The 72,089-nt window shown below is 41.2% G+C and overlaps 2 protein-coding genes across 3 annotated transcripts; one reads left to right on the plus strand and one right to left on the minus strand.

The window, feature by feature from the left end:
• Positions 1–5,336: 5,336 nt before the first annotated feature.
• CCDC59 (coiled-coil domain containing 59) lies at positions 5,337–12,183 on the minus strand. The gene is made up of 4 exons (XM_028745586.2): positions 12,036–12,183; positions 8,313–8,538; positions 7,200–7,299; positions 5,337–5,672 (listed from the first exon to the last, which is right to left on the minus strand). Exons 1-4 carry the CDS (start codon positions 12,172–12,174, stop codon positions 5,511–5,513), a joined length of 627 nt encoding a protein of 208 aa, XP_028601419.2. The 5' UTR covers positions 12,175–12,183; the 3' UTR covers positions 5,337–5,510.
• A 252-nt stretch (positions 12,184–12,435) lies between these two features.
• On the plus strand, positions 12,436–57,002 carry METTL25 (methyltransferase like 25). 2 transcript variants are annotated; one of them, XM_028745584.2, is made up of 12 exons: positions 12,436–12,724; positions 17,061–17,225; positions 20,572–20,678; positions 27,096–27,734; positions 28,756–28,900; positions 39,329–39,423; positions 40,902–40,931; positions 44,043–44,116; positions 46,251–46,344; positions 53,285–53,359; positions 54,276–54,347; positions 56,718–57,002. In XM_028745584.2, the coding sequence occupies exons 1-12, from the start codon at positions 12,436–12,438 to the stop codon at positions 56,820–56,822; spliced, it is 1,890 nt and encodes a 629-aa protein (XP_028601417.2). In that variant the 3' UTR covers positions 56,823–57,002. The 2 variants fall into 2 exon arrangements, with proteins under 2 accessions (XP_028601417.2, XP_028601418.2); XM_028745585.2 differs by lacking the exon at positions 27,096–27,734.
• The last annotated feature ends 15,087 nt before the right edge of the window (positions 57,003–72,089 follow it).

The following is a 72,089-nucleotide window of genomic DNA, read 5'->3' on the forward strand; positions in this document are numbered from 1 at the left end:
TCTCTCTTGTATTAGCAGACTCCTCCGCTGGTAGGAGGACCAAGAGATTCACCTCTACGAACCTGTTTTATTTTATTTTTAAATCACTTAATTTATAGTTATTTTCACAGTTATAGCTGCTTGCAGGAAGTGTTGTGTATTATTTATGAGTCGGCTATTTTTGTATTAGCTGCTGCTTCTTCTTCTTCTTCTTCTTCTTCTTCTTCTTCTTCTTCTTCTTCTTCTTCTTCGCATTTATATCTCACCTTTTCTCCAAAGAGCTCAAAGCAGTGTTCATGGTTCCCACGTTCATTCTTAAAACTCCCAACAAACTTGTGAGATAAGTTATGCTGAGAGGCAGTGATTGGCCCAAGGTCCCCATTGAGCTTCACGGATGAGTGGGGATTTGAACCCTGGTCTCCCAGGTTCTAGTCTGACACTCTAACCACTATACCACCCTGCCTCGAAAGGAGTTTTTTTTGGTACAAAATTCTGAACTAGAAAAGCAATCGGATTAACTTTTCCCTCAAAATCATATCCGCAAAGTGCTCTATGGTATACTTTTCTGTTTTTTGTCAAATGGCCCAGAAGTAGGTTGGACCATGAACAACTCTTTCCTCATTGCTACGCAGATTACAGTGGTACCTCGGGTTAAGTACTTAATTCGTTCCGGAGGCCCGTACTTAACCTGAAACTGTTCTTAACCTGAGGTACCAGTTTAGCTAATGGGGCCTCCTGCTGCTGCTGCGCCGCTGGAGCACAATTTCTGTTCTTATCCTGAAGCAAAGTTCTTAACCTGAAGCACTATTTCTGGGTTAGCGGAGTATGTAACCTGAAGCGTATGTAACCTGAAGAGTATGTAACCCGAGGTACCACTGCATTATGTTCTCACTCAGAAAGAAGGCTCCATGTTTGCTTGCAGCAGAAGTGATAAACCTTTTCCTTACTTCCCAGTCAGAGGGAAGGTGACTTCTGAAGGCTAGGTTTGGTGGGTTGTTGTTTTTTGGCCACCACAGGTTTGTGAAATTCCCAAACCAGTAGAAGAGCGTTCTGCTTGCAGTCAGTTGAAGATGGAACCATTACAAACCAGTGAAACCAATGCATCATCTGGAGTCCTCTTGTTCTGAAGGCTAAGATGTTCATATCTTCTTCAGGGTAATGGTTTAGGGTTTGATGCATCACATCAGTGCCACCAATATTTCTTCCCGTTTGTTGTTGAGTACTTCTCTGAAAATGTACACTTTCATAGAATCATAGAATCATAGAGTTGGAATAGACCACAAGGGCCATCGAGTCCAACCCCCTGCCAAGCAGGAGACACCATCAGAGCACTCCTGACATATGGTTGTCAAGCCTCTGCTTAAAGACCTCCAAAGAAGGAGACTCCACCACACTCCTTGGCAGCAAATTCCACTGTCGAACAGCTCTTACTGTCAGGAAGTTCTTCCTAATGTTTAGGTGGAATCTTCTTTCTTGTAGTTTGGATCCATTGCTCCGTGTCCGCTTCTCTGGAGCAGCAGAAAACAACCTTTCTCCCTCCTCTATATGACATCCTTTTATATATTTGAACATGGCTATCATATCACCCCTTAACCTCCTCTTCTCCAGGCTAAACATGCCCAGCTCCCTTAACTTTCCCACAGCTCTTTCAGAATAAGTACCATCATTCTGAATAATGTCTGAAAATTCTGCTTGAGCGGACATCAAATATAACAAGGAACGAAACATGGTCATTATGTTGGACAGTGTATCATTCTGCTCCTCAGGAGGGGCCAAACTTTGCCTGAACGTCATTCCATATATACTGAAAATAATGAAATCACTTTTCTACAGAGCTGGTAAGGTTTGGTTGGAAAAGGAGATTCTCTATTAAAAGACAACCATGCTATTATACCATTAGTTACTGCTGCTTCTATTTTGGGAAATATGCCGATACAATTGCAGTGTGTCAGCAGGGGCATTATCACTGAGAAATGGTCATTTTATTTGCAGGTTGGAATATAAAAACGAGACAAGAACAGTTTGTCACTTCGTGGGTTCACGCTTCATTTCTGACACAACATCAGTATGGAAAAAATAAAATAAAAATCATTTTTGATCAAAGGGAGAAATGAACTCAAAAGCGCAAACGAGCAGATAAAACATTGTTCCTGTCCATAATCACTTTTATGGAACTTTTATTTTGCTGTCACACATAAAAAATGACTAAATAACTAATTTTTCAATTAGCAGTGGAAAATACTAGTAAATCATTATGGGGTGAGGAAGATAGGCTACATTTCGGACAAATGAGCTAAATTCAGCAGAGGATCATATTGGCAGAAATAAAGGGGGTGGTTTTTCTGATTCCTCTTCCCCCTTGAAGCTCAGTTCTCCTTGAATATCTGCTCCAGGTGCCAATAAAAATGAAGGCTATAATCCCAACCTCATTTACCGGGGAGTAAGCTATATTAAATTCAATAGGACTTACTTCTCAGTAGGCATGGTTAGGGATTACACTGTAGGCCATTACTCAGATGTTTAGTCCTACTGAGTTCAATAGGATTTACGCCTGGGCAACTGTGTACAGGATTTCTGCCTCAAGGACCTAAAACTGAAATTTCTGATTGATAAATGCTTTCCTTTAAAAATGTATTTCTTTCCCCTAAGATTGTAAGCTCTTGAAATCACACCAGGTCTTCAAATAGCACCGGATCTTTTAAACTATGATTTTATCTGTTCTATTGAACGATCAGGCACCCATGTATTCTTGCTGCTGAATTTCAGCTCCATGCTGCCACCCAGTGGGGTTTCAATGATAAGGGATAAAAACCAAAAGCTTCTGAAAAGCAATTATGCTGCATTTAAAGCAGGAACAAGCAAGCTGAAATAGTCTCACTTCCTCCCTAAAACAGAACAGGCACATTTTAAAGTTTTACTGCAGTAGACAATCTTTGCAAGGAGCTATTGTAACTGTGAAAATATATTTAAATAAATTAGTAAATAGTTGCTTTTTGCAGCTAGGGATGGACAAGTCTGGCAATTTCTCTTTCTCCATTTCTCATTTTTCCTGTTTCAATTTTTTTTAAAAGTCCTGATGCATTTTAGTATGCAATTTTTCCTAATGTACACTTTTGAAAAAGTAACTTTCCCTTAGCCCCCAGTGGTACAAGGGGTCAGTGAGTCTGCCTGTTAGTCAGAAGATTGGTGCTTTGAGCCCATCCAGGGACGGCTATGGGCAGGATTCCTGCACTGCAGGGCATGGGCATAGCCGGGATTTATGTTAGGGCAGGCGGGACTTTTGTTGGGGGTGGGCAGAACCAAGTTATCTGCGCCTCGATTGGTTAGTTAGTTAGGTAGTTTTATTTGCTTAGTTGATGGGGGGCAGCTGCTCCCCTGGCTATGCCCATGTTGCAGAGGTTGGATTAAATGACCCTTGGGATTCGTTCCAACTCTACAATTCTAAAGGAACACCTGGGTGAATTTTGCAACATAGTACACCTAACACACCACTCAAATGGCATTTAAAAATCTATATTCGTAGCTAGAATTACTATTACTGTATCGAATAAATCTGCCATTAGGTGTCATACAAGTTATCATACAATTAATTTCACAGTTGACCAACAACAACGGATGCAAGAGAAACACAATGTATCAGTTCATTCAAGTTTTAAGCATATATCCTCTACATACAGCAAGGCACAGAGGCAAATCCCCAGCTCACATCTCCTCCTTTTCACCATACAAGCCTTGTAATAATAATTTTGTTGTCGTTGTTATTTATTATTTTATATATCAGTGCTTTTTTCCTAAAAAAATGTTTAGAGGTACTCTCATTTTGACTCAAGAAAATCACCATTTTATAGATCAAATCGGGAAAAATAAATACAGTAAATGGACAAAAGTACAAAGATTAACAAAATGTTTAGGAGTACGTGTACCCCTGTACACCCCCAGAAAAAAAGCACTGATTATTATTATTACTTATACCCTGCCCATCTGGCTGGGCCTCCCTGCCCACTCTGGGCGGCTTCCAGCAGAATATTAAAAACACAATAAAACATCAAACATTAAAAGCTTCCCTAAACAGGGCTGCCTTCAGATGTCTTCTAAACGTCAGATAGTCGTTTATTTCTTTGACACCTGACGGGCGGGCGTTCCACAGGGCAGCCGCCACCACAGAGAAGGCCCTCTGCTTGGTTCCTTATAACCTCATTTCTCAGAGAGGGAACCACCAGAAGGCCCTCAGCGCTGGACCTGTGTCCGGGCTGAATGCTGGGGGTGGAGACGCTCCTTCAGGTATTCAGGGCCGAGGCCATTTAGGGCTTTAAAGGTCAACACCAACACTTTGAATTGTGCTCAGAAACATGTAGGTCTTTCAGGACCAGTGTTCTGTGGTCCTGGTGGCCACTCCCAGTCACCAGTCTAGCTGCCGCATTCTGGATTAATTGTAGATTCCGGGTCACCTTCAAAGGTAGCCCCACATAAAGCACATTGCAGTAGTCCAAGCGGGAGATAACCAGGGTATGCACCAGTCTGGCGAGACAGTCTGATTACAAGGTGTGTGTGTGGTTGTGTCCCACCTACAATCCACGGGTAAAACTTAAAACACACATGAAATTTAACACTCCAGGCCTGTGTTAGCCAAATGGAAGCAAAAAGGCAGAAACATATCGTTTTAATTTTTTTAAAAAAGTATTCTAATCTCCCCAATATAAGAGCTGCTTCATATTGCTTTTTATTGCATTGACAACAGTGAGCTTCAGTGATCAAACCTGGCATTAGAGACCTGTATCTCCATATGTGTCATCTATCATTGCACAACCAAAGTGTTGCAGGGCCCAAGACTGACTTGGAAGGAGGATACACAGGATTAAGATGTTACATTTGTGTAAGAGCATCATACAGCAAAAGAAGAAAAATCATTCCATGGATTGACTCTGCTTATGTACCTATCTTCTTTGATTCTGCTATTGACAGAACCACTTTTCATTATCTTAAAATCAATACATATTGCTTTGCTTCCCAATAAAACTCGTGTCAACCAGGCTTTTCGTTATGAGTTAGTACTTGACGGCAGTGCAGCTATTCATTAATGTAATAAAATATCAGTACCTCCATCCATTAATCACACTTCCAACAATTATATACTAAGTGAGATTGAATCAGGAATAGTCTCCGTGTTTGTTGTGGTAAACAGTGTGATGCCCATTCTAAGAACACAGGTGAAGTAACAGCTGGATTGGGAAAAAACCAAGACCACAAGAATTCAGAGATTTTAGCTAAAATTAGACCACTGCTGGTCTAATGCAGATACATGTATTTGTTTTAAAATACTACTAGAAAAATATGATACCCAGATTTGCAAGTTCAGATAGTTTGAAAACAGATTTTATTCTGGTACCCTCAAAATACTTTCATCATAATTTTGTACACTTTCCCAAGAGCCAATTCTCTAATATCAGGTTTTACAATACTGAGGAGGGATAACAAGTTTTATCATCTTAAAGGCTCATTTTTGTTTGCACCTGTAATAAAAAAACAAGAGTTTATGGGTTTTTCTGTATTTTCTGAAGGAGGTACTCCATTTGTAAGTTTAGATTTGGCTGTCCTTTTCTTGTCTTTTTACTTAAAATTTTATAAGCTTCCATTTTCTTCTGTTTGTAGAGCTTTTGAGCTTTTTCTATTTCTTCTCTTCTTTTTATGGCTGCCTGAAATAATAAAGAAATACCCAAGTAATTAAAAGAAGTATGACTTTCATACTTTTAAAGAAATTATTTATATATATATACACCGTATTTTTCGCCCCATAGGACGCACCGGCCCAAAGGACGCATCAAGTTTTTTTGGGGGGAAATACAGGGGGGAAAATTTATTTTCCCCCCAGGCGCTTGTGGGGCCGGCAGCGGGGAGAAGCGCTCTTCTCCCCGCAGCCCGCCTTCAGACCAGGTCCGGGGACAGCGGGAAGACACGCTATGCCTCCCAGCTGTCCCCGGAGCTTGCGAGGCCGGCAGCGGGGAAAGGCGCTCTTCTCCCCGCTGCCCGCCTTCAGACCAGGTCCGGGGACAGCGGGAAGACGCGCTGCGCCTCCCAGCTGTCCCCGGAGCTTGTGGGGCAGGCAGCGGGGAGAAGCGCTCTTCTCCCCGCCGCCCGCCTTCAGATCAGGTCCGGGGACAGCAGGAAGACGCGCTGCGCCTCCCCACTGTCCCCCGACCTTGTGGGGCTGGCGCTGGGGCTCTCCTGAAGCCTGGAGAGCGAGAGGGGTCGGTGCGCACCGACCCCTCGCTCTCCAGGCTTCAGCGAAAGCCTGCATTCGCCCCATAGGACGCACACACATTTCCCCTTCATTTTTGGAGGGGAAAAAGTGCGTCCTATAGGGCGAAAAATACGGTAAATGCAAGTTGCAAATATCTTTTTACAGGTATATATGCTAGGAAAATAAATGGTGATATCTAAAAATATTTGTCCATGATACCTCCTTAATGTGTTCCAATGTTTTTAGTGTGAAAAATAAGTAATCAACACAGTTACCTATCTAATGACAAAGTGCAAGGTTGTCTTTCTATTGTCTTTCTGATACAGGGAGGAAAGCACATTTGCTTATGTTATTGCATTGTTCTTCATGGTTAGGACTACAGTGCACCTGTTTGAGAAGACATCAGACTGGTGGATCTCTTGGGCATGACTGATGAGAGCAATAATCGGGGGGAGGGGGGAGAAAGACATAGCATCTTACAAGGACAGGAAGAAACACCATGGACAGAATAATTGCCACACAGAAAGAACAAGGATATAGTTTTGAGTTCCTCATTTACAGTTTTATTAATCATTTAATGTTCCAACACAAACAGAAACTATTAATATTCCAGTTGTTGTATAAGGGATTATGATTATGACCAGAATGTAATTGAAACTAGTAAGATTTTGGAATGCAGAAATAAAGAAAATCATGAAACCATCAAATATAGCATGCAGGGGGCCACTTTAAATTATATAATTCGGTATTTGAAAGATTGGTATTAATAATTGTATTATAAAAAAACCAGACTGGTGGACCCCTTTCCAACAATATATAGAGTGAGTTACATAAAATTATTATGAGCTATAAGACAAAAGAAGTTGCCCGCATCAACTTCAGTGCCAGGGAATAAAACAAAACCCTTGTTGATTAACTCTCACCTCTTCCCACTCTCTAAAGTGCTAACTTTCTGTGAGAAACTTAAGACTTTAAGACTTACCTCTTTTTTCTTCTCTCGTTCGGCTTTTATTTTCTCATATTCTTCTTTTGCTTTCTGGTTTGAGGTTTTCATTTTAAATTTTCGATGAACCGTGTTGCACCTGCATTAGACAAACAAACCAGTGAGTAAAAGTATTGATTTTCGATTAATGCAATTATACTATTTGTGTAAAGTTTGCAATTCTGATTCAGTGCTTTCAATAGTCCTCTCAATACCATTTGGAAAAGTGTAGCAACAACAACATGGCTATGCTGGGGAAAGGAGTTTTTGCTCATCTGACCTACAGAACTGCTTTTGCCAACACCACCTTTCAGATAGGCAGCATTATCTGCTATTCTGCGTCTATCATGTTCAGAGCAATTATCATCGAGCTATAAATCTGATTTAACTATTTTGAGCTGCTTGAGATCTATTATGTTTGAAAAGCGGTTTGCAACTATTAAGAAAAATGCATATGTAATAATGTAACTTCCTTATATGTACCGTAACTTTATTCCCCACATTTATTCTATATAGCCAATGTGGTGCCTTACGGTTCCTATCAACCTCAGCAAACGTGGTCAGGGACTCTGGGGTTGCGGCACTCATCTCGCTTTACAGGCCGAGGGAGCTGGTGTTTGTCCACTTCCACAGACAGTTTTTCCGCAGACATGTGGCCAGCATGACTAAGTCGCTTCTGGGGAACCAGAGAAGCGCACGGAAACGCCGTTTACCTTCCTGCCGGAGGTAGGAATTTATCTACTTGCACTTTGTGCTTTTGAACTGCTAGGTTGGCAGGAGCTGGGACCGAGCAACGGGAGCTCACCCCGTCGCGGGGATTCAAACTGCCGACCTTTCGATCGGCAAGCCCAAGTGGCACAGTGGTTTAACCCACAGCACCACCCGCATCCCTTAGGACAATTTACTATAATTTGACCCAAATCCTAAAATAGCTGAACTATTTTATATGCTGTTACAGTTAGTTGCTACCTTTTTTACTGAACTTAGGTTGGAAAATGAAAGATTACACTGAAAGGAACTAAAATGCTGTGAAAACACCTGCTAGAAGAATAACCTAAGCTCACCTTTAAAAAGGAATTATAGGATAAAAGCAGTTCCCAAAAGGTTTCTTACTTTGTGGTTGCAATTTCCTCTTCTTTTGGTACAGAAGGGCGAACATTCCTAGGCTTCTGTTGTTTCTTAAGCATTTCCTCTTCAGCTAAGTAAAGATGCTTCAGGTGTTCTGGGTAATCTTCTTTGTACCCAATGTTCTTCTGAGAATTGGCATTGCTTTCCTTCTTAAGCAATTTCTTGTAGTCACGTTGGATCTTTTGCTTTCTCCAAAAGGCAAAACCCTGTCCTATAGACACCAGAAAAAGATGTGGAATAAGAAAAAAGTGTGATTAAAACTACAAATGTTATAACATAACACTCTCTTTTACTAATGTTTATTCCAGATGATCTTTGAAATAATGCTCCATCTTCTCTTTTTTTTTTTTAAATAATTTTTATTAGGTTTTTACACTTTTTATGAACAAACACACAACGAAAACAAAACAAATATATTCTCAAAGCCTTATTTCCTTGACCTTATTCCCCAGACTCCCCCCCACCCCCTCTTCATACATCCCTATTCCCAAAATTAATTCAGCAAGTTTTAGTTTCTTCTCTTAACCTATAATTAATATTTTTAATCTATCTCTTCCTAATTAACCCCATTTCTCTTATCCCCAATTCTTATAAACATTTAGATTCTTTCCTAAGGTCGGCCTAAGTTCCCTTCCACAGATTTCCCATTTTTAAATGTAGGCCCTTTTCACCCAACCCAAAGTTCATCGTCGTTCTTGCCCTTCTGCTTCCCCCTCCCCCCTTCCCAGGTACTGGTCCCTTTTCAAATAAAAGTCCACCATAGTTTTAAGCCCGGATTTCTCACGTCTGAGGCTTTTAAATCTCTTTCTGTTCCTCTCCGCCGATTTTGTTGGAAGTCTCTTATATCAATCCTTGAATCTCGAAGCAGTCCATTCTCCATCACTCCAATTCTCCTTCCCTCCACGATACTTGGTAACAACTGCTGCCAAAAATCAGCCAATCTTTCATATTCAAAAGGGAGGCCTCAATCATATTTCTTGTGTCCTTTTAGTTCCTGTAGTCCAGATACTTCAGGGGCTCCCTCCTTCATCTTTAACATCTTTTGCAGGGTTGTAATCCAAGTGATCCAAGTATCCTTTCCCTCAAAGTCCACCATTGTGGGCCTTTTGTTGGTATTTTCCAATTGTTCATTCTCCTCTCCTTGCTCTCTCTCCGCTTCTTGAGATATTGCTTCTGTTTTGGCTGCAGATTCTTTTTCTGTTGGATCCTTCATGCATTCAGCAGAGTTGTTTGTTCCTGAAGTCAAGGTCATTAATTGTTTAGTCATACTCAGACTCTGCTCTTGCAGAATTCCCACAAGAAAGAACATCCTGTTTATCTCTGCCTGTAATTTTCCTTCTGCAGCCATTGTAGTAGCTTTGGAATCCCCCTAGAGGGATTCTGGTTACTTTTTAAACTTTTCCCAACAGTCCAAACCTTTTTATGTTTCTTTCTATCAAGTCTCCAACAACTTTGTTTCAATTTAACTTTTAGCTCAGAGAGATATCAGTTAACAATCTTTCAATCTGTCCATTTGACAGCTCTTTTGACAGCTGTCAAACTCCTTATTCTTCTTCACCAGACTCAAACACAGGACTCTCCCTGGTCCCTGGGGGGGGGGGGGGAATTTTCTCAGACAAAAAAGAGAAAAAACATTCTCCTCACTCTCCAGCAGAACACTCTTTTGTTGAATCGTGGAAGATAGTTTCTTTTGTAATATATAAAAGTATCTTTTCCGCCTTAGTTCTCTCGACCTTGCTTGAAAATTGTCTGTAATTAGGGGGGGTGCGGACTCCCTTTTAACACACCCTCCGGTCGTCTCGAATTCAAAAGGAAAATTTCTTAAAGTCGAATTCCGTTTACTCACGGGTTAGTTCTTTCAGTCCAAATTTTCAGGGAGGAAGTCAGCGGTCTCCGGTCATGGCTCGCGGCTTCGCTCCACAGAGGTGTCGATCGACTCACAGCGCCACACCACCCTCCGTACCCTTTCGGGGGTCGGGGGGGTGCTTAAGGCGCCCACCGAGTCTTCCAGTCCGTAGGCTTCAGCGCCTACGGTTTCTGCGGGTCCCCGCGTCGCCGGCGCGGCAAAACCCAACCTCTGTGGGGCCGATTCCCTCCGCAGCTCGGAGGGGATCCGCCATTTCCAGATCGCGCTAACCCGGAAGTCCAATGCTCCATCTTCTCTTGAAGAACTGTAGTTAATAGCATCAACTCGAATGTTGAGCACCCTTTCTGCAAACTCCTCTCTGGGAGCCCTTGCTTTCACATGGTCTTACTAAGTCATAGCTCGGTTCCTGTGATGTGTGAATGTGATCACTGTCTCTTCCTCTGCAAACCGATGGAAGACCTTGCTGGACAGGTAGGTAAGGTCAAACTTTATAGTTAGCAGCCCTTACTAAACCTGAGGTCCTAACTATGTCTACCCAGAAGCAAGTCCAACTGAACTCCAAGGTGAATAGTTAGGACTGCAGCCTAAGCTACGAGCCTCGCAAAGCTCACTTCTAAGTGAACAATATTTAAATAAAATGTTTTGCCAGGATGTCACATTTTGTGGTTAATCTTATTATTATTTATTAAATTTGTATACCATCCTTCATCCAGATTGCAGGGTGGTTCACACAAACCCATTTTAAAGGCGACAGAAAATTAATCAGCCCAAGGCCTGGTTATTAAAAAAAGTTTTTGCCTGGTACCTAAAGATACGTAATGAACACACCAAGTGAGGCTCCCTGGGACAGCACTCCACAAATGGAGAGCCACTGCAGAAAAGGCCCAGTTGGTATTGGCACCTTCCAGACCTCTTGTGGAGAAGGCACACAAAGATGTTTGCAGGGTCTGGACCGGTTCATATGGGGAAAGGCAGTGCTTGAGATCATTACAGCCCTGGGCAGTTTAAGGCTTTATAGGTCAAGACCAGCACTTTGAATTGGGCCCAGAAACAAATCTGCAGTCAGGGCAGTCAGGCCAGGAATGGTTGTAATATGCTTAAACTGTCTAGCGCCAGTAAGCAACCCGGACGCCAAACTTTGCACCAGTGGAAGTTTCTGAACTGTTTTCAGCGGCAGCCCTATGTAGAACATGTTGCAAGAGTCTAAGCTAGAGGATACCAGAGCATAGACAGCAGTAGTGAGGCTCTCCTTGTCCAGGATGGGCCACCAGCAGAAGCTGACGGAAGGCACTCTGCGCCACCAAAGCCACTTGCAGGCAACAGCAGTAGTTCCAGAAGTACCACACACCCCTAACTCAAGACAGCCAGAATGATATCACAGTCAATGGTATCGAAAGCTGCCAAGGGAGATCGAGGAGAACGAACAAGGACGCATTTTCCTGCCTCTCGTGACAATCAAATGCATGGCAACCAAAGCAGCTTCTGCGCCAAAGCCGGGCCTAAACCCTGACTGAAATGGATATCCAAACATAGCCACATTATTCTGACTTTTAGAAGACATCTGAAGGCAGCCCTGTTTAGGGACGTTTTTAATATTTGAGGTTTTATTGTGTTTTTAATATTCTGTTGGCAGATGGGCGGGGTAGAAATAATAATAATAATAATAATAATAATAATTCAAAGTGCACCATTGATTCCAATGGGTCTATTCAGAGTGCGACTTGGCTGGTTATCACCCAGTGTTTATAAATTAAAGTTTAAAGGCAATGGAAGGGGGCCAGTATAGGAGGAACGACCGCCCCCCTCCCCCCCGCCTTCAGCTCCTTCCTAGCTGGCCTTACCCTCCCGGACGCTCCCTCGCACCAGACGCGGGTCTTTCCTCCACTGCCGTTTCCGACCGGGGCGAACCTGCGACTTCTTCTCCGCCCCAGCATCTTTCTCGGCGCCCGGCGCCTCTCTCTTCCTCGCTACAGGCGCCATCTGCCAACTTCCGCTCGGCTTCGTCGCGCGCCGATGACGTAATCCAACCGGCGACCCGCTTCTATTCGGCCGCGGCCGTCGCCGCCTATCCCTGATGAAGAGAAATCGCTGGCCTTTCTGTCGGTGCTCGATTCGCTTAGCCTGGACAGGGCAGGCGAGAGCGAACGGGCGTCCTTGGAGACGGACAGGCTCTCCCAATCGAGCGCCGAGCCCTTCCTTTGACGCCTGAGCAGCTCGCCTCCATCCGTCCCCCCGCCGGCGATGTCGCGGCGCGTCCGCGAGGCTTCCGCGCCGGTCCCCGGGCCGAACCGCCCTCTTCCCCCGGAGCTGCCGGCGGAGACGGTGGTGGCGCGGCTGCGGGCGGTGGCGCGGTTCCTGGGACGGATGCTTTCGCTGTGCCGGGCCCACACGGTGGACTTCTACACTCGCGGCCTGTGGGAGAAGATGGTGGCGCTTCCCCCGGAGGCGGTGCTGGAAGCGCTGAGCGGAGAGAGGCTTCAGCAGCTCCTGGAAGAGCCGCCTCTGCAGCGCCCCCTGGAGGAGGCCGCCGGTAAGCGCCTCCACTCTGCTCAGAAGGCGGCCCGCAGCGCACGTGGCCGGGGCGGGGGGTCTCCACTGGCTATTAACAAAAGCGTTTGCCATTATTTTATTGCAGTGGTACCTTGGTTCTCAAACATAGTCCTTTCCGGAAGTCCGTTCCAAATCCAAAGCGTTCCAAAACCGAGGCGCAGTTGCTTTCCCATAGAAAGTAATGCAAAATTGTTTAATCTGTTCCAGACTTTTAAAAACAACCCCTTAACCTGAATTTTACTATCTAACGAGACCATTGATCCATAAAATGAAAGCAATAAGCAATGTACTGCAGTCACACAATCAATCTGTCAGTAGGTGAACTGGGTTCCACACAGTCCCAGAAACAAAACCAAAAAGCCACAAAAACGCAATATAAATAGCAAAAACAGACAGACCTTGGCATAACATTCAAAACAGAAGTGTAGCACTCAAAACAGAGCACGTTCGCAAACTGGAACACTTACTCCCAGGTTTGCAGTGTTTAGGCACATGATATATTTGTGCAATGAATGGCATTGCTTGCAATGAGACATTTGAATTTATTTAGGCACATTGCTTTCCAAACTCCCCACCGCCGTGGACAACTTGAAGTTGTAGGGTTGCCATAGTCTGAAGACCAAAGAAGCGGACACATTTGTCGACTTCTGCTTCTAACCGTGGATTGCTATGATGGCTCTCATTTGACATACCCATGAAAAGGAGGACGTGTCCTGGAAAAAGAGGGCATATGGGGGGAAAGAGGACATAAGGCAACACTACATTATCGTCTTGTCACACCACTTAATAGTTTTCTGCCCATTTGTATAATGTGGCAGATGCTGTATAATTTTTAAATGGTATATTATATTTATTGCTTCTTTTGTTTCTTGCATTTTTATTGTGTTACAGTTTGAATTCCGTAGAACACAATTAAAAATCAATATAAAAGAAGCAATAAAGATACAGTTTAAAAATCAGTTAAAGATACAGTTTAAAAATCAATATGAATGTTGATTTTTCTCATCTTCAACCACAAATCCACAGAGATGCTGCAAACCCCTTGAGTAAAGCTCTCAGATCACAGTTTGGGAACCCCTGTGAGACTATTATAACATATGTGTTTATTATAATTGAAATTAACTATTTGAAATAATATTTTAAAATGTTTTTTTCAATGGTAACATTTTAAACAACGTAACAACATAATAAAACATAACCACAAAAGGAACTGTATTGGGAGGGGGAAGTTAACCAGAACAATAATATTAGTATTGGAAACATTGTTTTAACCAATTATCTTAAAAAGCATAGTGTTGGGGCATGGTAAGCTGTAAGCAGTGGAGCCATGAAATGTAAAATGTACCCAGATATTTCTTGATAAAACTGGTGATCTTTCACAATTGCAGTAGTTGCCAGTAATCCTAGCTTTGCTATGCTACATTTTACTTAGGGCAGGAAAGAAATTCTGGATTCTGATTTGCAGTCTTAAACTAATGGAATCAAATTTGCAGACTAATCACATATTTCTTGCGTCCAGAGGAGATTAAATTATTTTATGACATTTTTATCTCTACTTTATTTCCATTAATGGAACTCAAGAGTTCCCATGCAACCTTCCATTCAGTCAATGACTACTAAACTCCTTCCTGAGCATGCATATAGATTTACAGTGTATAAAAAGCAGATAAAGTAGCATTGGGTTTCTAGATAACTGATTTGACAGCCAGACATTGGCATTTTCATCAGCATGTGCTATTTAGTGTGCTACTACTGCTTTAGCATTGTGCGGTCCATCCTAATTCTGCCAGATTATAAATTTAGATAAATCTTATTCTCGTTTTCTCAGATAGCGGTAGGTGGAGAAACGTCAACTTTAGCCACTTACTCTCTCTTGCGGCAGCACCATAAGCTGCTTTACCAGAAGACAGGAAAGTTCTCAAGTGGGAAAAGCCAGCTTCGTGTATTTCCAAACCAAAAAATGGGTGTGAGGTCATATTATATGCACATCTGGTTAGTGCCAGGACCAATTGCCATTTGGCTCCTCTCCCAGGAGCTTCTTTTCCTCTCCCCTGCCCATTCATATTTTTTTTCTTTTGCACCACACCTATTTCTGAGCTTGTTGGCAGGCACTGTTTTATTATTTAAAGTCTGTACCATGCCAACAACAACCCGTGAGTAATTTGGAAAACCGGGTTTAAAAGGAGAAAAAAAGGGATTTTTTTTCGGATTTGGTACGAGCGGGGGGGGGGATCCAAAAAGGAAGTCAGTCCCCCTCCCTACTGTAAACATTCTAAAACAAGGACCGGGCAACCAAGGTCACGAAAGAACTGTATTTTTGATAAAACCAAGAATTTCACGATGGGAAACTACAAGAAACTGTGCTGGAGGAGAAGAGTGGAGGGAGAAGGAAAGCGTAACCCCCCCCCCCCTGGGAACCGGGGCGATTGGAGAGAGAGCCTGGTGAAAAGAGACGGAGACTTTGACAGCTGTCAAAGTAGCTGTCAAAGCCGGAAAAATTTAAAGAGGACTCTGTTTTGAGGACTTTGCTGGTTAAATTTGTTACAATTTGCTAAGATTCGGATACAAAATGGCGAAAATATGGAACAACAACCAGACTTTTGGACTAGAGGAAACAAAGTTATAACAATCCCCCTAGAGGAGTTTCGGGACATTACAAAGATGGTCGTAAGTGGAAAAATACCTTCGGAATTTTACAGGACTGGTTATCTTCTGGGAAAGCTGCAAAACTGAAATAGTATTATGTCTACAGGGGTGTTTACATCAAAGGAGACAATAGAATTCTCTATTGAAGAAAGGAAGGGACTGAACGCAAGTTTTTGTTCCTGAATAACAAAATCCCCTGTAGAGTTACTAAATTTCTGAATTAGAACGTTTTAGCAGCGGAACAAGATGAAACTGGACTACAACATGGAAAGAACAATGGGGGGAGCCTTAAAGACCAAAGATTGGAGATTTGAAGTTAAATACTATAAAAATAACTTTAAACTTAAAAAAAAAAAAAACTGGCAAGGGACTGGGGGAAAAATCTGATTATGGATTTAAGAATTCCAGGCAGACAACATAGATTGGTGGACAGGGGGAACTCAAACCGGGGAAGGGGGGGGGGAGAACTAGAATCCAAAGGCTTGCAACTACTTTTTGAATTCTTTTTTCTATATACTTTTTATCTTTTTATATCTTTATATTGTTTTTCTTTATATATTTGGTTGGGTGTTTTTATTAAAAAAAAAGGTAATTCGTGGAAGGAAAATGGGGGGGGACCTTGGGGAGAGAATTTTTGTTTTTTATCAAGGGTAATGATGAGGACTGTATAAGCTTAAATTTGAATATTGGGCTAAACAAATTAAGTTTAAATTAGGAGGGAGAGCTTGTTGAGCTAACGATATGAAAGGGGAATATGGCAGGGATGGGGGAGGGGGGGAGTCCCAGAAAGTGGATAATGAAAATAAGGTTTTAAATGCATTCTGTCTTTGTCTTATCTTTACTTTCTGTTTTCTGAAAATTTCAATAAATATGATTTTAAAAAAAAATAAAGTCTGTACCATGCCTATATATTTTAGGTACTTTTAAAATGAAAGTACAGTACTTGAAAATCTCATTTAAGCCATTCTGAGGTTTCTAAAGGATGAGCTGGATAAAACTGCCGTAAATAAATGCAGATTATTTTTACTTTCCCTCCAAGCTGCTGAACATTTCTGCCATGGGTGAAAGAAGTCTGCTTTTGTTTTTGAGCAGAGATTGCCCACTCCCATATCCCCCCCCCCCCCGCTCTTCAGTTTTCAAGTTTTCGCTTGCAAAAGGAAAGGAACAAGATGCTGACCTCGAAAAGACTAGAAATCAGCAATCCTTAACAGTTTATTGACGCTGTTGATTTCTGTTTTGTTCCAGCTGGTATTGTAGGAGCTCCTGTCATAACTGTAAATTGAAACTACAGGTTAACTCAGTGTACAACAGAACTGGATCTAGCTGGTTTTTACACCCCCCCCCCCCAAAAAAAAGACAGAAACAAATATATATGTATTTTCATCGCAAAAGGACATTTTATGTGTTAAGGTTATATAATGGCTAGTTACGCATATGCCTTAGATATAGATATAGATATAGATATAGATATAGATATATTCTAGCAGTCTCAAGCTGTGACTCTTGTCTCCAGTTATCAGAATCCATAGTGTGATGTGCGAAAGGTGAGGTGACAATATCTATTTGTGGGTATCCAGTTTTTGTCGGGTTGCATTAAGATTTGTAGTAAAGGAGTTATCCCTCTACAGTTAATTACAAAATTAATTGTATTTCCTTCTCTTTTTTTACAGATAGCTGTGAGTTTTACAACATTTTCTGTGAAAATTCTCAGAGGCTGATCAACGTGCAGGCTTTTGCTCTCGCTGCTAAATATTACTCCATGCCAAACCTTGGCGTGTGTATCTCCTTAGAACAGATGCTAGAAGCACTAGAAAGGACACAGCAGCCAAGGTCAGGTAAGTTATAATCTTGGAATCTATTTTTATATCTCCTTAAAGCTTTCTCCTTCCTATTCACCTATTCTTGTTTACATGCGCTATGACATTCTGGATTTCTTTACTAAGCAATTCAGAAATCTTTAAAACTTACATGTAGCACAATCCTATATATATGTCTACTCGCTGTCCCACTGTGTTACGTGAGGCTAGGCTTGCTCCCAGGTAGAGCTGGACTAAAGTTCTGGTAGAAACTTCTTCTGGCCCGTTTAGGAGGCTTGATGAAGGGAGAACATCTTCCAAAGTTGGAGAGAAGGGACAAGGATCTGGTTTGGTGGAGGAGGAACGAGTATGGAGTACGCACAACACAGCACATGAGGTGATCCAACGGCAAGTTAATAAAGAGGCAAAAGCACTTGATTCACCACAGGGTGGATTTGATTTAAATCGAATCGACTGAAATCACGATTGAAATCATGATTGAAATCATTAGTCAGTACGACTTGATTTAAATTATTATTTTTTACAGAAAGGCTCATCCTTGCGGATATAATCTTAATATTTACAACCAGATGAAGGTTTCATTTTTGGTATAATAAATTTTCAGAGTAGTTTTTATAGCTATATAAAAATTTTACATTGCATATAAAGCCTTATGCCACATAATTAAAAAAACAAATCCTTATTTCCAGATGAATAGCCTTTGGACTATAATGTAACTTAAATAGAAAACTATCTTTAGAAAGATTTTTCCTCCAAAAGCATTTTTTTTTAAAAAAATATCCGATTTTTTGTTTAGTTTAAAAAAATCATTGATTTTTCTCCACCCAGATTCACCATAACTGTAGGTTTACATACACACACACACACACACACGTTGAAAAGGAAGGTCCCTTCTTCCAGGTAAGTGCATACAAATGCAATCCTAGTCATCTCTACAAACATCATTACTGGGCATCCTACTTTTTTTCTTTTTTTTCTTTTTGCAACAATAGTGTTCATTTTATTTTATTAGTCATACTCTTGGCCGTGTGTGATTTCTTATATATTCCCAGCAGAACATCTTATTTCTTTTCTCTGAAGAGTTCTCTCTGAATTTCACATATCAAATGGCTTTTGGAAATCCTGTAAGTTTCAAAACTTAAGTTTCAAAACTGGGAGCTACTACTCAAAAGAATGAAAGAAATCATAGCCACACTGAGCCAGCATAGTTAGTCGCATGGTCCAGGAGGGCAGCTATAGTAATATCACATTTAGTGCTTCTTACATCTAGGTCCCTCGTTTTCAACTTCACACTCAAATTTTAGCTGCCACTTGGCAATTGGGACCACTTTACCTTGCTTTATTTTTTACAACTGCTGACTTTCTTCCTATCTCAGTGTGCTAAAACTTGCATACTAGATACAAAACTCACAACCATTATAAATGGGGCACATAATTGTAATATAATCTGAAACTGTAAAAACAGAACAAAACTGAATCCAGAATAAGTTCCTTGTATTTAACAACATTAAAAGAAACCTATTAAGTTGAATGGAATTGCTTGGCAGTCACCTGGTGAGGCCAAATACCCAACTTCAGGGTTGTAATATGGTCTTTTTGCATGATCACTGGGACCTTTAAATGTAGAATGTTTTCCAGACCTTCCTAGATTCATTTCTGTATTTCAGAAAAGAGGCACATCTGTTAACTGTTGAGAAATGTTCTTGAACAAATTGCATTTTTCGACAAAGAAATGTGCCCAAAGAGAGGAATGTTATAACATTCAAACATATTGTTCTCGAAATTCTTTCATCTGGTTTTTATGATTTTCCTTATCAACATAAAAAGAAAAATGTGTCAGAGATACTGCTTTGAAGAGCTACACAGTCTCCTTCAGAAATAACCAAAATAACTTGGAAACATGCTACCCACTTCTAGCATTACATTTACAAAAGTGTCTTTTTCCCTCTTAAAATTAAATTGCAGCTGTTTGTATATCTCAGAAGAGCATTGGCCTCATGAAACATCGATGGTGCTATGGAGTGCTTAAGCCTTTGAGAGGCTTCTGCTACCAAAGCATCTTTAAACTGTTTCCTTCAAGTATCCATTATTTGTATTTTAAACAATTAGGAGTCGGGATTTCCCTGTACTGAAGGAACTCATATTTGGGCATGATATTTGGTGTTACTATTTCACCTTACAGACATAACATTATTGGCTGCTTTCCGATCAAAAGTTCAGTGCTCTTTAGAGGTCCCAACCAAAAAAGAGTGGCAACTCAAGTTGACAGAATATGCACAACTTGCAGACTTAACGTCTAGAATAAGAGAACAAGAAGAACATACGTTTAAAGAAGATTGGAAAAAGTTTATTGAATACAGTCAAACCTCTTCTTAGGTCCACTTCCGCTCGTGTCCATTTCGCCCAACATCTGCGGCAAACTGGGAAGTAATTGGCGGGCTTGCTGCCGTTCGTGCATGTGCAGGAGCAGGCAATCGCTGCCCGCGTCTGTGTTCAACAGCGTCTCTCCCAGCGACCCGTTTTGACTTCCGGACGGGCCTCTGGAACGGATTGTGGTCATGAGTAGAGGTTCCACTGTATACGGAAAATAATTGTGTACAGTTGAAAACGCTGGCAGCATTAAGATAAATTCAGCAGTGCAAATAAGTTTTGATGAATTCAATAATGGAAAACTGGTTAGTATAGTTTTTTTTGTAAAATATGCAGGGATGTAAGATATATAAAATGAACCATGGAAAGAGAGGAAGGGAAGTCATTGATATCTTAAGGATGTAAAATGAGTATTTGAAGTTGTAAAACAGAAAATTTAATAAAAAATATAAAAAAGGAGTTCGGTGCTCTTTCAGACTTTGTGAAATCAGCTAGGTGAGCAATAATTAATTTTAAAGCATCTGGTAAGTGCCTTTAATCTAAAAAACAATGAACTTGAGGAGGAGCATTTCAGCGTATTACTGTTACTAACATAATTATGTAAGTGACTGTAGTGTGCCTTGCCATTATGGATGACTGCACATACAACTATGCTTTTTTGTTATTTTCTCCTGTTTGTAGTGGAAATTTCCCCTCTCTTGTTATAATAAAAATAATTTGAAAAAAGGGACAAATCAACATGGTGAACACTTTCGAACAAAATGGCCCGATGTGGGGTGTCACTGACATAAGTTTTTATTAACAAGTTTTAGTTCTTTTTATTTTGAATTATCTAATTTATTTGATGAAAATCAATTGGTTGTAAGCAAAACGGATATTTACTGATAAGAATCAATAAAATCAGCTTTTCAGAATTGGTGTTTAATTGGTTATGCATTTTCTAAAATAATAATAATCAAACCCTTCTAATATAATTGCATTTTGTTTCGATCAGAAGTAGAGATAAAAACGGATGACTTCATGAACAATAAGAAGTCACATGAAGTGCAGCTTATGTCGGAGTTAGTAGACGGCATTGCAAAGTATTACGGCCTAAACCAGGTAAGAATTCTTATGATTTCATATTGTGTACTTATTTTAAAAAGTAAAGTCATACTTGTTCCAGTTTTGGACTTTAAAGCAAAGACCCATGGCCCAGCTCCAGCCCCTTAGGGATAATAAATGCGATCAAGAAACCATTGATTTTAGATTCAGTTCTCTGCAGGTTTGATCAAACACTTCAACAAGAGTCAGAAGCCAGAAATGTGGATGTAAAAACTAGACATCAGGACCATGGACAGAGTACAGTAGTCCAGCTAGAAAACAGGTACGCTTAGGTATAGTTCTTGTACTTTCAGGAGCCTGTTGAATATTTGGGGACTGTTAAGGGGAAGGGACTTTGGACTCAACATGCACTCCCTCAGGCAGAAGAACCGTAGGCAATACTGCTACTCCCATGACTGTCCACTGGTATACCGAGGACTTCCAAGTCAGGAATAGGCTGTGCGGGCTCTGATCCTGGGATGTTTCCTATGGCGACTGAAAATCTATCTGTTTCCCCAAGCATTTCCCTGACCATCAATACCAGTTCCTGGCATTCCTGGTTATCGTGATTGATATTTTAACTTGGTTTTATTGAGTTGTTCTGTTGCGATATTTTGTTTCAGCGCAACCCTAGGTACGTCTGCCCTGAAGTGAGTATGGCATTGCACTGTAAGATTAGACAACTGTCTGTGCGGTTTGACATCTGATTGCAGTAATTGCAGAGTTGGAAAAGGTTCAGAAAAGGGCAACCAAAATGTTCAGGGAGCTGAAGAGACTCCCCTATGAAAACAGGATGCAGTGTTTGGGACTTTTGGGTTTAGAGCAGGCATCCCCAAACTCGGCCTTCCAGCTGTTTTGGGACTACAATTCCCATCATCCCTGACCACCGGTCCTGTTAGCTAGGGATGATGGGAGTTGTAGTCCCAAAGCAGCTGGGGGACCGAGTTTGGGGGTGCCTGGTTTAGAGAACAGGCAAGTAAGAGGTGACACGATAGAAGTTTATAAAATTATGCCTGGCCTGGAGAAAGTCGGTAGAGAAAATTTTTTCTCCCTCTTTCATAAAACTAGAATTTGTGGGCAATCCCGTGAAGCAGAACGTTGGAAGAATCAGGAGAAAGCACTTTTTCACACAGCACATAGTCATAGCTGTCAACTTTTCCCTTTTCTTGTGAGGAATCCTATTCGGAATAAGGGAATTTCCCTTTAAAAAGGGGAAATGTTGACTGCTATGCACATAGCTAAACTCTGGAAGTCACTCCTACAAGAGGCAGTGATGGCCTCCAGCCTACATGGCTTGAGGAGGGTTAGATAAATGCATGGAGGAGAGGGCTTTTGATGGCTACCATCCATAACTTCTATTCTCTCCCTTCACAGATAGAGGCAGTAATGCTTCTGAATACCTGTTGCTGGAAACCACAGGAGGGGAGAGCGCTCTTGTGCTTGGGTCCTGTGCTCTTGTGCTTTCGGTTTCCCACAGGCATCTGATTGGCCACTGTGAGAACAGGATGCTGGATTAGATGGGCCACTGGCCTGATCCAGAAGGCTGTTCTTACAGTCTTAATTGTAACCCAGACTTTCCACAATTTGCACTGAATATAAAATAGAGACTTGGAATGCCAATAAAGGTATTTGTATTGTATTGTAAAATAGAGGCTGTTTATGATTAAACGTTTTAGTCAATCAATGCATTGTAATATTGCATTGTTTGCTCAGAATTGCAAATCCCTAATACCCCCAAATGGCCTTTTGGTTACACTGGAATTAATATGGGGGGGTGGGGTGGATAAAAGCACTCCCTGGTTTTAGTTAATGGAAAAAATGCAAGACTTTAGGAGAGATTTTTCATATTGGATTCTTTTCAGCCCTTCTCATAAAAGTATGCCAAATATAATTAAAGTGTAGCGCTATGAAAAACACAAACACATGGTTTACAACAGTACATATCTTTTTAAGAGGGTTCTTTTTAAGAGACTCCAGTCTCTGCCCTTAGTTTCAACTTTTTACCTGCAATGTTTAATGGGTGGTAGAAGATACTGTGATGGTATGGTGGTTGGTTGTATAGCAAAATTAAAGTGCATACCGGTATACTTATTTTGAAAACTATTACTTTCGAAGTTAATCAACAGGTTTTTTTAAAAAAAAATAATAATAATCAAGTTCATTGTCTATTTTATGAATGGCTGCATTTTGGATGCCTTGAGATTAAAAAAAGGGATGCTGTGGTCCTCCGGACATTGTTGGTTTCCAACTCCCATCACTCGTAGCCAGTGTTCAGAGATCATGGAATTACAGTCTTCACAACATCTGGAGGGCCACAGGTTCTTCATCCCTGTTTTAGATGAAGAAAATCATTGTAATAGTATTTAATATTACACTGAGGCATAATCTAAAAGAAATATAAAACCTTTTCTCTACAATAGCATTCAATTGTGTTGGGACCAAGTCAAGTTGTTGTTTTACATGTAGTTTGAAGTATCTTGGAAAGGACCTCCTGGCTTAGTTAGTGCAGATGCAAGCTAATAAACAAGAGGCAAGAATAGTATCAGGACCCATAAATGGATATCTTCAAGCCCATTTCATTAGTTAATCAAAGCCGCCTGGTTGCCACAATCCCCTGGTTACTCCCACACTGCTCCCAGTGATATACAGGGTTAGAGGGGATTGTGTGACTATGCACCACACTAGCAATGCACCCTGTAGCGCAATAGGTTTTGCTAGTATGGTTTGTAATTGCACGGTTCACCAACAATAGTCCTACCCAGTTCTCCACGTGGAGAAGGACGTTGTGGGACTGTGTTGCTAGCCCCATCCCCAATATCATGCATGGCACTGACTCTGATGCCTAGATAGTTTGAAGGGACACGGGTGGTGTTGTGGTCTAAACCACTGAGCCTCTTGGGTTTGCCGATTGGAAGGTTGGTGGTTCAAATCCCCACGATGGAGTGAGCTCCCGTTGCTCAGTCCCAGCTCCTGCCAACCTAGCAGTTAGAAAGCACGCCAGTGCAAGTAGATAAATAGGTACCCCTGCGGCGGGAAGGTAATAGCATTTCCATGCGCTCTGGTTTCCGTCTCAGTGTTTCGTCGTGCCAGAAGCAGTTTAGTCATGCTGGCCACATGAGCCGGAAAGCTGTCTGTGTACAAACGCCGGCTTCCTCAGCCTGAAAGTGAGGTGAGCACTGTAACGCCATAGTCGCTTTTGACTGGACTTAACTGTCCAGGGGTCCTTTACCTTTACCTTAGTTGTACGTTGGATAGTTGTACGTTGGTACTGATGTTTGAATCAGGAAAGCCTTTGAATAAGCAACTTCTCGTGGATGGTGTGGAAATCCAGGAAACAGAGCGATAGCCATTCATGATGCTGAGGGCAGGGCCAGCAGTGCAGTTCTTTGGCTCCGTTCTCTACTCATAGGGCCGGATTCAACCAAGGAGATCCACTGGTGGAAGCCTGCACAAGGAATTCTGCTAGTGCAATGTCCCCCCTCTCCAGCCGTGTCCCTGCAAATTGGCTCAGGGTGTGTGTGTTGGGAGAACGTCCAGAACAGCACATAAAGGAAGGAGCGGAAGGAAGCTGAAATGCTTGTGCTCATTGAATTCCTCCCAAAGCATATACATATGAAGAGCATCTAGTTAGGTTTTATTTGGGCAGAAGATCCAATCTCATAATGGTAGCAGCCTTGCTCTGTGCAAATAGAACCTTACTTGAACCGTTAAGACTTGAAGTGTCTTTAAGAATCAGTTGTCCTGCTGTAGCAAGTGATTGCCTTTTCTGGCTCCTGTCTGGGAACAATCTTTTTCGTGAATGAGAAACTGCAACTTGTTGAATGATAGAGACTTTCCCCCCCAACCTGGTTTTCTTACGGTACATTTCAAAGACAAAATCATGTATACCGTATGCTTGTGTTTGTAAATGTTCTTTGGCATTTACCAACACTTCCAGAACATGCGGATAGTCTGCTAGGTTTTAAAAGCAAGCCAGTGATAAATTATACCTTTTCAAATACTTGTGCCACCTACCCCATTCCACCTCCTTCTGGGGTCGAAAATGATGTGTGTGTTGGTGATCATGAATCAATCAGATGTGTGCAGAATGGTTTCCGCCTGTAAACAAATGTTAATTAGAAAAGACCTAAATGTACCACTGAAATATGGCAAAAGGCTAAAGATCCAAAGAGCAGACTAGGGGGATAGAGTCCATTTGCCAGGCTCAGCCCCAAGGCCAGCAGTGAGGGGCCCACTGGGGGGGGGGGCGAGGCAAAGGCCTATCCCAGCTGCCAGCTCAATTGCATTCCCTGTCTCACATGCTAAGTAAACCCAGCTTATGTAATTTTTAATAAAAATTCACTTCTAAAATGTTTCCCTTGCTAACTAAGTTGCAGGGAATCTTGTAGCTTATAATGAGATAAAAACAAAACAAATATAAACTATAATAGCATTAAAAACCATTAGAACAGAACATAGCCCTCGATAAAGCTTTTTAAGTTTGGTCCTTTTAATATCTGTTGAATAGTACACATGCAGCCAGCTTTTGGGCTGAAGCTTTACTTCTGACTTGCCATTAAAATGTTTTGCCTTGTTGCATTAAAGTTTTTGCCTTGTTGCTTACAAGGACTGTATTTGGACATAGTATTTAACCCAATAAAGATTTCATTATGTCTTGGAACTTTCACTTTTAATAGTTTATTCTTGGCATTGCCTTTCCAAGTTGAGTCAGTGGTATTTCAGTGGGGATTAGCTTTTTCCAATGTGCTTAGCATAACTTTCATTGCACTTTTCAAAGGGAACACAAATGTTCATTAAAAATGTATAGTGTTGACGTACATATGTGATTTCCTTGATTAAAAAGTTGAGTAGAAATGGCTTGCTGAGGTAGCACTGGCAATTTGACAGACACTAGAGGTCAGTAAAGGACAATCCATTATTGTTTTAAGCCCAAGCCTCAAGTTCCTGTCAAAGAAAGGTTGAACAGCATATCGAAACCACAGCAAAGGTGTTGAAGGATCAAAGAGATTGTAAATTACATTAATATAGAGTGTTACGTTTTCACCAGTTGTTGGGAAATCATTTCATAAATTCCTTTTGTCATAGTTGTAGATGAGAATATTTGGTGTAGATTTCACATGCTTGAGAAGGAAAGAGAGAATGTTCCCTCTTCTCTCAGACCTTTGTCTATAGAAAATGGAAGATTCTGGTATGAGATGTACTTTTGTATATGGAAGCATCAATCAGTTTCCCCCTTTGTAAGTTCTGTCCATTTCAAATACTTGCATTTTGTAATATTGATAACCATTCTTTCTATAGCCTGAGACAAAATTTTAAGTTTCTCAAACTAGGGTTGATCTTCATATTTGATAGAGAGCTTTTTTGGATTCAAAAGCACTTCCATAAAAAGAGTGAGACATTCATTTTAAAATTAATATTGGAGGCTCTTTACCTGTCCATGTGACTTTTTGTATATTCTTAATGAAAGCTAAACTGAACATTAATTCAAACAAGAACTTACTTAGCAGAGTGAAAGTTACTTTAATTGACCGTGTTTTCTAATTTCAACAAGGTACAGTAGAAGTATACGATAAAAACAGATTATAAGCACACACTTCTCAATAATAGCAGGAATGAGCATGGGGAAATCCACTTCCTGGAAGTCTGGGAGCAGCTCTTTCATGGAGACGAAAAGCTCAAAATGAATTCCTTTGGGCTCATTCAAGTGATATTTTCCTCCCAGAATCTAACCTAACCTGGGACCAGGATTTGTTCTCCATTCATTCTGAAGATAGGTGAATGAACCAGCCAGGACAAGAGAGCTGGTGTGTAAGAAGGGAAGAATATGTATACAACCTAACCTTAGCTGTGAGTTCACTAGAGGGTCTTGGGCAAGCCACTGCAATCTTAGCCTCAGCTCACCAGCTTCAATACTGGGCCTGCGTTCTAGTGCTGTTCTCTAAAGGTTTCTGAGATCACACACACACACACACACACACACCCCAATTGGAACAACTGAAATATGATATTGAAATACTGTTATTAAACACCATACTGTGCTTGAACGTAATATTTTCCCCCAATGCGTACACCCACTTCTCCTAGAATTGAAGAGGTTCAGGGAGGGAGCACCTGAGCTCAAGACCTTCTCTTTGTCACTCCTAAGGTCCTAGTAAATTACCCTTTTGGGGGAGAAATTTGCAGACCAAATACGAATTCTTAAAGACCTGTTTCCGAGTCTAGGACATTTGAATTTTAAATTACTGCATTTTGACATTATCAGGTAGTATAGTTTTACCTTGTGCTAACCTCGAGGGAGATATAAACGCTAACAGAACTATTTAAATCACAGGACCTACACTCCCCCCCCCAATTAATTTTATGGTTTATAGTTGTTGCCTGCAAATATGAGTATCTGCTACTTTTAATAAGTTATTTTTGTTATCTGTGTTCTAGGTTATTGACCTGGGATCTGGAAAAGGCTACCTGAGCTCCTTCTTGTCATTGCAGTATAATCTGAAGGTTTACGGAATTGATTCCTCAAACACAAACACCCACGGAGCTAATGAAAGGAACAGGAAATTGAAGAAACACTGGAAAGCCTATCAAAGACGGGGAAGAGCAAATGTCAGAGAGCAAGTGTTGGAAGAGGCAAATGAAAGGCCACAGCAAGATAAAGGGAAATGTAAAGCAAATATCAGTGAAAAGCTCTTAAGTACTAATAACAGTCTTCAAAGTCAGGCCCAGGTGGCTGCTCCAGATTCCATTCTTTTTGAAACAGCTGATGTTTTCACAGACTCTGATAAGTGTATTACTAACAAACAGTATGAACTTCACTCGGGGGCTCAGCTGCAGCCCGAAGAGAGCAACATTCCGGAAAATGTATTCCTAAGTATTCTGCCTGCTGACGCTGTGGAAACTGACTGCTCAACCAGAAGTAATTGTAGGGAGCTCTGTGAAGAGGAGAAAGAACGAAGGAAGATGGCTTCCCTTAAAGAGAAAGCAAGCCGGTCAAAAGAAGCCAACCTATATTCTCCATTAACGTCATACGTCACTGCAGAAACAGAGCTGCGAGACATTGTTGAAGATCTGGAGGTTATTTTGCTTGTTGTTATAATCCAGGTTGCTTGTGAATAAACCCATTCTGCTATTACTTTTACAGTCTTGCTAAGAGACAAGCAGACTGCGTTTCCTTGCTGGTGCCACAGAGCAAAGTCTATCCTCTGTGGCCAATGTGGAGGCATATGCTACTAGCCTCTCAGCTGGCTATTAATAAAGAAAGAAAGTTCCTTTTACCAAGTCAACTGGAATTGGAGTGGTCTTTCCCTCCTATGTTCCCTCCTGCATAGAATCCCTGGTCTGGTCATCACTGTAAGGCGAATTGTGGAGTAGAACTCTGGGCTACTTAACCTGATTTTAAAAATATTTTCTGCTACATCTTTATAACATTTTTTTAACAGCACAGAGGAAATAGAGCATGGGATCCGTTTTATAACGACACCATTGCTATTATTTAGAAGTGCCACACTAAATGTTTCATAAGTACAGGCTTAGCTAAGTGGAGGTTTGGTTCATAAATGGAAGTTCCTTGCCATTCAAATTTCCTTGATCCGTTGTTCCCTATATCTAAACATGTTCATATAGCCTATATAAAGTCACTTTCCTTAAACTTCAGGAACATATTTTGACTAAAAATTCCCTTTATTAATTTTTTTTTTTTTTGCTAATTTTACAATGTCCCTGAATTATCTCACTTTATTAACTCATTTTATTAATTTTGAAGCTTGAAATATTTCACGTCGAGAACAGTCGCAGACAGGGGGCTGGTGTGGTGGAGCTCACCCGACCTCCCGAGAGCTAAGTGGCTGCTTTTTACAGCATACTGCCTGGGTGTAAATATATTCAGTGTGGAAACTTCTTCCCAAGAGACCTTAATAAATCCAAGAGGCCTTAATTTCTCCATTCTCTTCCACCTATAGGTAGGAGAGAGCTGGAGGAATAATGCAAATGATCTTTGCCTCGTCACATACATTGTGGGCTTCAGAATTTGCGGTGTATGACAATTCACTAATGGTGAGCTCAATTCTGAATGTGTATTATTTCTATTCTGTTCCAGGACTGTGTAATGGTGGGCCTACATACCTGTGGTGATCTTGCTCCGAGCACCCTGCGACTTTTTACTGCTAAACCTGAAATCAAGGCAGTTTGCAGTGTCGGCTGCTGTTACCATCTTCTGTCAGAGGAGCATGAAACTCAGGAAGGTACAGCAAGCCTTTTCTACCTGAGTCCTTTTTTAAAAACCTGTTTAATTAATAATGTCCTTGGTTTCTTTTATTGACTCATTTCTTACTGCTTTTCATTATGACTTGTGGAAGACTCACTTCTGCATGCCCTGTGGCTTTCCTGTTTTGCCACTCTCTTTTATATTTGTAATATTTGGTCATAGGCTTATTAATACAGCATGCTTTAATGTGGTTATAAAGACAGCTGTTTTTACTTGGCTTCACTTAAAAATATGTGTTTTTGTTCATCATTATATTTCCATCCACATAACGTTTATATCAGATTTTGCCGTTAGCAGTGTACCCGTAACACCACACTGATTCATTATACAGTGAGTTGTGCGTTTATGCCTTTGGAAATACTGTGGCTGTTTACAATCATAAGCCAAGTTGGAAGATTATGATGTCAATGTGCTTGCCACTTAAACTGGTTTAACCTCCTTAAGTATGTAAATGCACAAACAGAGAAGTTTAATGGGTTTGTAGATAACAGCACACTTGTATAATTAGAGAGCAAATAGTTCCAGAAAATTTCATTATGGGAACAGAATGATTTTATATATGTATATACCTTTAGTTAAACATGATCTGAAATAGGAAATATAAAACTTACCCAGAATTATCTTGCAGATTACTAAAATAATAACGATTCAGTATTACAGTAAAGGGACACGGGTGGCGTTGTGGGTTAAAGCCTTAGCGCCTAGGGCTTGCCGATCGAAAGGTCGGCGGTTCGAATCCCCGCGGCGGGGTGCGCTCCCGTCGTTCAGTCCCAGCGCCTGCCAACCTAGCAGTTCGAAAGTACCTTCGGGTGCAAGTAGATAAATAGGGACCGCTTACCAGCGGGAAGGTAAACGGCGTTCCGTGTGCTGCGCTGGCTCGCCAGATGAACCTTGTCATGCTGGCCACGTGACCCGGAAGTGTCTGTGGACAGCGCTGGCTCCCGGCCATTTGAGTGAGATGAGCGCACAACCCTAGAGTCTGGCAAGACTGGCACGTACGGGCAGGGGTACCTTTACCTTTATTACAGTAAAGAACAACCTTTGGCTTTAGATTTCAGACACGTTTGCATTAATTTAGTTCGCAAGACCCATTAGTTTACCACAATGTGCACGAGCCATAGTGAGCTTAGAGTTTATGTATTCCCCATCTCCAGTCTTCCTCCTGTGCGACCGGGAGGAGTTTGGAAGCTTTCGCAGCTTATCATATCATCTGGATCCAGAACTGTTGCTATGTAATCTTAACTATGGTTAGTTTCAGCATGCCAGTTTCTGTGAAGTTGACTTGCTTGAAGCACAAATGTGAAATCTAGAAGGGTAGTTGTGTTAGCTTCCTGTAGCATCCTGTAGGGACGCGGGTGGCGCTGTGGGTAAAAGCCTCAGCGCCTAGGGCTTGCCGATCAAAAGGTTGGCGGTTCAAATCCCCGCGGCGGGGTGCGCTCCCGTCGTTCGGTCCCAGCGCCTGCCAACCTAGCAGTTCGAAAGCACCCCCAGGTGCAAGTAGATAAATAGGGGCCGCTTACTGGCGGGAAGGTAAACGGCGTTTCCGTGTGCTGCGCTGGCTCGCCAGATGCTGCTTAGTCATGCTGGCCACGTGACCCGGAAGTGTCTCCGGACAGCGCTGGCCCCCGGCCTCTTGAGTGAGATGGGCGCACAACCCCAGAGTCTGTCAAGACTGGCCCATACGGGCAGGGCTACATTTACCTTTACCTGTAGCAAAAGATTATGAACTTTAGCATTTCAATTTATTGTGCCACAAGCTTTTACGTCCAAGGATTGCTTCCGTTGCTGATTGTACTCAGAGTAGAATCACTGATGTTTATGGATAAGACTTAGTCACATTAACTTCAGAGGGTGTTATTCAACACTGCAGCTCCTTTGGTGCAGCAGACCTCGGTGTGCACAATCAAACTTCCACTCCTGGCCCCTCCAGCATCCTACATGCCCTTAAAAAAAAAAATCTGGAGGGTTGGGGGACCCTCTGGAACAGATTTTGGGGGCACACAGGGTCAGAAATGGGAGACAGTGCACATGTAGGAAGGGGTGATATGTCACACACCAAGATCCCAAACCATGGAGGGCTTTAAAAAGAAAAACCAGCACATTGCATTGGGATTGGAGAAGATAAATTATTGGGCTCATAATACACAGTTCTAGCTAATACTTTAGCAGCCATATTTTGTACCAGCTATCATTTTCAAAGGCAGCTTCACATCCAAGACATTGCAGTCATCCAAACAAAGGTGACATGTCACTGGAGCCAGGTTATCTCCTATAACACAGAGGTGACTCTAGTGCCACGGATAGACCATTGAGCCACCCCTAAACATCAGGCCTCCACTTTTAACCTGCTCTTGAATCGCTAGAGTTTCACATTAGATTCTAAATCCATGGCATGTTGAAAGATTATTTGGTTATGATCCAGAGGGCAGACACACACAAGCCGATTGAAATCAGTTGAGCTATACATGCTCAGATTTAGATTGTGTTCCTCGTTTGGAAATTCAGTTCCGTTGACATGTAAAGGAACTGCACATTCTTTTAGAAGCATTGTTTGATATAGAACTTGAGGGGTTTTTTTTATGTCTGACCCTCTTGAAATGATGAAAGAATCTACTTCTGTCTTCCACAATATTAATCTAAAAGCAAGAGACTTTGATACCATGGCAACTCATGAAGTGCTCCAAAGAAAAGATCAAAGCACTTGATTTCATTTCCATACAATCTCTAAATATTGCTGTATGGCACATGTTTGCATTGTTTGAATCAATTTGTGAGATATCTGAAACATGGCTGTAAAGGAAATAACAGATGTTTTTAACTAATATGTATGCTGAAACATTTAAAAATCATTATCTTATTAAATTTCACTATAGCTCTCTGACAGTCCCCCCCCCCCCCACGTGACCAATTCAAAATACAGAGGGGTTTTATTGAAGAAACAGTACAGAAGGAATTCAAAATTCCGGCGTTTCTTCACTGAATACATGAACTCCAGTATTTTTATTGTGTCTTGAAAGAGTACATAGATGCTCCAACTGGAACTATCGTTGGGTGGGCTCTCTGCAATGATTTTTTTTTTATTCACGTACTGAAGCGGACACGGAGCAATGGATCCAAACTACAAGAAAGAAGATTCCACCTAAACATTAGGAAGAACTTCCTGACAGTAAGACCTGTTCAACAGTGGAATTTGCTGCCAAGGAGTGTGGTGGAGTCTCCTTCTTTGGAGGTCTTTAAGCAGAGGCTTGACAACCATATGTCAGGAGTGCTCTGATGGTGTTTCCTGCTTGGCAAGGGGTTGGACTCGGTGGCCCTTGTGGTCTCTTCCAACTCTATGATTCTATGAAAAATATCCAATGCAAATTACACTATTCTCTGGAAAACCCATATCCGTGTTTGTGGATTGTGTATAGCTATATTTGTCATCTTTACACGTGAGAGTTTTGCAAAAAGAAAAGAGAGCTTTATAGCCATCTAAAGCAAGCAGATGATAGAGGCAGCGATAAGCAGAGAAAGCGTTTGTGTTAATTGGCTAGACGTACTTTAGCTTTTAGACGTACTTTAGACGTACTTTTCCCAGTAGTGATGTATGGAAGTGAGAGCTGGACCATAAAGAAGGCTGATCGCCGAAGAATTGATGCTTTTGAATTATGGTGCTGGAGGAGACTCTTGAGAGTCCCATGGATTGCAAGAAGATCAAACCGATCCATTCTTAAGGAAATCAGTCCTGAGTGCTCACTGGAAGGACTGATCATGAAGCTGAGGCTCCAATACTTTGGCCACCTCATGAGAAGAGAAGACTCCCTGGAAAAGACCCTGATGTTGGGATGTGTGTTGGTGGAAGGTGGATTGTAGTCATAGTTATTTACCGGAGGTGGGGCGGGACATTAAGGGTGAAGGCCGAATAATGGAATATGTGACTCATTTTCCAACTAAAAAGTCCGAAATCCACCTACGAGTATGGCGTCAAAACAGTTGCATTTCTGTTCTTCTGTAGGTATTTAATTAAATCTTAAATGCACTACAAGATTTGTATAGACTTTCACCTCAGCTAAAAAATGAAATACATATGAAGGCTTGTATAGTTTGGTGTCTTTATAGCTCCCAAAACCATCATTTAAAAGGATCTTGCATTTGTTTTAATGCAGAATGCAATACACAAATGGTTGTAGAACATCTTTTAAAGTGATTTTTCTATAATCTCAGAATGAATACGGACAAATATTTCTGTGCTTCTTGGTTTTCACCCAAGTGTGACATTTAGTGCTGGTTGGTTGTGATCCCATCTTCTTATTAGTAAAATCTGTTCAAATGCACAGACCCAAAAAAATGCCGCTGATGTAATCTTCCCAGTTCTTGTTCCGTTCTGAGTGACGTTCTCAGTGGTATGGTTTCACAACAGCATCCTTGACAACTGGACAGGGCTCAGATTGGAGAATCCTCTAGAGCAGGGTGAATCTGTCAATAAAACAACAATACGATCTCATAACGAAATAATATAATCTGCCTCCCAAGTCCTGTAATGGTGGTTGCTTTCTGAGTATGAAATATACCCAGAGCCAAATAAAATAAAGATCTAGAGAAACCTGTTTGTAATACTTAAGAAGTAGATGTGCATAATGTTGCCATTTGGGAGCCCCAAAGAAAGCCGGGTTTCACTTTCAGTGCAACTTCTGTGCTGCTCAGCCTTCTGTTTTATGCCTAGACTGAAGTGTTTTTAAACAACTTAAAGAAAACTAGTCCATTAGCACTTGTCATGTCATTGTTTTTAATATCTTTCTGTATAGGATGTGTGTGCCATAGTGTCCCAATCCCAGTTCTCATAACTTAAATACTTAATATTTCAGCGATAAGAAGTCACCTTTTCTGTCTGAATGCATAATTACAGTGATTAATTGCATATACTTAGTATGCAAGATCTTGTAACAGACCTGTCATATTACTTACCCATTCATCATTTTCATAGAAAACATTTTGTGTCTTCCAGGCATCGTTTCAAAATCTCTTTACTTTTCCATAACTTCTCTTTATATTTGTGTATAAAGCAGCTTATTTAACGTATACATGTATATATATATCAGTGCAATAAACAGAAGAAGGATGGCTAATGGGTCTTTCCTATAGGAATTCTTATTATAACTTTTTGTGTAGTGTGGTCTTAGCTTCTGGGTTTTGAGAATCTGTGTTTGCAGCACCAAAGTGTCCTTCTTGGGGTGCAAGCCTGGGCATTGCATATGGAGGTCCTGGGCTGCCCAGACGACAAGACCCCCCTCTTGGCATCAAAGATGTGGTCCAAAGGAAAGCAGAGCAATACGTTTAGCACCAGCTTGGCTCCCAGAGTTGCGGAAGGAGATGTACAAGGAACTATCCTACCGTCTTAGGGACTCCACTCCAGATTTGTGTAGGGTTTTACTCCTTAGCCTTTACTTTTCCCGAAGATGTCCCACAAGGCAGCAAGTACAAATTGTTCCCTAGGGTTTACTCCTGAAGCCTTTCCCACCAATGAGTATAGCTGCAAGACCTCAGAGGTTTAGCACCAGAGATTTCCTTCTCTTAGATGGGCTACCTTCCCAGATTGATGAAACAGGGTGGTAACAGAAAGACTCATGAACAGTGCATGTCATATGTTCTTCTATGGCTTTCATGACCCAATCACTGGAATTCAAATAGCCCTAAAGTTAGTCCGTGTATCTTTAGGACTTCTCTAATGTTATGTCATGAAGGTACTGTGCTGTCTGGGAAGTGATGCATGCCACTCATTTGTGTTTGAGGCTGAGGTGGTGGTTGAATTTTATTAGGCCATTCTTCTTTTTCTGTAATATTTCAACAGGGATAAACTTGCCTTATTTATTTTCAAATGAAAGTCAGCAGATTATTAGGACTTCTGTCCTCCTCATGCTGTACCACATTTTACAATTATTCTTGTTTCCTTGATTTAAAAAAAAATATCTTTCGGAGCATAATTAAAGGCCATGATTTAGATGCAGTTAAGCTCATGGATTTAATTTTTTAGTTTTCCTATTTTATCTGTAAGCCAGCCTCTTCTTATTGTTTTTCTTGATGGTGATGGTGGTGATGGTGATGATGATGATGATGATGATACTATCTGAAGAAGTGTGCATGCACACGAAAGCTCATGCCAAGAACTAACTTAGTTGGTCTTTAAGGTGCTACTGGAAAGAAAAAAAATTTGTTTTGTTTTGACTATGGCAGACCAACACGGCTACCTATCGAAAAGGTATCTGAAGAAGTGTGCATGCACACGAAAGCTCATACCAAGAACTAACTTAGTTGGTCTTTAAGGTGCTACTGGAAAGAAAAAAAAAATTGTTTTGTATCATCATACTAGCTTTCACACATATCTAACTTGGTGTTGGATTGTCACCAAAGTTCTATGTGTTTGTTTTTAAACTTTTGCAGGGTTAATACTTGTTACAGTAATGTCACACTAGCACTTAACTCATAATTGGTGTGCTTTATTGTCCAACATAGAATCTACTTCTAAGTAAACAATAAAAAGGCAATAAGTTCTTCTTTCTCTGTTATCCGTAAGCTGTCTTGAGTCCCTATCAGGGAAAAAGGTGGGGTATAAATAAATATGGAAGAAGACAACGACTTTTTTTAAAAAAGCATAGTTGTACGCTATAAACAAGCCAAGCATGAACACAATTTTGGGTGACTATCTCTGAGGTAGTAATCTTTATAATTAAATAGTTGGCATGCTGTTGGTGCCAGCCTTGTGAATTCCACTGCATATGAGTATTAGGTTCCATATCAAGTCACTCTTCACTGTTTATCTTAGGCGAAAATTATGGAGCAGTCCCTGTGAATAAGTGTGTGATAAATACAGAGATTTTCCAGTGTGTTTAGCAAGCCCTGGGTAATTACCTTACACTGACAGCTGTTTCAGATTGTCAGTCAGTTATATCTCTTGGCAGGTTTGTCACCTTTTTTAGGCCTTGCCCTTAGGGTGTATTCCATTGCTTCTCTATAGTGGTTAGAAATGAAGCCTAAACATTTTGATTTTTCTTTATTCACACACATGAGATGAAAAATAAAATTGTAAATATTTGTGCATTATGGAACTTCAATATACAAGAAAAGCAAGCAGGATGCAAGCGCTCAGGAATCCTGTGCTTTTACTGATACAATTAATATCCTATAACACCTTTATCCTCAGATTCCACCTTTGTACTGCTTAATACTACAAACTGCAAGATGCTTTCAATCAGAATTTTTTGTTGCTCTTTCAATTTATGTAAAAAGGTGGGGGTTTCTTAATTAAAATATTTATAATCCACTCTATATCAAATGGATCTCAGGTTGGGCACAACAATGCATTGAAAGCAATCATTCAATTATTGAAACGACAGCTAAACAACAAAGAACAATTTTAAAACACAGAGCAGAATTAACAATCCATAAATGCCTGAAAAAATAGCCAGGTGTTAACAATGAAAATCAAAACTGCTGCAGTATACTGGCTCTAGTTCTGAATGCATTTTGGCTTCAGACAAGCCTGTTCTGAATAGCTGCCTGTCAGCCTTCTGCTAAGTGGTTTAGTATCCCTATATATACTTCTAGGGTCAAGGTAAGTTGTATGCATTTATTGCCAAGTAGTTTTGTAGATGGGAAAGTTGTACTTCTTTAGCCACTTACCTCAAAATATCTCCACTGGAGTGCGGCAGTTCCAAAGTAAATGCTTATCTTTGTTCATAATCTTTTTTTAAAAAAAGTCTCAGTCTCTCTCTCTCTCTCTCACACACACACACACACGCACACACACACACACACACACACACACACACACAGGATTAAAAAAGACTCTGGAAAATCCACTCTCTGCAGCAGGCAAAAAAACCCCTCCCTTTCCAACTTTGGAGTGGGAAGATAGGAGAAACCACATCACACTGAGCAGTTCAAGCGTGACACTTAACTATGATTTAGGCTGTGTTCACATTAGCAGTTTGAAACACTGTGAGGTCGTTTTCTCCCCACTGCATTTCCAAGTCGCTTTCTCCCACCGCTGTTCACATCAGAGAGGGGGGCAGGGATGTCTTTGCTCCGTGATTTGTTTCCCCATGTGGAACTCCCAAGTCAGTGAAGCTTTCATCTGCGCACGTGCAAAACCTGCCTGAACGGCTCGCACCACAATGGAAGTGACAGTTTCCATTTTCGAAGCTGGCTGGAGGGAAGAAGCTCATCAAAGAGGAGCATTTCTCTGAAAGCCACTGGATACCGATGGATTGTGCTACCGTCATGTGAACCCGGCTTTAAAAAAAAGCAGTGGTGGGAGCCTGCTGAAGCCACAGTAAACTGTAGTGTGAACACACTCTTAATGTTGCACCCACAAACCTCAGGGCTTGCACACTCCCCTTTCTTGCGAGGAGATTGGAAGCAGTTACTTCTTGTGTCTAAACTGTCCATAACATGCCCTGGGCCTCCTACTGCCCCCGGTATGAGACAAACCTCTCTGGGCATTGTCCGGGGTTATGCTCCCCTGGGATGGATATCAATCTTCATCCCGGAGCGCTCAGCAACACAGGTCGGATGATCCTGTGCACACTATTAATCAGCAGAGTCTGCAGTGACGACTGGAAGCGTGAATGTGAGCATTTTTAGATTTATTTTGCTATATTTACAGGACAAATCATAATGGCGCCTGCTCTCTTCTTCAGCAGACGGAGAGAAAAAAACACAGTGCAACAGCACAACATAACAGAATAGATAAGATGTAGCTTCCGCCCTCAGACTTTCCCAGCTCAGGAAAGTAAACGGTGACATGTGACTTTCCAGCCACATATCAGCAACGAAGGAGTGACTTGCTAACATAAACATGGACAAACTGTAATTTCAAAATATAGTTTGCAATTCTGGCCTGTTTCCCTAAGGTAGGAGTGGCTAGCCTTTTTTGGTCAGCCGTCCCTCCAAGGGCAGCTTCCTACACTGGGCATGGTTAGTGCATAAGTGTATGTGCATGCGCACACAAACCACACAGCCAGCATATGCTTACCATACCTGCACAGTTGTGCATATACTACACATATGCCAGACATTTGGGCACACAGTGCTCTCTCGCTCTCTCACATACACACACATGCATGTGGTTTCACATACGCACAATCAGCATTTCCCACTCCAGAGCCTGGGTGAGGGATCTGGAAACAGCGCCTTGTCTTTATGAAAGAGCAGGCAGAGGGCTTTATCTTTGATCTCAGTGCTGTGGGGTTTAGAACCAAGATCTATTTGCTTGCTCTCAACTGGGAAATAGAGCTTGGTGGGCCAGATGCATCCCCTGAGCGGCAGATTAGACATTCCCACCCTAAACCATAATAGCAAAGGAGCTTTTCTCTAATGGCATTGTTAGTAAGTAGTTAAGTGCACCTGTGCATTTTTTTTGAATTTTCTTCTAAATGTTCCATTAAAAATCTTATTTTCTTGAATGTGTGCGCATCAATATATATTGAGCCATCGCTTAGACGCTTGCCTCGTTTTCCTCCCTTCTGTGGCCAACTTATTGATTTATCTCCAGCAGTCCCTCTCTCGCATCTGTTTATCATGAGCACTCTTGTTTCTTACCCAGTCTTGCTCAGCTGCCCAAATAATTTTCCATTTTGTGGGCCCACAAGACTCTCGCACCATGCAGTTGTACAGATAAATGTCTCATGTGAGAACCGGAGGTGATGGTGTTTAACCTTATGTAAACGGCTAATTATTAAGTTAAAAGTGGAACAGTGCCAGTTGGAGAAGAAGGCTTTTGTTTTCACCAGGGCTGAAGAAGACCAAACAGAAACTCATGCCTGTGTTAGTTGTTGGCAAATGATCAGGTAGATAATCAGGTGTTAGCACACATTTGGGGTTCTCAAACTCCTTGATCTCATGCATACAAGTAATAGTTTCTCAATGAGGGCAGCCAGTCTCCACCAAGGCTTCCTTTTTCTGTGCATGTGCAGTGAGTATGTGCTCATTGCTTAGTCACTAGCAGCGCAAAGCAAATCACATAGTTCGGGGACATGTGGAGAATACTAGCTGAAATGAGATTCTTGGCAACGCACCTAATATATTAAAACAACAACTGTCATTCTAGGTTAGTTTGCTGAAATCTTATTATAAATTGTCTGTGCTGCACCATGTAAATGATGTACTAGGTTGTTGTTGGTTTTTAGAGGATCCTATTACAAGAGGGATTTAATTTAGAATGGAAATAATAGCTTACCTTGAGAAAATATAAGGATTTTTAGATGTAGGCCCTTAGGCAAATGGTATTCACCAGGTAAGATATCTCTCTCAAACTGCTGTTTTGAATTGTTAAACTAGGTAGCATTTAAAAATCTCTTTCAATGCTCTAGTGTATTCTCAGCAGCCTATTTACACTGTTTCTGTATTGTTTCTCTTTGTTTTACAGATGTCCTTCACGGAACACTGGGTTTTCCCATGAGCCGGTATTTAAAGGAAGAGGGCTGGTTCTGTGGTCGCAATGCCAGAATGGCAGCCTGTTTGGTACAGTTTCTTTCCACACCCCCCCCCCCCAAAATGTATCTACATGTGATGGAATTTGTTGTGTTTTGCTTGCAGACCTGGATTTGTCTCTTAAATATCAGGCAGTGCAGAATAACACCATTAGTGGTGTATTCATGGTCAGTTGATGGGCCCATATGAAAATTTGGGCACAGCTTGGTTTCTTTGAGCTCAGATGAGATGTGGCACAGAGCAGAAGGTCCTGACAATTGTCTAAAGGGCAGAAATCCATGGCAGCCCCATCGCTGATTTCACTAGTCTTTGTTGGATATCACAACTAAGCGTAGCAAAAATGACTGCCTGGCTACAAAGTCAGAGTAGACTCTCAATCCCTTTTTAACAAGATAGCTTTACGTGCAATGTTTCTTCAGTTCAAATGCACCGTCTCGTGACATGGTGAGATGGCATAACATGCATTCGGATTTCTAGGGACATTTATCTTGGATGACCACTGTGTTGTGTCTTCAGTCTCCCCACCATCTCCTCCTTTCTTAACCTACTAAAATTTCAATTTACGTGCTTTTGATATTCTCACAGATGCTATCTGTGAATTAAACTGGGTTAGCAGAGTCTGCCATGTGCTAAGCACTGGCCCCTGCTTCTGGCTGCAGTGCTAGTCCAATCCCAAGCAACGTATCTTTACTTTGAACCAAATGTGCATTTGATCCTTGTGTGATCTTCTTATGAACCTTGCTAAGCCTCTGCCTCAGTTTGCATAATCCCCTTAAACATATTCAGACAGATTTGGCTTCCCCTGCATCTTAGCCGGCTTTTCTTCAACAGGCTGAGGATGGTCTGCATCCCTTTTCTCCTCCTATCACTTTGCCCCACATTCTCTCCCCCCCACTTGCTACTTATCTTATTTACTGGGTGCCTAATCAGGGAAGCTATGTTTACTTCTGTTTTTCCTGTGCACAATGGGGAAAAAATATGACCACCATGTGTAAGCAGCATGGCTGTTTTGCTTAGGCTTCTTCCTACTTGTGAATGTAGCACTAAACCATGGTTTATCATTATGTGTAAACCAGCCCTTTGCATTTAAAGTTTTTATTCAGTGTACGTGCTAATAGAAGGGATATTTCTAATTTTTTTGTAGAATTGAATTTGTATCCCAACAGTTCTTTAAAGTCTTCTCCATTTCCATTTCATAGTTTTCAGGCATACCTGATAATCCATTACCATTTTAGGTGCATTGTAGACTAAAATGAAGTGCTCATCGAATTCAGTTTTTTAATTAAAAATGTACAGCCAAGTATCATCTCAAATATTTGCAGAAATATATACATTTCATTGTAATTGTGAATCCTGTGATTACATTCTTAAATAACATGTGATAGATGCGAGCACACACATTTCTGTCATATATTCTGTTATTCCCCCACCCCTTTAATGAAGTATGTTTATGATATGTTCAGACTGAAGAATAAACACATCAGTATTTTCTCTTTTTCTCTTTGAAGGCTCTGGAACGAGTTGCTGTTGGCCAAGTGGTGAGTAATGTTGTGTATTTAACCCTTCCAGTGACAAAGCTGTTTTCTCACTTTGAATACTTTGAATACATGACCTTGTGCTGAACTTCTCGTTTGCTGGAATTGGAGAGTTAGCAAACAGCAAAGCTTGAATTGGAGGCAGATTGATATTCTGCATCAGCACCATGAAATTGCACTTTTATTGCCTGGTCTTCATGGAGCAATGATAAAACATAATTTTCTCCAGTTAATTAAGAGTGATTTAAATAGCAAGAGCATACATTAAAAGTACTCTGAATGTCTTGCATTTCATTCCTCTATCAGCCTCTTTCATTGTAGTAGCCTCATTTGAAGTCCGGAGACTACTGAATAACCGGGTTGAGGATTACAGTCTCATTGTAAACTGGTTTCTTTTCTGCCTCATGCAAATTTAAAATAAAATCTCTTTTTCCGAGTCCAAAGGTGTATCCATGGAAAATATGAAGTTAAATTGATCCTTTGACAAGCAAGAGTTCTTTCTTATCCAACAAAAGCTTTTGACCTAATTGCAACCCGTTCTGCATTCAGTCCTCTCTTTCCAAAAGTTCATTTGGATTAGAGTTGCATCTGATGAATTGAATGAATAAATTGAATTGAATTCATCTGATGATACCCTTTATGAGCTTCTTCCCTCTGCGTCAGTGTTGTCCCTACTTGCTCATTGTTGCCGGCTGTGGAGCTCTTCCCAAGTAAAGCCTTACGTTTTGTGGAACTGTGACTTAATCTTCATCTACTTAAAAACACGGCATGCTTTCTTAAAGAACGCATGGTAAGACAGGACAGGCCAAAAACAGTTTTAAGATTTACAGATGGCTGAAAGTACACCCTCCGTGGAACGCATTTTGTGACTCACATTTCATTATTGTGATGCGACTTATTATGGAATAAGTGTCAGTTGAGGTTGGTTTACACTGCCAGATTCTTCTATTTGAAGAAGAAGAAGAAGAAGAAGAAGAAGAAGAAGAAGAAGAAGAAGAAGAGGAGGAGGAGTTTGGATTTGATATCCCGCCTTTCACTCCCCTTCAGGAGTCTCAAAGCGGCTAACATTCTCCTTTCCCTTCCTCCCCCACAACAAACACTCTGTGAGGTGAGTGGGGCTGAGAGACTTCAAAGAAGTGTGACTGGCCCAAGGTCACCCAGCAGCTGCATGTGGAGGAGCGGAGATGCGAACCCGGTTCCCCAGATTACGAGACTCTTAACCACTACACCACACTGGCTCTCTATTTGCTTATATATTTGACCGTTTTGTAGTAGTAAACACAATACAGCTTGAACTCCTGGCTGCTAACTCTGATTACAGCTGCTTGGAAAAGTCCCCTATCCATCACCACCACCACCTCTGCAACCTTTTGCCATGTGGCTATGTATTCTTTATTGTTATCATTTATTACATATATATCTTGCCTTCTCTCAAGGTGGTAGACAAGGATACAAATGCAATAAAACAGCAATAGCATACAAGTACATATAGAGAGAGTAAGTTAAACATCAATAAAAGCAACCAGTTAAAACCCACTACAGCATATTTACATATCAATTTATGGGCCAAATGCCTGTCTAAATAAAAATGTCTTTGCTGCCGGCAGAAGGTCATCAGAGACTGAGCTCGCCAGGCCTCTCTTGATAAAGAGTTCCAGAGCCGGGGAGCAGCCAAATGTGCTTTCGATGTTGGCAGGCTAGAAAGAAAGGCCTTTCTCAAGGATCTTAAAACCTGGGTGGGCTTGTATGGGAGATGATGCCTTTCAGATAACCTGGTCCCAAGTCATATAAGGCTTTGAAGGTCATAACCAGCACTTTGAACTGTGCCCAGAAAACACGTGCTTGTGTACATTTGTGGGGGGAAATTTGGCAATTTAAGCTGGCTCATTGCGTTTACGGAACAATGGAGACCTGCTTAGTGAAGAAATTCTATTTAGCTGGGCATCTCACAGTGTTCTTTTCTTTCAGAAACTTGCACCAGTATCTTTTCTAGTAATGTAGTCAGCGTTCATAAACCTTTTTTTAAAGAGACTATCATGCCTTTCCACTTTCAGTTTTTACCGTTGGGTAGCTGCCTTTATTTTCTTACAATGTATTGCTGCAAGTCCAGATTCTTCCGTAAGAATTATATATTACTGAAATTTTAGTTTATGGGCAAGTATTAACGTAACATAAAGCCAGATTGTACATCATGCAATTAATTTTCTGACATTTAACTAGAAGCACAGTGGTCAGATTGAAATGGCTTCCTAACGTGGGCCAGTGAACCATCAGTGGATTTTCTCTTCAATATTAGTTATATACAACTGGAGATATAAACATGGGAAAGTATTGGGAGGATTTGCTTTGATTTATTACAAATTCTTGGTTCTGGCAAGGCACTCAATATTCTTTGTTTTCAAATCTCCATCTAAATTCCTTTTGTGGATACTTTAAATCATTACAGCGCCATTTATCATCCCTTTTGGTATATGTACACAAGCCGCATGACTGTTCAGCGCACCAGATTTACAGACCAGTGTGTCCCTGCTGCAAAGCCGTTAGCCCAGTGGAGTTTACACAGGGGATAAATTTGGCCGTGCATTTTAAAGAGGTGCAAGTATTGCCTCTTCTTATGTAAACACATAGTTCATTCTTAAAGGTATGAAGCTCTTCAGCACATTGCACTGTTTGTAGAAGCACAGGAGTTTCTGTGTGTATCGGGGAAAGAAGATGGAAGTTGTTAGGGGGGTAGAAAGCGCATTGAAAACTTGCGAAATGTTTTCCCTCTGACTTTAGAGAACCAGATTAATCCTAAATGGGTACATTTCTGCAGTAAAACCAACATACCAGATAGCATAATTTGGCCTATGGGGCTTACTGTTTTCCTCTAGCCTGCTCCTCAGCCCCATTCAGTGCTTGCTGTTTCCTGTGTTTATTTTTTCCAACAATTATGGTTACATCGTTACATTTCTAAAGAACAACACTTTAACTTGGGAACAAGAGACATACTAGTAACACTAGTTGGAATGAACAGAAACCAGTAATTATTTGAAGACAGCCAACTGTTTTCGTTGTTCTAGCTGCGGTGTCTGGTTCCAACTTAATACCCTGCTGTTCTTTGATTCCTTGCAGCTGCCTACAGAATCCTTGTTTTATCGAGCTGTCCTCCAGGTTATTGTAGAAGAATTTTATGGAGTCAAAAGAAGGTAGTATACTATAATTTCATATCGTTAAGGAAGAACAACTTTTGCCTCCTTTTTTTACTCGCGGTGGTGGCGAAACCTGAGAAGAATGCATGTATTCAAAGAGCAGCAACTCTTTCATAGATAGCTGAGAGTATCTCTTTGACTGTGGGTCTGTAAATCTGAATAAAGGTAAAGGTAAAGGGACCCCTGACCATTAGGTCCAGTCACGGATGACTCTGGGGTTGTGACGCTCATCTCGCTTTACTGGCCGAGGGAGCCAGCGTACAACTTCCGGGTCATGTGGCCAGCATGACTAAGCCGCTTCTGGCGAACCAGAGCAGTGCGCGGAAATGCCGTTTACCTTCCAGCTGGAGTGGTACCTATTTATCTACTTGCACTGCGTGCTTTCGAACTGCTAGGTTGTTCTGCTGGGACCGAACAACGGGAGCTCACCCCGTCGTCGGGATTCGAACCGCTGACCTTCTGATCAGCAAGCCCTAGGCTCTGTGTTTTAACCCACGTTGCCACCCGCGCTGAATAGGACTCTGCAAAGTTCTACCGCGAGCAAGTTGAACCTGTAAATTCTTTATGTTTTAATTAAGTTGATCATTCAGAAGGAACTGGTGAATTATGTGGTGTCTTGATTTTTAACAAAGCTTGGCAAACGTAGCCAAATTATTCTTGAAAATGGTTTATATAACCGTGCTTGAAAAGCAGCTGAAGTCAAACAAAAGAGTGAATAATGATGCCTACCATGAGCCATTATTAATCATTCATATAGCGTTTCAACTGTAGTAAATGCTTAATATTTACTGTTCAGCTTCTCAGTTGTAAGGCAAGTCATTATCATTACAAAGTGTTGAGTTTGAGAGAATGTGACTTCCCCAAGACTTTTCGTGGTTGACATAGGCATCAAACATAGGTCTTCACTTCTACCTGTTGATTCAAACATTTCTTGCTGGAGATACTCTGTTTCAAGCTATCCACCCCCTACCTGTGCACCTTATATATTGTCTACATCAGTGTTCTTCAACCTTGGAGTCATCAGATATTGTTGGACTGCAATTTATATCTCTGACCACTGACTCAGCTGGATGGGGATGATGGGCCTTGTAGTCCAAGAACATCTGGTGAACCCAAGGTTGAAGGAACACTGGTCTACATGATACAACTATGGGCTGTATAATACAGTTGTACCTTGGATCCCAAATGCCTTGCAGGTCAAACATTTTGGTTCCCAAATGCCCCAAACCCGGAAGTGAGTGTTCCGGTTTGTGAACATTCTTTGGAACCCGAACGTCTGATGCAGCTTCTGCAGCTTCCGATTGACTGCAGGAGCTTCCTGTAGCCAATCGGAAGCCGCACCTTGGTTTTGGAAGTCGAACAGACTTCTGGAACGGATTCCGTTCAACTTCCAAGGTACCACTGTATTTGTTTAGTCGCTTAGTTGTGTCCAACTCTTTGTGACCCCATGGACCAGAGCACGCCAGGCACTCCTATACAGGGCTGTATAATATCTTCTTTCTTTAACATGCAGGTATAAGTATTTTAGTTAATACAAATGCATTTGGAATCATAGCTCAGTTGGTAGAACACAAGACACTGAATCTCAGGGTTGTGGTTTCAAGCCCTATATTGGGCAAAATATCCCTGCATGGCAGGGGGTTGGAGTGGATGACCCTTGTGGTCCCTTCCAGCTCTACAATTCTATTACAGTGGTACATCGGGTTAAGTACTTAATTCGTTCTGGAGGTCCGTTCTTAACCTGAAACTGTTCTTAACCTGAAGCACCACTTTAGCTAATGGGGCCTCCCACTGCCGCCACGCTGCCAGAGCACAATTTCTGTTCTTATCCTGAAGCAAAGTTCTTAACCTGAAGCACTATTTCTGGGTTAGCGGAGTCTGTAACCTGAAGCGTATGTAACCCGAGGTACCACTGTATCTATGATCTACTGGCATCCCCAGTCTTCTTTGATCTATGATCTGTATTCCCGATGAAGTTGAAAAGGAAACTTGAATAAATATAAAACAGTATTTTATGCATTTCATTATTTTGTTAGGTCATTCATGCTTTCTGTTAATGCTCTCTGTGGAATGACAATATATAGCCTTCTAACGCAACAAGAACAAAAATATGTCCTATTTATCATTTCAGTGACCGTAATATTGGGAAAGTATATTCTAAATCATCTTCCTTCTTGGATTATGCTCGAAAAGCTTTTAAAAAGCTTGAACTCGATGAGTCAGAGGTAAGTAGCTGATTACTCAATACATGCAATTCACCTTCATAGATGAGAGTTTATTTCAGTGGGTTGTTTGCTAGTGGAAGTTCTGCTGCTGAAATCTGAAAGCTTACGTTGTCTTGACAGTTGCTGAAATGCATATCTACTGTAGATTTGTCTTAAGTTACACATACCTATCAGTTCCAAATTGTTGCAAGTGGAATATTTGGAAGATTTTATTCCGCTCTTCCAATTTAATTTCCTGTAATTGATAAAAAGCAAAAAGTTACAAATCAGTGATGGTGGAATAGCAGGAATTGCAGGTGCCAAGAACATTTATTATTATTATTATTATTATTATCATCATCATCATCATCATCATCATCATCTACCCCGCCCACCATCTGGCTCAGTTTCCCCAGCTCCTCTGGGTGGCTTTCAACAGAACATTTAAAACAGAATAAAACTTCAAACATTTTAAAACTTCCCTAAACAGGGAAGGATTCCTTCTCCCTCTTTGGACACAACATCTTCACTGTAAATATTAAATAGTGCTAAAGAGAATTATTTGGATTTTTTTCTGAAGTAGGGCCTTGCATAATATACTAAGGGATTTTTTCTGTATGTGTAATAAATAATATATATATATGAAGTCATGCATATGGTAGAAATTCCGTTTATGTCTCTATTCCCAGGGACATGGAGACCGCAGTCCTGTGCACACTTGCTAGTGAATAAGTCCCATTGAAATAAATGGGGGTAGTGTCTGAATGAACATGTGTTGGATTGCACAGCACATGTTCAATAGATATGCTTTGAGTAGGGTTTTTTTATTAAAAGTATATATCACTAAATTAGCAATATTGGTTTTGTCAGTAAAATTTGATGTTCTCCAGAACATTTTATTTCTGAGAAGTTTTTTTCTCCCCACATATGCGGGAAGACTCACAGATTATTCTGTTTACTGAATTGCATTTTCAGTTTCTTGCCCTTTTTTGACATCATCTGGAACTTATTGCTACATTTATTGGATATAATGTGTGTTTGTTATTTCTGGTGTTTTCTTTTTAACAAGCTTATATTTCTAAAGAAAACCTGCAAGAGCCATTGTTCTAATGCGTTGACATTGGTTTTACTTCAGGCAGAAATCAAGTGCCTGTGATCTAAAGATCTCTTCAGACTAAGCAGTTTGGATTGAAGCCCATTTAATTTCAATAGAGGAAGTTACTTTAAAAATTGAGAATTGGTTAAAAAAGAAACTTAACACACACAACTATGAGGTTATTAGAAAAATGCTGTAAGCAAGGCTCAAATGGATCCTGGGTCACAAATTACAAACTGTACAGCATTTCCCAGGATATGTGAACATGGTTACATAGCAAATTAACAGAAAGTAACCTTTGGGAAAAAAGTGGATAAGATTAGTACCTAGTGATTTGCTACTTTTACGTTTCTCAATAAGGACTGGAACGTCATATCTTGTCACCACTATTTTCTTCTGTCCTTCAGCCTCTCTTTTTGAGAAGTTCAGACATGGATACCTATCTTACATTTTCTGTAGAAAAGGCAGGTGCAAAGAATTAATTCAGTTTCTCTGTAGCCTCTTACCCACCCCCCTTTAACACACCTTATCATTCAACAGCCCAAGTTCCTCCTTATCCTGTTTCTCTCTTCTCCTTTAGCTCAAACAGGAGTGCAGGCGCTGTCTTAAACCCTTTCCTAAAGCCTCTTTGAAGTAGCTCTCACACGTGAGCTGCTTCAAGTGACACTTTTGCACATGGCTTTAATACCCACTCAGCTGATGTGCAGGGATTAAATCCTGCTGCCTTGGCTGTGCAATCTTGTTCCCTGCTGGGAATAGGGCAGCACAGCCAAGGCAGAATTAAACCTTGTCCTCCCACCCACCAGCTGATTATCACTAGTGACATTGGCTGATGGGCATGGTTTGGAGAAAGTGGCCTCACAGACCACATTGGAGCCTCTGGCAGGGTTAGTCTTTGGTCTATGCTCTCCTTTAAGGTCAAGCACTTCGGCTCAGTTGTCTTGGTTCAGAGACTCTAGTTTTAGCATATAAACACATCCACTCTGAGTATAATCCCACCTGGAAGTGCCAGGGGATTGAAACTGGGACCTACTACATGAACCTTCTACCCCGGGACCTTCTACTCCTGGGTTGTGACTCTTCCCAAAGGCCCAACATTATGGTTCTCTCCATGGGTTCGCTCCCATTATGGAAGCCATGTCGTACTGTACGCTCATTTCCCAGTTCTACCTCGTCCCTTTTTGGGTGATCAGAAATATTTTCACCCTTATTCGCTCGAGATAATTTGTCCTGATGCACTGGATACTTTCCAACTTCGAACAGCTGCGCCCCAAGGGTTAATTTTAAAAGCTGATCTGCAACCTTTTTGATGTTAAGTACCACCAGTGCCAACTTAGCAGTTCAAAAGCACAGCAAAGTGCAAGTAGATAAATAGGTACTGCTCCAGCGGGAAGGTAAACGGCGTTTCTTTGTGCTGCTCTGGTTTGCCAGAAGCGGCTTAGTCATGCTGGCCACATGACCCGGAAAAACTGTCTGCGGAAGCGGACGAACGCCGGCTCCCTCGGCCTGTAAAGCGAGATGAGCGCCGCAACCCCAGAGTCATCTGCGACTGGACTTAACTGTCAGGGGTCCCTTTACCTTTACCTTTACCATCAGTGTGGTTCTGCTCTGGTTTGAGGAGAGTTTATTGCTATTTTAAGAGCTGGCTTCCAACAAAACACTCCCCAGGGACTAAGAAATCCACATCCCTTGTCTGCGCACCTCTGTATAAACCACACATGAGACCTCTCAACTCAGCCTACCTAGCTGGCCCCGCTTGTGAAACAGAAAGCATCTCACCAAAAGCTGGCTTGCAGGTCCTGGTTTTCAGCTTCCTATGCAGAAAACTACGTTTTGTTTCCAGGAATTTCACCACTGTGGCTTACTCATCCTACCAGCCTGTCTAGTCAAAGCATTGGCAACCTTCACACCAGGCAGGCTAGTTAGCATGCAGCCCAGACACCTGTCAAACATCTCTTTGCGCTTCTAAGGAGTGAATCACGCACTACTAAGACACCCCCCCAATCCCTGGAGGTGTGTCCTCAATGTGAGAGGATATCAGTTAGTCCCCCAAGGAATGAGTCAGCCTTAAGGCATCACTTTTCTTTTTCTTGGAGTGACACCCTATTTCCTTGAGAACCTCATTCTTCATGACAGCTAAGGAGCTGTCAAGTAAGCCACAGAAGCTCTTGGGACATTAAACCACAAGCCTGAGCATGCAAGCAAGGCAAGGAATGTGGGGGAATTGCCCTTCTCCCATTATCTCCTTGCTTGGAGAAGTAGCAGGTGCCTTCATTAGGCACATTGTGTTGATCTAGTTGTTCTTCCCAAGCAGAGGTTGTCTCGTTTACTCCAGTGTCAAGGAATTCAGAGTTCTTTGTTCATGTATCCAGAACTGATGAACCAGAAAGAAGCTTTGTAGATTTGATAGGTGCCATTTGTTTTGTGAGATATCTCTTTGGTACATGCAATTTCAGTCGTCTGCATTATTTATTCAGGAGTCTCACCAAGTTCAGTGGAACCTATTCTCAAGTAAACGTACCACCTTAGTGTGTGGGTGTGTTTTCTTTCGAAGCTGTTGAGGGGTTTGGTTTGCCATTCCTTATTAACTTGAGTTATAATGCAAATAGGTCATCCGAATCTTAAATTGTAACGAGCATTTCAGCAAGAACAGTTACCAGCCAATTGTGGAAAGGAAGATATAGTCCTGCTGTCAAAACGGGATTATGAAAGGTTGCTGTTAAAACTGTATAAAGCACATATATTAATGCAGTATTTCAAGGATGGCTGTCATTTAAATATAAACCAACATGTAATCTGTGTACTGCCGGTGCCAAATTCCAGTTTAATCTGATAAGGAGTTTTAACATCTGTAGTATTTGCAAGAATTAGCTGGCAAACTACAGACTTCACTTTAAAATATGCAAACTGAAAATCCCCAGCACCAACAAGGTGTTGGAGAAGAAGGAACCAGGCTGTGGCAGATAAGCATTAAGAATTGAATATATGACATTTCATTTGAGGCATTCCACTGCTGTCATAGTGAGCTGATCTCTCCTTTTATGTGAGCATTTGCGTGGCAGGATGCAAGGTAATCTTTAGTTTGTACCTCCTGTTTTCATTCTAAAGATGCTGTAATTTAGAGATCGGTATAGAATAGTCTTCTTTTGACTCATTTAGATCTCTTCATATCTCCTTCACATGTAAGGTATGAGAAGCTTTCTTGGATTTCCTATGAGTCAGTTCAGACATAAGCAAATTGTGGTTTGGCCATCAATAATAGGATTCGAATTGCTGCACTTCTTTTCTCCATCCCTGGTTTAAACAGATGTCTCATTTAGGCATCATGGATTGGGAAAACCATGGTTTGTGGTTCGAGGACCCGACCCCCGCAAAGTGAAATGAAGACACAAGGACACGTGATATAAGGTTGATGGGCTAGAAAAGGCCACAACTTTATTGATTACAGCAATGAAAAGGTATTGGCTTAGGCATTGGATTTCTCAAGCAAGTGGGTTTATTCACCAGTAGGTGGAGCCTGTTGATGCTAATCGAACTATAGGCTCACCCCTGCTGTCACCGAGGGTCGTGCCATGGCCTCCCGCCAAGCAGGCATCGGACAGAATACGCGACCGCCAGATTCCTTTAACGGAATACCCCTAAAAATTGAAGGCATAGGCGATGGCCACACCTAGCTCTTCGACACACCACAACACATTATTCCAATGCCTAACCTACCCACCAATACCACGAAAAGTTGTGACGATTGCTACGAGGTAGGCGAAAAAACCAAAAAGCCTAATGCCAAATGGAAAAACTCCTACCAGGCCCCCCCGGGCAACCAATGCGACCAACCTAAGGTCCATAGCAAGGCCAATGACCTAAGCCCTAACTAAAAGGGAGAGGAGGGTGGGTGACTCGCGACGGGTCGACGACGAGGAATGAGGCCAGGAAGAGGCTGGCGCTGCAGCAAAAGGCTGCTGAACACGCCCCCTCCATGGCACCTGGTTGGGTGGCCACCGGGGGGGCGTGAGCGCCAGCCAGGTGAGCTGGAGGCAGGGGGCAACGCCCCCTGCTGGGCAGTGCTCGGGCTCCCGCCCACAACCACTCCCCTCTCTTTCAGGGAGGAGAGTCTTTGTTTCAACGTCAGCATTGAAAGCACAGTTTACAGTTTTGGTTTGGGGACAAAACAGTTTTTGCAAACTAGGAGGGGAGGCAAAAAAAGGAAGGCATAAACCTCTAGGCTATTCATAACAGCCAAGCATACTTTAGTTGCTACATCTTAGCGGGGCAAGTATACATCAGTATTCTGGGCATAGCTGTCAACTTTTTCCTTTTTTTTAAGGGAAATTCCCTTATTGTGAATAGGATTACTTGCAAGAAAAGGGAAAAGTTGACAACTATGCTTGTGGGTTCAACCCCTGCCCACTTTTTACTTTAACTTCCCTTATGATGAAATACATTTCTGCACTTAGAATAAGATTTTAAATTGGGCCGCAAATACAGAAACTTAATGCACCTTCACCCCCTTTCTCCAAGGCCTTCATGGGCAGCTTATCTTCTCCCACACCCCCTGAAAATATGCTCTAGAGACACCTTGGACCTTCCAAAGTGTGTGAGAAGTGAAATAAGATCAACAGGGGGAAGGGGGAATTGGGGAAAAAATGACGTACACACACTTCTGTCCGCAGAAACTTCTGCCAGATCCAAGCCCCTTTCACAAAGCGCTACTTACATTCACAGAAGTGCACTCTTGGATTGAACTCAGAGTTCTCAACCTTGTTCCAAGCTTTTAATCTTCCTCTTGTGGAATAACATAATTCAATAAAAGCAAGTTTTGAATCAGTTTATTTGATTTGTTTGCAATAGAAGATGCCTGAGAAGTTTAACAATGGGCTACAACCTATGCATTCCCTTTTACCCGTAATGTTGCTAAAATTTCTAGAAGCTGCTCTCGGTGGTATTTATCCTTCCCCTTCTCCTCCATTCACTCTCTTACATACAGAAGCTATATTCTCTGACTTGCCTAAGTTTTTTGTTTCCCTGGCTTTTGTTGGTGGCTTGTAGCTGAAACCATACATGCAATTATGGACATGGTTGGAAGTAGAATGTGAATGCAGGCTTTGGAGTCTGAGGACCAGGTCTTGGACTACCTCCCCTGTATAGTTGCTGTTTGTGTGGTTGCACCACACACTGCTCTGATAATATTTAAAATGCAGAGACCAAGTAGAAAAGAAGGATGATGTGCTTACTCCCTATGGTTGCATAGCACGAAGGGCATCCATATGATGCACCCATGCCAAATGATTTTCCTGTTTCAAAGTATTTTAGCTACTTTGAAACATTCTAGAATGTTGCCTCTTTTACCAAAATGCCCTACGTTTCAAGGAGCCTAACCTTGTTTTTAAGAGATTCAGTATTTCATATTCTGATGCCTGTAAGAATGCTTCCCCAAATGTAGAATGGCTACCCCATATTGTATGCAAAGGATCTAGGAATATTGTCTTCACTTCCAGTAGAGAGCACCAGCCTTACAATGCAATATCAAACATGTTAACTCTGAATTTATGTCCCACTTAATTCAACAGGTCTTTCTTTCTAGTATAAATGTGCTTAGGGTGGCATGCATAGAGTGATTTTATCCCCCCCCCCTTTTTTTTTTTAAAAAAGTATAATTTCGTTGTAGAGCAATAACACAGGTAAGAGACATAAACAATTTCGGGAGTGAAAAATTAGTCCTGCAAAGTCATTATAGTAAGTTGGAAAATTATTGATTGTAAAATGAAATTTCTGTTGGGTTTCAAGTATTTTTAATTAGAGAAAATAATTTTAGTATCTGCCTCAGGTAGGTTTTAATTGCCATCATCAATTTTCCTGTTATTGCAGATTTCAGACAGCCTCATAATGGAGTACTTTGAAAAATACAAGCACAGAATGAATGAGCTGGAAGCTTTTAATATGGTAAAATCACAGTTTCGGAAAAGTTGTTTTGTATGTTTATGTTAGGCCACAGTTGGGTTGTGTTAAACTTTTACGATGGGGTGGATCAGTTTATATTGTGATATACTCTCTACAGGAAGAAAAAAACCAACCCTTAACTGGGAGCATATTCTCTTCCAAAATTATATTAGGTGTCAGTAGAATAATGAGAACATATGGAGATTCTTTTTCAAGTATAATAAATGTAAAAAAAAATGTTGGGCTCCTTTTGAACCCATATTGGTCTCTGTTCGTTCTTTTTAATACATTTCATTGTTGGTTCCCTTTTAACAAGATTTCTGCCACTTGCAATGTGCTTTGCATGCTGAGTTATACCTCAAAGCTACTTAATAATAGATGCCATGCCTATTGCATTTCACAGACTTTGATCTTTATTGCACTGATTTTCTGAAGATGTCCAATAGGGTAGAGTTGGCAAGGTTGCACTTGTACTGTTTCTTTGGCAGTGCCCACCTTCCTTAACTGTTTTGATGGGAAAGAGTTGAAGAGTCTGGTAGTACAGGATCAATGCCAAGGGCCATTTTGATAACCTATCATGAGAAAAAAGATTGTAGCTAATTATATATATGTAACTAACAAAATTTGCATAACAAATTATTGAATGACCAACCCCCTGCCATGGACAAATTCTGTCTTACTAAATGTACCTCCTTGTCAGCCTGAGTGAAAAACTACTGACCCAGTACCTTTGAAGTTCATAATTAATCCCTGTAAAATAATGAGATGAAATATATAATAATTTCTCTGTTTTCAAAGAAGTGTCTCCTGAAATGTAGCACCAAACAACAAAACAAGATGGAAACTGTATTGCAGGGACATTACTTTTTTGCGGTAATGGAATTATAATTTCTCTCCTGTGGCTAAATGTTTCTTTCAGTTGAAAGTTGTTCTGGGACCTTGTATTGAGGTGCTGATTCTTCTAGATCGTCTCTGCTACCTCAAAGAACAGGTAATCCTTAGCAACGTGACACAGCAGAATAATACTTTTTCGTATTAAGAAAACAACAGCAGCATGCATGATTTTCACAGATTTGGAAAAGTTTTAAGTGTCCAATCCATCATTCCCAATGTTGTGCTGCAGATGTTTTTACTTTGGGAAATCTGTTGCAGTAAAGTTTTTATGTTCTTTTAATTGCATGGTAAATTACCAGTAATAAAGAAACAACATTGCCTAAACAGATATTTTGACTGTTAGTAGTTGAAGTGCTCAAACCATTTTGACTTTGCAAATGCTGCTGTTTTCTGCATAATCTTAATATTAAGGTAACACCTTTATTTAATATGCAACCAGTTGCTGTTTCCAGCAGGTATGTGTTTGTGATGCATGGTACCTTCAGCAACATGGTTCATCCCTAGCTGTTCAAGTAACATGTTAATTAATCCAGAATCAAGTTATCATTTATATGGACTACCAGCAATTTCAATGGCTGTCTGTAGCAGTGTTGTTTGGTTCATGGGAATTTTTCTGTCCATAAACACTTCACATTTTGCTACCTAAGAAAGGCAGAGTCTGTACCCTTGGACAAAAACGTCCTCTAATCAGCTGTAATCTTGGTAAAGGATATGTTTTAAGCTTACTACTTGCAGATCATTTCACATATTCATCCGCTCTCATGCAAGCACTGGAATCACCACACTCACATGATCTCACTTGCGTACTACTCCAGAGATTGCCAAATGTATGAAATGGACCGTTGTGTCAGTACTAGAAATAAAGGGGGTGATTTTCCTCATCTCGGGAATGAGAAATCACTTCTTCTTAGAAAGGCTGGTGGTGAACAAGCTGCGCTTAAATCTGTACATAGTGATTTAAGTAGGAGGGTAGGAGAGTTGTCTTATGTTTTTTTCCATCCTTTGACCCAAGGAGCAAACTGCATGCATGTTATTGGGGCTGGCACTGATAACGTGCAGTGAAATTTCTGCAGAATATCTGACCTTTCGCAAATAATGAACCATTGAATCGATACCTAACTTTTCTTCTTCTTTGCTTTTACAAGCGCATCCATTGAGCTGCTCCGCTTTTCCTCCACAATTTTAAGTCCTTTAGAGAATCACAGAATCATAGAGAAGATTTATCCTAAGGGAGTTTTATTTTGTTTGCAGTGCAGCACTCGAACAATTGATTTATAATAAATGTGTGCTTTTGTTCTTACCGGTTATTTTTAGAGGAACTGTTGAAATATTTAAATAACTATGTAACTTTTTTCTTTTTGCAAATGCCAACTAGTTTTAAATTATGAAAGCTTCAGTTCCACGAGCCCCCCTTCAGCAGGTGCACATAAAACAGCACTTCTTCTTCCCCTGGATTTCAAAAACCAAAATATGGATTTCAAAAGCACTGCGCAAGTGGGGCTGGAAGTCAGAAACTTCACATGATGTGAGGTTATTACTTCATAGACCTCTAGTGATCTGCACAGTAGTATTCTGAATTCACAAGAAAAAAGGGAAATCAGTTCAGTTCAGTAGCATTCATCACTGACTTAACTTTACTAAATTTACTGTTGAATGAGATTTATGCCCATGCTGCCAGCATATCTAGCATTGCTTTTCTGTGCCGTTCTGCTAGCGTTAGTTATTATTGTAGTTATGCCAGTGGCAGCACAAGAGATTTTGGTGCCTGAGGCTGCAAAGCCAAATGATGCCTCCTGAGCATAATACATATAAAATATAAAACAAATAATTGACAAATGTGCTGCCCTTTAATGATACCTCCCCAATCTGCCTTTGGCCAGCCCTGCCATACAGCTGACATAGCAAAAGTTGGTATAAGACATTTTGACTTTGTGTCGGAAGAAAAAGCAACCCAAAGTGATGAAGGCACGTTAATGAAGGCACTTCTCGTCTCACCTGCCTACCTTGTTTAGATAAGAAGTTCTGTTAACTTATGCTGTTGCTACAGTGCAGTCTCCTGCACATGTTGACAGAGGGCAGCTCATAATATCAGCTTGAAGGAGAACGTGTGAGGCAGAGCATGGGGGAGAAGTTCTGCCTTCGCTTCTTAAGACAGCTGCTGGGCTCTTGGGCTAGTGGATAGAATCTGATGAACTAAGAGCTCTGTGTAGTTTTAGTAGCAAATTCACAAGAAAATAACTAAGAACAATAAAACAGCCTCCTTTCAAAACCATAGCTTTTGAAATTGTAATTGGCAGCAGTGAAACTTCAAGCAAACAACACTGGAGGGTGAATGTTAGACACACTTTGTGTGTGTAACAGAATTTGTTCAGTGAATTTTATTTTTTTAGGAAAAAACATATTGCCGTATCTGAGCTTTCAAGTCAAATTCCTTTCTGATGTACTCTGATCAAGTATTATTTTACAGGACAACATTGCCTGGTCTGGACTGGTAAAATTATTCGATCCCATAAAATCCCCCAGATGCTATGCAGTTGTGGCTCTGAAGAAACAGACTTTCACGTGCAAGTAAATTGATCTAATGCTGGGAACTGATACTGCTATTGTACTTTAAACACAAAGGTTTCTTTTTACACTTACTCTTCTGTTATCAACTGTTCTGTTAATGGCTTCTTTTAAAGTTTTAATGTTTTATAAATCAGGAAATATGTACAAGAAAAACAAAAATAAACTATCCTTTATATACCATCAAGTACCTCTAACATGAAGTGTGAATTTTTGCCTTTGCCTTACGTGGATAGTACAACAGGATTGTAAAATTTCCATTGAAAAATAAGCCGAGCAAGGGGTAGAAGAGACAGGTCCATGATCATATATCCCACTTTAAAACTTTTTAGATCATTTATCTGCTAATCCCTTTATACTGCCATCCTGATTTTTTTGTTCTGAAGATAGACAATGTGAAAGAATTTGAACAGTTTGGACTCTGCAGGCTTAAAGACTTCATTCCTGACGCTCCCCCACTAGCCAAACACATGTGGTTCACATGTGTTCAGGGACTCAAAGATCGCCTGTCTAGCCTGGCATCAGGTTGGTAACTTTATCTGGCAACTGCATGTTAAGGAACAGGCCTTGTGAGATCATAATCCTTTGAATTTCTCTTAACATTCTGGGTGGTGATCGCAAGAGTTTGGTATCCAAAATTCACAAGTTGCTTATCAATAAGGATATGAGCACAGTGGATGATGGGGGTGGGGCGTGGAAACTAGATTGTAACATCAGTATTGACAATGACTGTTGATACTCTTAAGTGGGGAAAAATTCCTTTTAAATCCATCTCTTCTTCCTTAGAGGGTGGCGTAAAAACCTCAGCGCCTAGGGCTTGCCGATCGCATGGTCGGCGGTTCGAATCCCCACGGCGGGGTGAGCTCCCATCTTTCGGTCCCAGCTCCTGCCCACCTAGCAGTTCGAAAGCACTCTTAAGTGCAAGTAGATAAATAGGTACCGCTTTATAGCGGGAAGGTAAACGGCGTTTCCGTGTGCTGCGCTGGTGCAGGCTCGCCAGAGCAGCTTCGTCATGCTGGCCACATGACCCGGAAGTGTCTCCGGACAGCGCTGGCCCCCGGCCTCTTAAGTGAGATGGGCGCACAACCCTAGAGTCGGACACGACTGACCCATACGGGCAGGGGTACCTTTACCTTCTTCCTCAAGAGAACTGGTGTTGAAATATTAACAGAAATGGTACATCACACCTCTCTGTTTGATACACATCAGCTTTCCCTATTCCACCCTTTGTTGGGGAAGGGAGGTGCAAGGATACAAGAACCTTCTGGCATATGTGGTGGACCTGCAGCAAGGTTAACAAATTTTGGGACCGTGTTTCCTCCAAAATAGATAAAATAACTGGAGTGCGCATTGTTAAATCCTCTGATCTGACACTTTTTAATCTCTTCCAAGATGAGAATGCTGACTTGCACTTTGAACCTTTAATTGCCTTTCTGGTGATGACAGCCATATCAATAATGGCCAGAGTCTGGAAGGACCCAGAAGGAGCAACCCTGGACAATTGAGTTAGCCAAGCTTGGCAGATTGCACTCATTGAAAATGAAACACAGAAACTTTTTTTGGGGTGGACTGGTTCTGTTTTATTGGTTATACGAGTGAGAGCAATAATAATAGAGGAGTCCCTGCAGCATTTAAAACCTTCTCCACAGTGTAATTTTCTTTGTCTTTTCTGTGTTTGAATACTTGGAACTCCCCCCCCCCCCCCATCATTGAGATTGGTGTATGTAATGCCCTGTATCTCTGCTGCGTATTGTATTTTTTTTTTTATAAATTTTTTATTGCGTTTCTTTCCATAGTTTTATAGGTTACAAACAAATAACATAATTGCAAGAAACAAATTTTCCCCTTTTTTTAACAACAAACAAAAAAAAAAACAAACAAAAACAACTTGGACTTCCCCACCCCTTCCGATTCTGCGTTCTTTAAATTAAGAATGTCAGCATTTTGTTACCTTATTTCATGCCTTATTGTAACTTTCAAATGTTATGTACCCAAATTCGATATATTGTATCTCAGTTTCCATACCTTTAAAATAAACATAACATGTTCGATTCAAATTGTCTCATTTTCTCTTTTATCACTTATTTTACAATTTACTTAATCATGATTGCTAAAGCATAACTTTTCCTAATCATGCACTATCTTAAGATTCATACAGCTTGTAGTATTTTTGCAAATAGTCTTTAAATTTTTTCCAGTCCTCCTCGATTGTTTCTTTATCCAGATCTCGGATTCTGCCGGTCAGTTCAGCTATCTCCATGTAGTCCATCAACTGCTTCTGCCATTCCTCCAGCGTGGGCAAATCTTGTGTCTTCCAGCTCTTAGCAATAAGTATTCTTGCTGCTGTGCTGGCATACATAAACAAGGTTCTGTCTTTCTTTGGCATTTTCTGGTCTACCATGCCCAGCAGGAAGGCCTCTGGTTTCTTGGGAAAGGTATACCTAAATACCTTTTTCAATTCATTATAAATCATTTCCCAGAAGGTCTTCACTTTTGGGCAGGTCCACCAGAGATGGAAGAAAGTCCCCTCTGCTTCCTTACACTTCCAACATTTATTGTCAGACAGGTGATGTATCTTAGCTAACTTGACTGGGGTCATGTACCACCGGTATATCATTTTCATAATGTTTTCCTTCAAGGCACTACATGCCGTGAATTTCATTCCGGTGTTCCATAACCTCTCCCAGTCTTCAAACATAATATTATGTCCAACATCCTGTGCCCATTTTATCATAGCAGATTTAACTAACTCGTCCTGTGTGTTCCACATAAGCAGCAAGTTATACATTCTAGATAGAATCTTGGTCTTTGGTTCTAACAATTCTGTCTCTAGTTTCGATTTCTCCTCCTGGAAACCAACTTTTTTATCCATTTTAAAAACCTCTTGCATTTGAGCATAATGTAACCAATCTCGCACCTTGTTTTTTAGTTTATCCTGGCTCTGCAACTTCCAACTGTCTCCAATTTTTTCAATTAATTCCCAATATTTCGGCCAGTAGGCCTCCATATTGGGTCTTTTTTGAGCCTTGGCCTCCACCGGTGACAGCCACCTCGGTGTTTTACTCTCTAATAAGTCTTTATATTTCGTCCAGACTGCAAAAATTGCTTTTCTGACAATATGGCTTTTAAACAATTTGTGAACTTTAACCTTGTCATACCATAGGTATGCGTGCCAGCCAAAAGCATTATCAAAACCTTCCAGATCTAGGACATCGGTGTTTTCTAGCAAAAACCAATCTTTCAACCAGCAGAAGGCTGCAGCTTCATAATACAACCTCAAATCCGGCAGGGCAAACCCCCCTCTTTCTTTTGAGTCTGTTAATATTTTATACTTTATTCGGGGCTTTTTGCCCTGCCAGACAAACCTAGATATATCCTTCTGCCATTTTCCAAAACATTCCACTCTGTCCACGATCTGTAGGGTTTGAAACAAAAATAACATTTTCGGCAACACATTCATTTTTATTGCTGCAATCCTTCCCAACAAGGAAAGTTTCAATCTTGACCAAATTTCTAAATCCTTCTTAACTTCCGACCAACATTTTTCATAGTTGTCCTTAAATAAATTCAAATTTTTGGAAGACAAATTGATCCCTAGGTACTTCACTTTTTTTACCACATTCAGTTCTGTTTCTCTCTGAAACCCCTCTGTTTCTGTAGGTGTCAAATTCTTGGTCAAAACCTTGGTTTTTTGTTTGTTCAACTTAAATCCCGCCACCCGACCAAACTCAGATATAAGTTCAAGAGCTCTTTTTGTACTGGATTCTGGCTCCTGCAGTGTCAAAACTAGATCATCTGCAAAAGCTTTCAATTTATATTGTTTCACTCCGACCTCTATCCCTTGTACCAACCGGTCCTTCCTTATCATATTCAATAGCACCTCCAGGACTGAAATGAATAAAAGAGGGGATAGAGGGCACCCTTGTCGTGTCCCTTTTTCAATTTTAAACTCCTCCGTCACCACATTGTTCACTATTAATTTAGCCTTTTGCTCTGAATAAATTGCTCGTAACCCATTTTCAAACCCCCGCCCCACTCCCATCCCTTCCAAGTTTTTCTTCATGAACCTCCAAGATATATTGTCAAATGCTTTCTCCGCATCAATAAAGATTAACACCGCCCTTGTGTTCATGTTGGTTTGTAAAAGTTCCAAAATATCAATGATGTTTCTGGTATTCTCATATAAATGTCTACCAGGGAGAAAGCCTGCTTGGTCTTTGTGAATTACTTCATTTAAAACTTTTTTAAGTCTACTTGCCAAAATGTCTGCAAAAATTTTGTAATCCACATTCAGGAGTGAGATGGGGCGGTAGTTCTTGAGCTGAGTCTTTTCAGATTCTGTCTTAGGTATCAATGTGATGAAGGCTTCTTTCCACGTTTCTGGTGCCCTCTTCCCATCCAAAATCTGGTTACATACCTCCAACAAAGGTTGTATCAAATAATCCTTCAAAGTCTTGTAGTATTTGGAAGTAAGCCCGTCCGGGCCTGGAGATTTGCCTAGTTGCATGTTCTGAATGGCACCTTCAATTTCCTGAGTAGTTATTGTAGAGTTCAAGATTGATCTTTTATCTTGAGTTATTTTTGATAGTCCATTTATCTTTAAAAATTGATCTATCTCAGATTCTTTCTGCGGCCCCTGTGTATAAAGTTCTTTGAAATATCTGTGGAAACACTTCCTAATTTCTTCTGGTTTCTGTACCATCCTTCCTTCAATCTCTAGATTTGTTATCGTATTTAACTTTTGTCTTTTTTTTCAGCTGCCAAGCTAGCAGCTTTCCACATTTGTTTGCTGATTCAAAAGATCTTTGCTTCATCTGTTTTATTTTCCATTCAATCTCCTGGTTAATCAATTTTGAATATTCTGCTTGATGGAATTTAATTTCTCTCAGCAGCTCCTTTGACTTTGGTTTGGTTCTCAATTTTTCCTCTCCTTGGTGTATTTTCTCCAATATTTTATCTTTCTTTCCATTCCAGAGCTTCCTTTTAATTGTATTCTGTTGTATCAGAAACCCTCTCATAACAGCTTTGCTTGCGTCCCAGATTGTTCTTTTTTCTACTGTAGTGTTCAGATTTATCTCAAAGTAGTCCTTTAGTGTTTTTTGGGCCTTTTTCACAATCTCTTGATCTCTTAGTAGTGTGTCATTCATTCTCCATCTGAAGGAACCGGGTTGAGTTAATCTGAGTTCTATTTTCAAGGCGTTGTGGTCGGAGCATGTTTTTGGGCAGATTTCCACCTTTTTGGTCTTGGGTGCCAGCCCCCTGGAGGTCCAGATTTGGTCGATCCTTGACCAGGACAGGTGGGCCTCAGAGAAGAAAGTGCCTTCTTTACCTAGGGGGTTCTTTGTCCTCCATATATCAATCAAATCCAGATTGTCAGTCATTTCAAAAAAAGTTTTAGGCAGTCTGCCGTCTGATGTTAAATTTTGGTTGTAAGACTTATCCATATGTGTAGACACCACTCCATTCATGTCTCCCATCATTATGATGTTAGCATAGTCCAGATAGTCCAGCAAAGTCTCATGCAGCTTCTTGAAAAATTCCGATTTCCCGTCATTTGGAGCATAAATTCCTAATAACAATATTTTTTCTCCTTGGGTCTGAATTTCAATTGCCAAAATTCTTCCATGTTCATCTTTAAATAGAAATTTAGGTGTCAGGCTCTCCTTAGCGTAGATCACCACTCCTCTTTTCTTCACCTTATCTGAAGAGATAAACTCTTGGCCTAGTCTTTTGTTAACCAAAACTTTCCTGTGGAGCCTGGTTACATGGGTTTCTTGTAAACAAATAATGTCCAATTGCTCTTTCTTCAATATATGAAATAGCCTCCTTCTTTTCTCCGGGGAATTTCCGCCATTTATATTCCAACTAAGTAGCTGCAGAGACATCCTGAACTATTCTGTTACACCTAGAGCGGTGTGTCTTCTTTTTCCTCTGGTTCCGAGGGTATAGGCGTCCCTCCGCCTGCTGGCAGAATGGGTCCTGGTTTAGGTAGAGGCCAATGGGCTGCTGCTTCTTTTTGGAGATCTTCTCCGTGGTCGTGCTGGAACTTTTGTAGGTCCTCTGGCGTTCTTATTTTAACCTTCTTCTGTTTGTAAGTAAAAGATAGTCCTTGTGGAAACTCCCACCTGTAAGGAATTGTGTTGAGTCTCAACAGCTTGGCCAATTCTGAGTAGGTGGCTCTCAAATCCAGTAGCTGTTTAGGGATGTCTCGGTAAATTTCCACCCTTTTCTCTTGTATCTCAATTGAGTTATTAAAGTGTAGGCCTAATATTTTGTCTCTCTCTTCTCTTGATCTCAAAGCTATTAAGCAGTCTCTTGATCTGTCTTTTCTTACCAATCTTCCCAATCGAAAAGCCGATACTATTTTAAAATCACTATCTTCTTTTAGGCCCCAAAACTTTGAAAACTCTGTTGTCAAAAATCCAATCAAATCTTCTTGTTCGATTTCTGGCACCGCCCTCAGCCTAAGGTTAGTCTGGCGATTTCTCTGCTGCGTATTGTAGGGCAGTTATTGAATTAAATAAATAAATTTGATAAAGACTAAATGTATGAAAAATGAGATCTAAATCGCCTCCTGCCCCCTCTTATTATTTGCATCTTCATATGGGGGATTTTAGTTTGTTTTTTAAGCCAGTAAGAAACAAATGCCTCCTCCCACAGTGCCACTGCCCCCAATTTATTTTGGATCCCCCTGCGACTGCTTTTAATTTTTTAATCAAAACGTAAAGCTCTCCAGTCCCAGATTTCCTGTATCTTAGCTGTCCTCTTGAACATCTTCAGTGTCCTTTTGCCCTTACGGGGAGGAAGGTTCTGCCCATCTCATCTGTCTTACCACGGCAGAACTGACTGTGACTAACCTCATTCAGCTTAGCCTGCTGTGAAAATACTTGGGAGAAGAAGCAGGAAGGAACTTGTGGCTGTCTCTTCTATTGCCTATATCTAATGGCATAGTGCAATAGCTGCTGGACCACAAAGGACTGCGGATACAGCAGTGGATATTGGAAACAAGAAAGATGATGAATGAATTCCCCGAAGAGCTCACCCGTAGAAGGCTCAGGAAGCACCCATTGCTGTGATATGCTGCTCCATTATCTCACAGAAGCATTTCCCAGCTGCTCAGTGCAGTCTTGGCTCATCTGCATAGTCCGTGCATAGTTGTTACTCATTTGTTTTTGACGATCCTACTTTCTAGTTTTTGCATGAAATAAATGGTATTTCCTATGTATGTTGCATTGACACAAGTGATAGAAATATGACCGACAACATCCACTTCTCCTATTACACGGCAAGGCAGGGAGCTATGACCCTCTGGCTCATGCAGCGATGAACATATATTTGCCTATTTTGAGGTACACATGAAATAGGGTGGCATTCAGTAGTGTACCCCCCGCTAACAAGACAACCATCGGCAAAACAGGTAGAGGAGGTGTTCTCAGTGATTTCTGCTTCTCCTTATGCACTCCCCATCTGCTGCAGAAGGTTCCTTAACCTCCCAGAGCAGATGGGGGGGGGGGGCAAGGGACTGAGGAAAAGGAGGAATCGCCAAAAAATGACCTCCTTTACCATTTGGTGGATAGATACCTTTCATCAGTGGAGGAGACACCATCACCTATGATTCATAATGCATAAAGGTGTCCTAAGATTCTTCTCGTTGAGAAAATGCATATCTATTTTAAAGTACATTGTTCAATGACAAAAGTTGTTTTTTTAAATATTTTTTTATTCCACATTATCAACATCACACAAATTAAAACTAATTAATTATCCCTTCTGGACTTCCCCTAAACACACACACACACACACCGGTTTCCAATGTCTCCCCTTTGTTTCCTTGCACACCTTATAGTTTCCATTCAATCTCAAGTCCATTAATAACCTTGATACATGGTACTTCATAGATGCACTCAATGTCAAAAGTTTTTGAAACGATGGCACAATATTTCTTTTTAATTTTTTTCGTTATAAGTATATGTTCACTAGAACTGGTGAATAACTTATATCGGTGTGGAATAAGTTCTTTCCTTCCTCTCCTCTTGTGTTTTTATTATACTTTTATATAACCTTCTTTTAAAAAATTGGCTTCCTTTATAATATGTCACCAAACTTGATGAGATTTTAAATGGATTACATTTGCAGACTGGTTTGTAGTAATCTTCCATCTTGAATTATGATAGAATTATCCTTACACTAGTGAGTGATGTTGGGGATCTTTCCATTCTGTGGTATCCGTTGCTGCTGGTATAAAATCTGTTGTCATTTTTCAGGTTGGGCAACAGTCCATAAAAATAATAAAAAAAATAGAATTTGAGTAGGAATCATCTATAAAATATTATGAGAGAGAGAAATATAATATTGTAAAATGTGATTATGCACCTGCGTTACTCTACCGGCAACTTTTGTAGCCAAGCCCCTACTGAAATTGTAATTACCGTATTTTGCGCCCCATAGGACGCTCCAGCCCATAGGACGCACCTAGTTTTTTGGGGGGGAAATAAAGAAAAACAATTTTATTCCCCCCCCCCCAGGTGCGGGGCTGGAAGAACCAGGTCGGGGAACAGTGGGAAGGCGCGCTCTGCCTCCCCGCTGTCCCCCGAGCTTGTGGGGCTGGCGATGGGGAGAAGTGTGCTGATCCCGGGACTGCAGGCAGCTCTGCGCAGCCATTGGGAGCCGGGCGGGACTTCGCGCCCGGCTTCCGGTGGCCGCGCAGAGCTGCGCTGAGCCCGGGACTGCAGGCAGCTCTGCGCAGCCATTGGGAGCGGGGCGGGACTTCGCGCCCGGCTCCCGGTGGCCGCGCAGAGCTGCATTGAGCCCGGGACTGCAGGCAGCTCAGCGCAGCCATCGGAGCTGGTCTCCCGAGGGTTGCGCAGAGCTTCCTGAAGCCTGGAGAGCGAGAGGGGTCGGTGCGCACCGACCCCTCTCGCTCTCCAGGCTTCAGCGAAAGCCTGCATTCACCCCATAGGACGCACACACATTTCCCCTTCATTTTTGGAGGGGAAAAAGTGCGTCCTATAGGGCGAAAAATGCGGTACCTAAGAGCTTCCTTGCTAACAAGAGCTCCATGCTGATGTTTTTAGGCTGGTCCATATACTTTAAAAACCTCTGCTTGTATAAACTACCATATGAACCAATCTGACTTTGCCTCTTGCTGTTGAATTAAACATGAAAGAGCAGTATTTGCTGACATGGCGGCATCATGCTGCAATTAATTCCTCTGTGTGGTTGTGTCCACATAGTTCCTTATTGCAGATAATTTTTTTGGCCCTATGAAGTGACCCTGTGGCATCTGAAGTGGCATATTTGCAAATTCAAGTTTTTCAGGGCATGAGCTCTGCGCATTCCGCAACTAACTGAAAATGCCCTCAGACTCTGTAGGTAGCCTGGATTTAGTTACTGGTGCTACTGGCTACATGAAGACAAATTTATTTGTTGATGTTTTCATCCTTATGAGTAGCCTCATTAAACCTGCAGATGTTCTGTCAGTGGGAAGTAAATGAGAGGTTGCTATTTTAAGTCACAACACTTTTTAATAACAGTTTTACAGCGTACAATGTAGATGAGAAACCTTCTGTTCCCATGCATAAAACTTAGTTTATTTAATTACCTCCAAATTAACAGCATATGTATTAGAATCATGTATAATTAGTAAAACAAACATTTAATATAAATTGTTTTGAAAGATTGCACAGAAAGCAAATGATTACTCACTAGAAGTCAGTAGTTGTTGTGTGACAGAGTTAAAGAGTCCCAAACATTGCAATCATAACCCCACTTACCTGCAGTTGAACTCAGTAGGACTTACTTATGAGTAAAAATAGGATTGCACTATAGTTATTTAATATTGCTTTCTACCATTCCGAAAAAGGAAAATCAATTTCTCCTAACGCTGGCATAACACTGTTATTGTAAAATTGCTAAGAAATGTGTTCAGGGTTATTATACTGTGCATTAGTGGTGTGTATGTGTGTGGTTGAAAACTTTCATATTGAAAAAGAATTCCCATTGGATTAAAGCTATTGTGATTCTTATAAATTAAAAAAATTGCCTGCCTTTCATGAGGTCCTGCCATGACTTAATGCAGCCACCACAAAAGAATGTGCCATCTATTGTCCCTGCTTAAGAAGTAACTGGGCAAGACTAGAAATCTCTGGCAGCACTAAGAGCTAAAGGCAGTCCCTTTTCTTTCCTCAACTCTTGTTTCTTATGCCAGGATGTGTGTCACGGTATCAGCAGCCATACCCAAGAATCAGGCTGTGAGCACCACAGCAGGAGCCCAGGAAGAAGTATGAAATGAGATGGCAGGTGTTACTGTTGGATAAGATAGTGGAAATTGTATTCTCTGTTTTGCTTGGGCCGTGTCACTTGAGCAAGAGCAAGAAATCTCTGCCTTTGGAACCTTCACAAGAGATGGGGTGTCAGCAGGAGCCTGTTTCTCAAGGACTAGGCTTGACCTGCGGCAGGTTTGCGGCACAATCCTAACTCTTCCTAATTAAATAGGACCTTCTCCCAGGTGAGGGGTTAGGATCACAGTCTTCCTTTTAAGGATTGCTGTCAGGCTTCAGGGAATTGGTTTCCTCCCCCGTGGATAAGAAGATCAAACGAAAGGAACATCTTGCCAGTTAAATTCTTTAATAATTACAGTGAAAGAAAGAAAAAAACCATCTCCTAAAATGGCGGTGCTCCCAATTAAGGCTCATTTTCTCTCTCCCCCCCCCCCATATTAATCTACATCACTTCTATGTCTTGTAATCTGAGCTTGTACCCTCACTTTCTGTTCTAACACTTTCTGAGCTCTCCATGTCTTTGGAGAAGGGGGGTTGAATGCTGTCCAGAGACTGTGAATCGGTTAACTCTCTCTCTTCCAGTGTTTCTTCTGCTAGCTGTTCCCCATCCAGTATTTCCCAGCTTCTGCCTTCTGAACTGTGCCCCTCTGCAAATCACTGTTCCAAATCTAGACTGTCCCACTGCTCCTGGGAAGATTCAGGATCAGGGGGAAGGTGTGGCTCCCACCATTCTTCCTCAGTGCAGCCCTCCCCAGCACGGTCCCTGACAATTGCATTAATAAGTGCAGTTCAAGCACTCTTTAGCACTCTTTAGAGACTCCGTATGCCAGACACAGCTGACATGGGCTTCTCCACATACTCCACCGCAGGAGGTAGCAGTGGTACATAAAGAATCCATCAAAGTGTTGGGGATCTATAAGTATTCCATAAGACCCAACATTGTTCTCAAGGACCCTGGCCAGTGCAAATGGTCTTTGTGCTGGAGCCTACTATCTCATATAACCCATAGTTCCACTGAACTCAAAAGACATGAGTAGACATGCATAAGAATGTGTTGTAAAACTGTATAAGTAGTAATAATGGAAAAAACAAGAGATTTCATCAATGGAATGAACCCTAGATGAAAGGAGAAACATATTTTGTGTGTCAAAGCATAACAGCCTGTGCATTCATTTTATTGACTTAACTTGTAGCATGCTCCAAGGTTAGAATTCTCCCAGAAATTTGATTTTTTTATCCTGTGATCTCCCACCTGCAGTCTGAATTGTTGCCGTGTGGGCATGGCTCATCTGCTGTTTGCAAGAACCAGGCCATAGAATGCATTCTGAGTAAAGAAGGAAGGCACAGCGGGACAATAAATTAATGTAATGCTGCACAATTTGGAAGTTACAAGAGCTCTATTTTCCCAGATACACAGGAAATGGTGCACAAAGAAAAGAACTAATCCCTCCCTTTAAAAAGGGGGCTTTGACTCCAAGCCAGTGACAGTTAGTATTCATGTTGACAAAGGTGTTGTGTAAGAACAGCTGCTTTTGAGCTCTACATGGGATTTATCAAGGAAAACAAGACACGGTAAATCCAGTCTGCTACAACCCAGACCATTAGTCAGATGCTCAAACTGCCTTAATTCACAAACTGTCAACTGCTTCACAGGCCTAAGATGAAAAGAGCAAAGTCACCTGTTTAGAGAATAATAGGTTGGTAGTGTCAAAACATCCTGGAAGGAAATTCCAGATCAGCAAACGCTACGCTTATGTCTTCTGGGTTTTTCAGCTTTTTTAAAGAAGTGCAGAACAAAAATATAAACATAGATGTTAAAGCTAAATTGTCCAGGACCTTGCCTGTTCTTGGAATCATGAATTAAAGTTGACAGTACACTGCCTCACCACAGGATCTTTTCTCAACCATAAATCATGAATTCACTTGTCCTGGATTGAAAGGCTTAAGTCATCAATAAGATGCACAGATGGTGAAAATACATCAGATACATACAGATCTGAAGTCACTCCTAGGAAACTGGGTTCTGCGAGGGTATCCGTTTTAGTAAGTGCACCCTAAAATATGCTATTCAGAAGATTATCTGCTGGTCTTCAGCCTGTTCATGTCAATGAAGATGTAGTAAATTAAGAGCAACATTCCTTTGGACCAGTAAAACTTATTGTGGGTTACAACAAGAAAGCACAATTTTGAAAGGCAAGTTTTGCTAAGCAACGTAATAAATCTTTGCTTTTTGTCAGTCTCCTTTTCATATGTGTGCAGCAGGCAAATTGTCAAACATAATAAAACAGAACTGAGTCCCAGTTTAAATCAATGCTGTGCATTCCACCACTAGTAACCACCTCTGTCAGCAAGTTAGAACACAATATAATCCCATATTTTATTTATGTTATATTATTGTTAAAAAGAAAAATACATTAAATGATACTTTACTTTATGCACTGTTCAACAATTCAGCCCAGCACTCATAAATGTAGAATATGAACCATAAATTTTGATTGATTTTTAAATTCCATTTTGGATGGTATTGCTCAGAAGAGAGTGCCATGGAAAATATTTCTGAAAGATTGTTTCAGTGAAAATTGTTTCCAGTGGGAGTGGAAAGTTACGAACTAGAGGCAGGTCTTCAGGAAAGTGCTTGAACAATTAAAATAATATTTCAGGTTGTCAAAATAAGGAAAATGGTTTCCTTTGGTATGCTGATGTATTTTTGTATGCAATAATAAATTACCTTCAGCATGTGCTCAAAGATATCCTCTTTGTCTAATATATCTTTTGCCCAATGCTGATCCTTCACAGTGACCATTTTGGTATTTGGCAAAACTTAGCTTGGGGCATGGGGACGCGGGTGGCGCTGTGGGTAAAACCTCAGCGCCTAGGGCTTGCCGATCACATGGTCAGCGGTTCGAATCCCCGTGGCGGGGTGCGCTCCCGTCGTTCGGTCCCAGCGCCTGCCAACCTAGCAGTTCGAAAGCACCCCTGGGTGCAAGTAGATAAATAGGGACCGCTTACCAGCGGGAAGGTAAACGGCGTTCCGTGTGCTGCTCTGGCTCACCAGATGCAGCTTGTCACGCTGGCCACGTGACCCGGAAGTGTCTGCGGACAGCGCTGGCTCCTGGCCTATAGAGTGAGATGAGCGCACAACCCTAGAGTCTGTCAAGACTGGCCCGTACGGGCAGGGGTACCTTTACCTTTACCTAGCTTGGGGCATGAGAGCATTGAGGGCTGTTCCTGTTCAGTCTGGCTGAAGAATCCTTGCGCTATGCCATCCCTGTTAAATAGCTTTAAAGAGATGCATATTAAAAAAATCAAAGAAACTGCCTGTGCATAGAAGCATTGCATGTGCTCAGCAGCCATTCGATTTCTATGCCAACCTAATTCTGGGACATAGGAAAGGAATCCTAGAAGAGTCAACCCTATTCAAGTCAAAGAAGGCAGTTCAGGTTGCATCAAAAAAGCTCCAGTGTAAATTGTCATTTGAACCTTGGTCAGGTGCCTTTAATTTGTTTAGTTTTATTATAAATTTTATTATAAGTATACAAATACATGTATATGAACATACAGTTTTTGAAAGCAACAGCATACCAATCGTTTAAAAATTCAAATGGAATCACACACACAAACTCAATTTGTACCAGCTATACAATTATAAATATAACTTATGTATAATATCTGTTTTAAGTTCTGCAGTAGTCAAGGAATCTATATAGGCAAATACATACTACCCTTTCTAAGTATTGACTGGTTGATTGAATTTATATACCACCCTATACCCGGAGGTCTCAGGGCGGTTCACAGAAAACATCACAATATATAAAATCAAATTAAGACCAATAACCCAGTAACACCCCTCAAAGAAGAGCCACATTTTAAAAGGGTATAGGATGCCCATCAGGTCAACCAAAGGCCTGGTTAAAAAGGAACGTTTTTGCCTGTGGCCTACAGGTATACAGTGGTACCTCGAGTTACAAACGCCTCAGGTTACAAACTCTGCTAACCTGGAAGAGTTACCTCAAGTTGAGAACTTTGCCCCAGGATGAGAATGGAAATCATGTGCCTGCAGAAGCACGTCTCTAGTTAAGAATAGTTTCAGGTTAAGAACAGACCTCCGGAACGAATTAAGTTCATAACTAGAGGTACCACTGTATAATGAAGGTGCCTAGCGAACTTCTCTGGGGAGAGCATTCCACAGATGGGGAGCCACTGCAGAGAAGGCCCATTCTCGTGTTGCCACCGTCCTGACCTCTCAAGGAGGAGGCACATGAAGGAGGGCCTCAGAAGATTATCTCAGGGCTTGGGTAGGTCCATACGGAAAGAAGCGGTCCTTGAGGTATTTAATACTGTTTTAATTAATTCCTATGTACTTTGGTCTCCTTTCAGTAAAATGGTGATGTCTGTAAATAAAGATGCTCAAGATTAGGAACATGGAAGCTTCCTTAAACAGACTTAGACCATTGATCCCTGACAATTTCACTGTCAGTCTTCCTCAATTTCACTGTAAGGATCAATCTTCCACAAACACATTGTTACCAGTAGATGCCAGAGACCTTTTGCAGGCAAAGCATTTGCTCCACCCCTGAGCTGCAACTCTTTACTACTGCTTTACTCTTTATTTGTTTTGGGACTGTTTGTTTGCATTGCTTCATACAATGTTGGATTGGTTGATATTTTTGTCATATATTTACTCAATGATGCCAGTTATTTCTCATTCTTCCTTTTGCGACTTAAAAAAATATATGTTATTTTATTGCCCTTCCTTTGACGTCGTGATCAGCTCTTGTAGAAAAGTGGCATACAAATAAGCAGATGGTGATTTTATCTCATGGCAGTGGGGTGGTAGGATAAATTCACTCCCTATTTTAGTGCCATCATCCATAATGATTCAGAAAACTACTGCAGAGTCCTGCCTTGAAAAACTGCACTGAGACCCAGCAAGGGCTAGTTTCAATCCCCAGTCAATTCATCAGGGAGCCCTAGACAAGCTGCTATCTCTCCAG

This window comes from Podarcis muralis, chromosome 10 (genome assembly GCF_964188315.1).
Source record: "Podarcis muralis chromosome 10, rPodMur119.hap1.1, whole genome shotgun sequence".
Lineage (NCBI taxonomy): Eukaryota > Metazoa > Chordata > Lepidosauria > Squamata > Lacertidae > Podarcis > Podarcis muralis.

Bases quoted from the DNA above. Each gene is read 5' to 3' on its own strand.
- METTL25 (XM_028745584.2), top strand. From the start codon at position 12,436: ATGTCGCGGCGCGTCCGCGAGGCTTCCGCGCCGGTCCCCGGGCCGAAC. The intron at 12,725-17,060 runs GTAAGCGCCTCC...CTTTTTTTACAG, and splicing joins CCCCCTGGAGGAGGCCGCCG to ATAGCTGTGAGTTTTACAAC. The intron at 39,424-40,901 runs GTACAGTTTCTT...TTCTCTTTGAAG, and splicing joins CCAGAATGGCAGCCTGTTTG to GCTCTGGAACGAGTTGCTGT.
- CCDC59 (XM_028745586.2), bottom strand. From the start codon at position 12,174: ATGGCGCCTGTAGCGAGGAAGAGAGAGGCGCCGGGCGCCGAGAAAGAT. The intron at 8,539-12,035 runs GTAAGGCCAGCT...TGGTGTCTATAG, and splicing joins GCGAGGGAGCGTCCGGGAGG to GACAGGGTTTTGCCTTTTGG. The intron at 5,673-7,199 runs GTAAGTCTTAAA...TTATTATTTCAG, and splicing joins AACGAGAGAAGAAAAAAGAG to GCAGCCATAAAAAGAAGAGA.